This window comes from Pezoporus flaviventris, unplaced genomic scaffold, assembly GCF_033815535.1.
Source record: "Pezoporus flaviventris isolate CSIRO_AGI_PZ_B2104156 unplaced genomic scaffold, CSIRO_AGI_Pfla_v1 ptg000348l, whole genome shotgun sequence".
In the NCBI taxonomy this organism is placed as follows: Eukaryota; Metazoa; Chordata; class Aves; order Psittaciformes; family Psittacidae; genus Pezoporus; species Pezoporus flaviventris.
The window spans coordinates 1-63,455 of record NW_026892895.1 but is presented as its reverse complement, the minus strand read 5'-3'; the positions used below and the strand labels follow the sequence as shown (position 1 = coordinate 63,455).

The window sequence follows — 63,455 nt, the reverse complement described above, 5'->3', positions numbered from 1 at the left end:
TTTAACCCCCCAACGACAACAACCCTGACAACAACAACCCCCCATTAACCCCCAACAAGAACAACCCCTGACAACAACAGACCCCCATTAACCCCCCAACAACAACCCCCGACAACAACCCCCATTAACCCCACAACAACCCCCAACAATACCTCCCCCCGAACAATCCCCAACAAGAACAACCCCCATTACCCCCCCAACTACAACAACCCCAACAAGAACAACCCACATTAACACCCCCACAACAACCCCCAACAAGAACAACCCCTGTTAACCCCCCAACAACCCCCAACAACAACCACCCCCCATTAACCCCCCCAACAACAACCAACCCCCATTAACACCCAACCAGAACAAACCCCATTAACCTCCCAAAAACAACCCCGAACAAGAACAACCCCCATTAACCCCAACAAGAACAAACCCCATTAACCCCCAACAACAACAACCCTCATTAACCCCCGCACAACAATCCCCCAACAAGAACAACCCCCATTTACCCCCCAACAACAACCACCCTCATTAACCCTCCCAACAACAACCCCCATTAACCGCGCAACAACAACAGCCCCCAACAACAGCAACCACCAACAGCCACCCCCCAACACCCCCACAACAACAACCCCTAACAGCCACCCCCCAGACAACCCCCAACAACAACAACCTCTCAACAGCCACCCCCCAGCAACCTCCAATAACCCAAAACAACAACCACCCCCCCAAAAGCCACCCCCCGGCAACCCCCCAACAATTAGTCCTCCCCACAACAACCACCCCCAACAACAACCCCTAACAACCATGCCCCAACAACAGCAGCCCCCCAACAACCACTCCCCCAACAACAGCCATCTCTGCTAACTACCCCCAACAACACCTCACAACCACCCCCCCAACAACAACCCCCTAACAGCACCAACCCCCAAAAGCCAGCCCCCAGCGGTCACCCCCAACAGCAGCAACACCCCCCAATAACTACCCCCAACAACAGCAATCCCTCAACAACACCCCCCCAGCAACTCCCAATAACCACCCCCAACAGCCACCTCAGCAACACCCCCCAATAGCCACCCACAGCAGTCACCCCAACAGCAACAACCCCAACACATCCCAGCAACACCCCTAAACAACACCCTACAGTAATCACCCCAACAGCCACCCCAACAACAACCCCTCCAACAATAGCCCTCAAACAACAATGCCCCCAACAGCCCTGCCAACAGTTTGCCCCCAACATCACACCCATCACCCCCCCAATATCACCCCCATCAGTCCCTGCAACAACAACCCCTCCAGCAATAGACCCCCCAACAGCCCCCCAAACAACAGCACCCCCAACTGCTCCCCTAGAGTCACCCCAACAACAACCGCTCCCCCAAAGAGCCTCATCCCCAGGAACAAGTTGCCCCCCCATCCAACCATTGAGATGCCCCCACTCCCCAACAACCCCCCCCACATCACTGGGTGCCCCCCACCCAACCCCTCCCCAAACACTGGGTCCCTCCCCACCTTCACAAACATTGGGGTGACCCCATCCACCCCCCCCCCAGCAGCCCTGGGATGTCCTCCCCCCCCCCCCCCTACAAACCATCCTTCCCCCCAATAACTGGGTGCCCTGGTCCCTCAGTGGGGGGAAGAGAGCTGGGTTTGGGGGTGCCCCCCTCCCCCCCATTACCCCCCCCCCATTGCCCCCCCCCAGATGGCTGACGGCTGAGGAATGCGCTGAGTTCCAGCGCCAGCGGCGGGAGCAGGAGCGGCCGCGGCCCAGGAGGAGGAGGAGGGAGCAAAGAAGAAGTGACCCCCCCCCGACACCACCCCCCCACCTCTGACACCCCCCCCCCCCCCCCCAGGGTCGGGGTTCCCCCAATAAACGTTTGTTCATCTGATTTTGGGTCTCTTTTATGGGAGGGGTCCTTTGGGGGGGGGGGGAGGATGAGGAGGGTCCCTTTTGGGGGGGGGGGGAGGATGAGGAGGGTCCCTTTTGGGGGGGAGGATGAGGAGGGTCCCTATGGGAGGGGGAGGATGAGGAGGGTCCCTTTGGGAGGGGGGAAGGATGGGGGGGGTCCCTTTGAGGGGGGGGGAGGATGAGGAGGGTCCCTTTGGGGGGAGGAGGATGAGGAGGGTCCCTTTGGGGGGAGGGGAGGATGAGGAGGGTTCCTTTTGTGGGGGAGGATGAGGAGGGTCCCTTTGAGGGGGGGAGGATGAGGAGGGTTCCTATGGGAGGGGGGAGGATGAGGAGGGTCCTTTTGTGGGGGGAGGATGAGGAGGGTCCCTATGGGGCGGGAGGATGAGGAGGGTCCCTTGGGGAGAGGATGAAGAGGGTCCCTTTTGGGGGGGAGGATGTGGCATCTTCATCTTCAGCCCCTTCATCCACCATCCTCATCCTCCTCCATCTTCACCCGCCCTTCTTCCCCATCTTCATCCTCATACTTCCCCAGCCCCCTCTCCTCCTTCATCTTCACTGTCCTTCATCCCTCCTCATCCTCACCCCCCCTTTCCCATCTTTTCCCTCCCTTATCTTCATCTTGTTGTCCCTCCTCATCCTGCTCTCCTTCATCCCCACCTCATATCCCTTCATCCCTCCTCATCCTCACCCCCCCCTTCTCCATCCTCCTCCTCTCCCCATCCTCCTCCATCTTCGCCCTCCTTCCTCCCCATCCTCTTCCTCTTCATCCCTCCTCATCCCCCCCTTCCTTCACCCCATCTTCATCTTCCTCTGCCCCTCGTCATCCTCAGTCCCAACCTTCTATTTACAGCTTCAACCTCCTTCATCTTCATCCTCATCTTCACTCCCCATCATCTTCATCCTCTTTTCTCCCTCTTCATCCTCATCCCCCCTTCCTCCTCATCCTCTTTCACCCCATCTTCATCTTCCTCTGTCCCTCCTCATCCTCAGTCCCATCCTTCCATTTACAGCTTCATCCTCCACCTTCATCCTCATCTTCACCCCCCTTCACCTTCATCCTCCACCTTCATCCTCATCTTCACCCCCCTTCACCTTCATCCTCCTCCATCTTCATCCTCATTTTCACCCCCAATCCTCTCCATCTTCACCCCCTTTCATCTTCATCATCTTCATCCTTTCTCCCTCCTCATCCTCATCCATCTTCATCCCCCCTTCCCCATCCTCCTTCATCCCATCTTCATCTTCCTCTCTCCCTCCTCATCCTCAGCCCCATCCCTCCTCTTACAGCTTCATCCTCCTTCATCTTCCTCCTCATCTTCACCCCCCCCATCTCCACCCTCTCCTCCATCTTCATCCTCATTTTCATCCCCAATCCTCTCCATCTTCATCCTCCCTCCTCTTCTTCAGCCCCCCTTCATCATCATCATCATCATCTCCATCCTTTCCTCCCTCCTCATCCTCACCCATCTTCATCCCCCCTCTCCCCTTCATCCTCCCGCATCCCCCCGTTTCCATCCCCCCCCCCCCCCCCCCCCCCCCCCCCCTCCGTTACCACGGAAACCGGCGGCCGGGGTCCGGGATTTGGGGAGGGGGGGGGGGGGGGGGGGCTGCGGCCAGACCCCCCCCCCCCTCCCCCCCTTCTCCCGCGGGGGATCCCCTGTGCCCGCTCCCCCCCCTCCCCCCGCAGGGATCCCCGGGCTCCGCTCCCTCCCCCCGCCCCCCCCGCCCCGCCCCCTCGCTATTTTTAGCCGCCGGCGCCTATTTTTAGCGCAGCGGCTTCAGCGCCCAAATTTGGCAGCGGCGGAGCCCGGAGGGGGGGGGGGAGGGGAACCGCGGCGGGGGCGGAGCCAGCGATGGGGGGGGGGGGGGGGAGCCGCGGAGCGGGGGGAGGGGGGGACAGGGGGGATCCCGGAGGGCGGGGGGAGGGGATGGGGGGGGGGGCGGTAACCCTGGAGCCCCCCCCTTGGGTGCTGGGGGCCCTCCGGCCCCACTGATACGCGGCCCAAAGCTCCCCCCACCCCCGTCACCCCAGTGATGCTTCTACGCACCCCCCCCCATTGAGCCCCGCTGAGTCCCCATTGATCCCATTGAGCTCCCGTGGAGCTCTCATTGACCCCCATTGAGCCCTGTTGAGCCCCATTGAGTCCCCATTGATCCCACTGACCCCCCTTGAGTTCCCATGGACCCCCATTGAGCCCTGCCGAGCCCTGTTGAGCCCCATTGATCTCCCATTGAGCCCCATGGACCTCCATTGAGCCCCACGGACCTCCATTGAGCCCCACGGAGCCCCACTGAGACCTGCTGAGCCCCATTGAGTCCGGATTTATCCCACTGAGCCCCCTTGAGCTCCCATTGAGCCCCACGGAGCTCCGTTGAGCCCCGTTGATCTCCCATTGACCCCCGTTGAGCCCCATTGAGTCCCCATTGATCCTGGTGAGCCTTGTTGAGCCCCCGTTGATCCCATTGAGCCCCACTGAGCCCCACTGAGCTCCCATTGACCCCCATTGAGCCCCATTGAGCTCCCACTGCCTCCCCACCCCTCCCATCACCCATCCTCTCATCCCTCCTCCCCTGACCCACCATTGAGCTGTCTGTCCAGCCCCTGTTCCCCTTCCCCCCATTGCCCCCCTCTGCCCCCCCCTTGACCTCCTCTGCCCCCCATTGACTCTCCCTCCACCCTTTGAGCCCTTCCAGCCCCACAGAGGCCCCTCCCTTGACTCCCCTGTGGACCCTCCATCAACGACTCCATCATTTGACCCTCTCCCTCCCCGTACTGGGTTCTCCATCCCCCCGCTGACCCTCTCCAGCCTCCTGTTGACTTTCTCCATACCCCGTTGATAACCCATCCCCCACTGACCACCTCCATCCCCCCATTGATCATCTTCATCCCCTTTTGACCCTCTTCATCACCCCGTTGACCCTCTTCATCTCCCCGTTGACCCTCCATTGTCCTGTTCGCCCTCCCATTGACCATCTCCCTCCCCATTGACCATCTCCCTCCCCCATTGACCATCTCTATCCCCCATTGACCATCTTCATCCCCAATTGACCCTCCATCCCCCTGTTGACCCTCACATTGACCACCTCCATCCCCATTGACCATGTCCATCCCCCCATTGACCATCTTCATCCCCTTATTGACCATCTCCATCCCCCCATTGACCATCTCCATCCCCTCATTGACCATCTCCATCCCCTCATTGACCATCTCCCTCTCCCATTGACCCTCCATTCTCCTGTTGACCACCCATCCCACTGTCAACTCTCTCCCTCCCCCATTGACTCCATCGCTCCCTCCCTCTCTCCCTTGAGCCCTTCCAACCCCTTATTGCCCCCCAGTCTCCCCATTGACCCCTCCACCCATCCCTCCTTCCCCCCATTGATCCCCCATTGGCTCCCCCACCCTTCCATTGACCCCCCCCATCCAACCCTCCCTTCCCTTCATCCCCCCCTCCCCATTGCCCCCTTTCTACCTTCCCTTGACTCCCCCCCCCCATTCCCCCCTTGCACCGTTCCCCCCGGGGGGGGGGCGTTTCCCGCGCCCCTCCCCTCCCCTCGCCCCGCCCCTCAGCGCGCGCCATCTCCTATTTCGGTGCGAAGCCGCCGCGCGCCGCCCCCCTCCCCCTTCACCCCCCCCGCGCCCCGCGCCGCGCGCGCGTCGGACGTCAGCACTGACGCTGCCGCCTCCCCCCCCCCCCCCCACAACGTTGCGAATGGGAGGAGCGGGGAAAGGACGGGGGGGGGGGGGGGGGGGGGGTGTTGGGGGTGACGCGGCGGTGACGTCGTCCCGCGAGGTCCATATAAGGGGCGTTCGCGCGGCGGCGCGGCGCGAGGATGCTCCGCTCCACCAAAGGCGCCTCCAAGGCGCGGCGGGACCAGATCAACGCCGAGATCCGCGCCCTGCGGGACCTCCTGCCGCTGCCCGACGGCGACCGCCCGCGCCTCTCCTACCTGCACGTCATGGCCCTCGCCTGCATCTACACCCGCAAGGGAGCCTGCCTCCGGCCCCGGTGCGTGCGCGGGGAGAGCGGAGGGAGGGAGAGGTAGGGCTGGGATGGGCACGGGGAGAGGGGATCGGGATGGGGATGGCACCGGGAAGGGAGCAGGGAACGGGAAGGGAGCGGGCACCGGGATGGGATCGGGCACCGGGATGGGATCGAGCACTGGGATGGCACCGGGATGGCATCGGGCACCGGGATGGGATCGGGCACCGGGATGGGATCGAGCACTGGGATGGCACCGGGATGGGATCGGGCACTGGGAAGGCATCGGGCACCGGGATGGGATCGGGCACCGGGATGGCATCGGGCACTGGGAAGGGACTGGGCACCGGGATAGGATCAGGCATCAGGATAGGACCGGGGTCTGGCACGGGGATGGGAATGAGCACCGGGATGGAAGCAGACATAGGCACAGAACAGGGAAACAGCACTGGGATGGGACTGGGCATTGGAACACAGATAGGAGTGGGGAGCAGCACGGGATGGGAGCCGGCATTAGGAAGGGGACTGGAAACTGCTCTGGGGATGGAGCCGGGTGAGGACCAGGCTGGAGGTGGGGCTAGGAGCCAGCAGTGGCACCGGGAACAGGGACCCAGCACCGGGCTGGAGCATGGAGACGGCGGAGGGATGGGGACAGGAGCGGGGAGAGGAGCAGGCACCAGCGTGGGGTGGGACGGGGACCGGGGAGCACCGGGATAACGGGGGACCGGAGCAGGCTGGGGGGGTTCAGCACCGCGGATAGCGCCGGGTGCGTTCAGCACCGCGGACAGCGGCAGCGGGCGGGGGCTGCGTTCAGCACCGCGGACAGCGGCGGGGAACGGGGCGGCGGGATCGAGATCGAGATCGGGGCTGGGACCGAGACCGGGAGCAGGGACGGGGACACCGGGACACGGAGAGATACCGGAACCAGGGATCGAGGATCGGGACTGGGATCGGGGCACCGGGATAGGGACCGAGACTGGGAACTGGAACCTGGGATCAGGGCTGGGACAGGGACCGGGAGACCAGGACAGGGACTGATACTGGGGATCAGGACTGGGACTGGGGGACCGGGATAGGGACCGAGATCGGGATCGGGACCCGGGATCAGCGCGGGGACAGCAGCCAGGGAGCAGGGTGTGATGGAGCTGGGACCAGAACCGGGATCAGGGATTGGAACAGGAGGGATCAGGACAGGGACCAGGTCTGGAACTGGGTCAGGAACCGGGACAAGGGCCAGGATTAGGGACCAGAGCTGGGTCTTGAGGCAGGGACAGGGACAAAGGATGGCGACAGGGACGAGTGATGGGGACAGGGAATCCCATGGCTCTACATAGGCAAGGCTGTGGGTGCCACCGGTAACTCCATGGGGGCCACATGGGTGCAGTGGGACCGTGCGGGCAAGGCGCTGGGTGCTGGGTGGGTGCTGACGGGCATCCCCTTTGCAGGACCGACACGGGGGGCACCCATGGAGCTGCTGGGGGGGCCGGAGCTGGCTGACCTGGTGGCATCACTGCCCGGGTTCCTGTTGGCTGTCACCCGCGAGGGGAAGCTGGTTGGTGTCACCGACAACGTCGCACAGCACCTGGGGCACTCAATGGTGAGCACCCGCAGGCAGAACGGGTCTGGGTGTTGGGTGCCTGGTGCTGGGTGCTGGGTGCTGGGTGCTTGCTGCTGGGTGCTTACGCTCCCACTCCCCCTGCAGGTGGACCTGGTGGCTCAGGGTGACAGCATCTACGACCTGTTGGACCCGGCCGATCACCCCCTGGTGCGACATCAGCTCACCCAGGCTGGGCCCCCCCAGGCAGGTGGGTGGGGCCTCCGAGGGGGGAGGAGCTTGGAGGAGGGGCCTGAGTGGGTGTGGGCACAGGGAGGGAGGGGTGGAAGGATGGAGGGAGGGAAGAAGGGAAGGAAGGGTGAAAGAAGAGAGGAAAGGATGGGAGGGTGGAAGGGCAGGGGGACAGAGAGATGGATGGAAGGATGAAGAAATGGAGGGAGGAAGGAAGGAATGGAGAATGGATGAAGAGAGGGAGGGATGGAAGAGAGGAGAGAAGGATGGATGGATGGAGGGAGGGAGGGATGATGAATGGGTGATGGAGGGATGGATGGAGGGAGGGATGGATGGAGGGATGCATGATGGAGGGTTGGATGGAGGGATGATGGATGATGGAGGGATGGATGGATGGAGGGAGGGATGGATGCATGGATGATGGAGGGATGGGTGCTGGATGATGGATGGAGGGATGCTGGATGCTGGATGATGAACGGATGAGGGATGGATGGAGGGATGGATGAGTGATGAACAGCGGGGTGGAGGATGCATGGAGGGACGTGCAGAGCTCCGGAGGTCTAACCCAGGACCCCTTTTCCCTAGAGCGCCTCTTCCGCTGCCGCTTCACCACCTCGCGGGCCTCGCGCCGCCCCAGCGCCGGACGGAAGCTGGTGCTGCTGCGGGGCCGCTTCCAGGCCCCCCCCGGCCCCCCCGGCTCCTCCCCAGGGCTCTTTGTCGCCTTCTGCGCCCCCCTGGACCCCCCGCCCTGGCCCTGCCCCGACTGCCTCCTGCTGCCGGCGTTCCAGAGCCGCCACGCTCGCGACCTCGCGCTGCTCGATGTCTCCGACAGGTCAGGACCTGACCCCCAAAGGGGGATCCGGGTGTCCTGGGAGGGTCCCAGCCATGGCGGGCACTGGACCCAGGCCTCTTGTCCCACAGTGTCCTGATCCACCTGGGCTATGGGCGTGGGGAGCTCCTGGGTCGCTCCTGGTACCGGCTCCTGCACCCCGAGGACCTCGGCCATGTTGCGCGCCAGCACCTCCGCCTGGGTAAGTGTCCCCTTGGTGTCCCTTGGGCTTGCCCTGTCCCCCCTTTAAGCTGTTCCTTGGGTTTCTGGGGCCTTCCTGTCCCATGGGTGTCCCCAAGGGTGTCACCCATCACCCTGGGTGTCCCCTGGGTCCCAATGTCCCCAAGGGTATCACCCATCACCCTGGGTGTTCCCTGGGTCCCAATGTCCCCAAGGGTATCACCCATCACCCTGGGTGTTCCTGGGTCCCAATGTCCCCAAGGGTGTCACCCATCACCTTGGGTGTCCCCTGGGTCCCAATGTCCCCAAGGGTATCACCCATCACCCTGGGTGTCCCCTGGGTCCCAATGTCCCCCAAGGGTGTCACCCATCACCCTGGGTGTCCCCTGGGTCCCAATGTCCCCAAGGGTGTCACCCATCATCTTGGGTGTCTCCTGAGTCCCCTGCTGTCACTTTGCCCCCCATCATGTCCTTGGTGTCTCCACATCCCCTGGGGCCACCTTGCCTCCTCTCCGGGTGGCCCCCATGTCCCTGTTGTCCCCTGTCCCCATTGACATCCCCATGTCCCCAACCCCCTGAATCCACCTCATTGATGTCCCCAACCCCGTCCCCGTGTCCCCGCTGATGTCCCTGTGCGTGTCCCCACAGCAGGAGCAGGGCCAGAGGCACGGGGGGAGCTGGTGACACGGCTGCAGCGCAAGGATGGCCTGGGCTGGACGTGGGTCTATGTCCGGCTGCGTCCCGAGGGCCCGGCTCTGCTCGCCCACAACTTCATCATCAGGTGAGTGGTCCCAGCTCCAGGGGTCCCATCACCCCCCACCCCACAGAGCACCCATGGGGCTGGGCACCCTCCATTCCCCTGGGGGCCCCAGGTTCACCCCAGACCCCCCCTGTGTCTCCCACAGTGAGGCTGAAGCCTGGTGCCTGCGGCAGCAGTTGGCAGCTGAGGCCCCCCGGACCCTCCTGAGCCCTTTGGCCCCAGCCTTGAGTTCCCTGGGGCCAGCATTGGAGCTGGTGGGGACCTTGGTGTCGGCGCTGGCCCCGGTGTTGGCCTCGGTGTTGGTGCTGGTGTTGGATCCGGTGTTGACCTCGGTGTTGGAGCTGGGCTTGGAGACGACGTTGGAGTTAACGTTGGCGTCAGCCTCGGCCTTGGCGTCAATGTTGGATGTGGCCTTGGAGCTGATGTTGGACATGGCCTTGGAGCTGGCTTGGGAGCCAACGTTGACCCTGGTCTTGGAGCTGGTGTTGGACCTGGTCTCGATGCCAACATGGGACCTGGTCTTGGAGCCGCCATTGGACATGGTCTTGGAGGCAATGTTGGAGCCAACATTGACCCCGGTCTTGGAGCTGGTGTCGGAGTGAATGTTGGACACGGCCTCAGAGACAGCATTGGACAAGCTCTTGGCTCTGATGTCGGTGCTGGAGTTGGCATCGGCGTCGGAGCCGGCATCAGAGTCGACGTTGGCCTCGGCGTGGCAGCCGGCCCCAGCCCCGATGTTGGCTCCACCTTGGGGCAGATATTGGAGCTGCTCTCGGAGCTGGAGCCGGAGATGATGTTGGAGCTGGTCTCCAAGCCAATGGTGGAGCTGGCGTTGGCTCCAGTCTTGGAGCCGGTGTTGCGCTCAGTGTCGGGGCCAACATCGGGCCTGGCCTTGGTGGTGGTGTCAGAGCCAGCGTTGGGCTTGGCATTGGGGCTCTTGGCCCTGCTCTTCCATCTGATGTCGGTGCTGGTGTTGGACTCACCGTCGGAGCCAGCGTTGGAACCAATGTAGGTGGTGGAGTCAGCGCTGGAGTTGGACTTGGTCTTGGAGCCAATATTGGAGCCAACGCTGGCTCCAGTCTTGGATCCACTGTTGGACTTGGACTTGGAGCTGCTCTAGGAGCCAGTGTTGGCTCCACTCTTCCATCTGGTGTGGGACCTGGCGTTGGCCTTGCCGTTGGAGCTGCTGTTGGAGCCAATGTTAGCTCTGGTCTTGGATCCAGTGTTGGACTTGCTGTTGGAGCCGGTGTTGGAGCCAATGTCGGTGCTGCTCTTGGATCCGATATTGACATTGGCATTGGACTTGGTGTTGGAGCCAACGTTGGCACTGCTCTTGCATCAGATGTTGGATCTGGTGTTGGACTTGGCATTGGAGCTGCTGTTGGAGCCAACATTGGTGCCGGCGTTGGCTCCACTCTTGGATCTGGCGTTGGACTTGGCCTTGGAGCCAATGTTGGTTCCAGCATCGGCTCCGCTCCTGGATCTGATGTTGGTGCCAGTGTTGGACTCACAGTTGGAGCTGGCGTTGGAGCCACCGGTGGCTCCGGTCTTGGATCTGCCCTTGGATTTGCCGTTGGAGCTGCACTGGGAGCCAACGTCTGCTCCGGGCTTGGACCTGACGTTGGTGCCAGTGTTGGACTCAGCCTTGGAGCCAACATTGGAGCCAACATTGACTCTGCTCTTGGAACCAGCGTTGACACTGGCATTGGACTCGGTGCTGGAGCCAGTATTGGACCTGCCATTGGATCCGGTGTCGGACTTGGTGCTGGAGCTGCCATAGGAGCCACCGCTGGCTCCGCTCGTGGATCCTCCATCGGCCTTGGCCTTGGGGCCAGCGTTGACCCCGCTCTTGGACCTGGCATTGGCCTCGGAGCCGCCATTGGAGCCAACATCGGCACCGGCCTCGGCCTTGGCCCCAGCCTGGCCGTGGGCGCCCGCCTTGCACCAGGCCTGGGGGTCCCCGAGACCCCGGGGGGGGGCACCGAGACCTGGACCCCCCCCTACACCCCCCGGCAAGCGCCACCCTTCGCCTTTGGCCCCCCGGAACCGCCGGAGGCTGCACCTGAGAAGCTGCCGCCGAGTCCTGAGAGCCCCGGGGGGGGCCCGGGGGGGGACCCCGGCTCCCTCCTCACCCCCGAGACGTCCCCCCACCACCGCCCCCCCGGCCGCCCCCCCTGGCCCCGTCCTGCACCGCCTGCTCCAGGGCCTGGCCGCTGCCGCTGGCGTCAGCCGTGGGGGGACCCGGCACCCAGGGGCCCCCCCGGCCCCCGACCCCCCCCACCCCGGTCGCCCCGCGACCCCTTCGCTGAGTTGTATCAACTCCCCCAGAGCCGGCTCCAGGACGCCTTCCGCCAAGGTAAGGGGGGGGTCAGGATGGGGGGCACCTATGGGGGGGGGGGGGCAGCCTGGAGCTCATCTTTGGGGAGGCCCCAGTGGGGTTTGGGGGGTGAAGATGGGGTCCGAGGTGCATGGTCCAGAGCGGTGGGGAGGGTGGGGGGGATGCTGCAGGGTCCCTTGGGGAGGTTGAGGGGGTGACGACCCCAAAAGTTGGGTCCCTCAATGGGGGGGGGGGTGTGCATGAGCCCAGACCTTGGGGTCAGCTTGCGGAGGGGGGGCTCAATGCCTGGGTCCCTTGGGGGGGTCCAGGGTGTTATGGGGGTACAGGGAGCTATGGGGGGGCTCTGACATCCTGTTCCCCCCCCCCCACAGCCGGAAGCCAGCGCGCCCCGTCGTTCTGAACTAAGTCTGTGACGCGACTTGCCCCCAGTATGGCATATTGTCATTGTCACCCCGGCCCGGAGCCACCGTCCCCCCGGCCCCGGCCGCCCCCCCCGCCCCCCGCCGCCCCCCCCGGGGCCTTTCGTGCTAATTTAACTCGTAACGAGTCTCTAAGGTAATTGGGGGGGGGCTGGTGGCCCCCCCCCCCCCCCCCCCCCAGCCTGGACGCCTGGGTCCCATGTCCCCATGTCCCCGTCCCCAGCCCCACTGCGGGACCGGTCCCCAAATCTTGTCAGTGGGTGGCTTGGACCCACCTGTAGGAGCCTGTGCCCCCCCCCCCCCATCCCCAATGTCCCTGTCCCTTGTCACCCACCCCGTCCCTGTCCTTGTCATCCCCCCGTCCCCACCTTGGGGTCTGCATTTTTGGCAGAGTACCCCCAAAAGTGTGTGCTCCCCCCCCCCCATGGGTGTCATCCCCAATGTCCCCAACCCAAGGGACCGAGGCACGATGTGGCTTGATGTCCCCAGTGTCCCCGACCCGAGTGATGGAGACCTCGTGGCTCAGTGTCCCGATGTCCCCAACGTTCCCAACTCAAGGGGCTGAGGCACAATGTGGCTCGATGTCCCCAGTGTCCCCAACCCAAGGCATGGAGACACACCATGACCCCAGTGTCCCCAATGTCCCCAACCTGGGGGACGTGGGCACCCGCTGCCCCAAGCCATTGGGCTGGGAGAGATCATGGCTCGATGTCCCCCATGTCCCAAAGTCCCCCAAGGGACTGTGAGATGTCCCCAGTTTGAGGGACTGAGACACATCGTGGCTCAGTGTCCCCAATGGCCCCCACATCCCCAGTGCCCCTGACATCCCCAGTGTCCCCACTGTCCCCCACATCCTCGATGTCCCCAACGTCCCCCACCCAAGACATCGAGATACGTCGCAGCGCGATGTCACCGAGCCCGAGGGACTGAGACTCGTCACAACTCGACGTCCCCAACGTCCCTGAGGGACACGGGCACCTCATCACCGCTGTGACCCAAGGGACCGGTGTCCCCCCAGCGCCCCAAAGGATGCGGACACCACCAAAAGGACTGAGACTGTCGCACCTCATTGTCGCCTCAAGCTGGAGAGACCGAGACACCTTGTGGCTTGATGTCCCCAGTGTCCCCAAGGGACGCGGGACCTTGTTGTCACCCTGGAGCAATGGACTGAGACACATCGTGGTCTGATGTCCCCAATGTCCCCAACCCCAAGGACTGAGATCCGTCGTAGCCCAATGTCCCCCACGTCTCCGATGTCCCCGAAGGATGTGGGGCATCGTCATCACCTTGACTCAAGGGACTGAGACCCCGATGTCCCCAACGTCCCCACCGCGAGGACTGGCTCCCATTGTCCCCCCAACATCCCCTGGAGGCCCCGTGGCCCTGACACCCCCTTGGAAATAAAGCGGCCTCCGTGTCCCTGTGCCCGTGGCAGCTTCTTTATAGGGACAAAGGCGTCTGGGGGGGGGACCCATGGGCTTGGGGGGACCCAGGGATTGGGGGGGGGGGGGATCCATGGATTTGGGAGGTCCCAGGGGCTTTGGGGGGGGGAACCCAGGGGTGTGGGAGGAACCCAGACATTGGGGGGGACCCCTGTGCACCCCTGTGCTTGGGGGTACCCCGTGATGGGGGGGGGGGGGGGACCGAGGGTCGGGACGGTCCCAGCGCTGCGGAGCCACGGCGGGACCCGGGCAGCGCACAGGCCACGCCCCCATCCGTATTAACCCCGCCCATCTGTCGTCTTGACCACGCCCCCCTCTGGCACGTTCAGGCTCCGCCCCGCGCATGCGCGGTTCCTGCGGCGACGCGGTGCGGTGAGGTCGCGGGTCCCGGTTCCCCTCGGTCCCATCCCGGTCCTTTCCTTGCGATGGTCTCGGGATAACCCCATACTGGTCCCAGTAACCCCTTACCGGGCCCAGCACCCCCGTACTGGTCGCAGTAACCCCTTACCGGTCCTAGCACCCCCGTACTGGTCCCGGTAACCCCTTACCGGTCCCAGCACCCCCGTACTGGTCCCGGTAACCCCTTACTGGTCCTAGCATTCCCATACTGGTCCCAGTGATCCCATATTGGTCCTATCACCCCCATACTGGTCCCGGTAACCCCGTACTGGTCCCAGTGATCCCATAGTGGTCCCAGTAACCCCCTTACTGGTCCTGGCACCCCCATACTGGTCCAGTAAACCCCCTTACTGGTCCTGGCACCCCCATACTGGTCCCAGTAACCCCCGTACTGGTCCTAGCACCCCTATACTGGTCCCAGTGATCTCATACTGGTCCTAGCACCCCCATACTGGTCCCAGTGATCATATACTGTCCCAGTAACCTCTTACTGGTCCTAGCACCCCCATACTGGTCCCAGTGATCTTATATGGTCCTATCACCCCCATACTGGTCCAGTAACCCCGTACTGGTCCCAGTGATCCCATACTGGTCCCAGTAACCCCGTACTGGTCCCGGCACCCCCATACTGGTCCCAGTAACCCCCGTACTGGTCCTGGCACCCCCATACTGGTCCCAGTGATCTTATATTGTCCTATCACCCCCATACTGGTCCCAGTAACCCCCGTACTGGTCCTAGCACCCCCATACTGTTCCCAGTGATCTTATATTGGTCCTATCACCCCCATACTGGTCCCAGTAACCCCCGTACTGGTCCCGGCACCCCCATACTGGTCCCAGTGATCCCCATAGTGCTCCCAGCATGCCGTACTGGTCCATGCTCCGCACTGATCCCGGCGCCCCCCCCCCCGGACTGGTCCCATTGACCTCGTCCAGACCCCAGTGCTCCCCAGCAGCGCACCAGTAACACCCAGCATCCCCCAGTCCCAGTGCCCCCCCCCCTCCCCAGTCCCTTCCCAGTATCCCCAGTTTGGGGGGGGGGGGGCCTCACGCTATGGGTCGAGGGCGGCTCTTGGGGGGCTGCGCTTGGCTGCTGGGGGGGCTGGCGCTGCTGCAGACCCTTTACCTGCGAGCGCTGCCCCCCCCCGCACCCCCCCGCCGGCGCCCCCATAAACCGCTGCCTCCCCCCCCCAGGGGGGTTCTGGATGCTTCCGGAACCTTCCGGTTGTATCGGGACGTGTTGGGGGGCCCCCCCCCACATTGGGCTCCCCCCCCCGACTTGGTCCTGGCCACGCACGGGACCCCCGGGCGGGCGGCGGCGGCGCTGGGGGGGGCGCTGGAAGGGGGCATTTGGGGGGGGCCCCTCTCGGTCGCGGTCTTTGGGGTCCCCCGGGCGGGGCTGGGGCAGCTCCTGCGGGCAATGGGGGGGCCGTGCCGGGGGCTTCGGGGGCGCCTGCGGCTCCACGTGGTGCTGGGGGCGGCCGAGCCCCCCCCCATCGTGACCCCCCCTTTCCCCCGAGCCCCCGGGGGGTGCAGGGGGGCTCTGGGGCGCGTGGCGGCCGCGGACCCCCCCAGTTACACTTTGGGGGTGCCGTACCCCGGGAACCTACTGCGGAACCTGGCCTGGGCTGGGGCGGCCACGGGGGGGGGCTATGGGGGGGGAAATGGGGGTCCCGGCCCCCCCGGCCCTATGGGGAGCCGCTTTGTGCTGCTGCTGGATGCGGATGTGGTACCCAGCCGGGGGCTGCGGGAGGGGTTCCTGAGGGCGCTGCGAGGGGAGGGACCCCCATTGTGGGGAGATGGGGGGGGCTCCCCGTTATTGCAGGCATCTGATGGCCTCAAAGGGGTCCCCAACGCCCTGGACCCCCCCCATGGTTTTGGGGTCCCCAGTGAGCATCAGGGGCTCAACGCCCTCGGGGTCCCCAATAGGGTGGGGAGCACCAAGGATGTCCTGGGGGTCCCCAGTGTCTTGGAGGTCCCCAATGTCCCAAGGGACCCCAACATCCTAAAGGACCCCAATGTCCCAAAGGACCCCAATGTCCTAAGGGACCCCAAAGCCTTGGAGGTCCCCAGCATCCTAAAGGACCCCAATGTCCCAGAGGACCCCAGCATCCTAAGGGACCCCAATGTCCTAAAGCACCCCAATGCCTTAGAGGTCCCAAGCATCCTAAAGGACCCCAATGGCCCAAAGGACCCCAACATCCTAAAGGACCCCAACGTCCCAGAGGACCCCAAAGCCTTGGAGGTCCCCAGCATCCTAAAGGACCCCAATGTCCCAGAGGACCCCAGCATCCTAAGGGACCCCAATGTCCTAAAGCACCCCAATGCCTTAGAGGTCCCAAGCATCCTAAAGGACCCCAATGGCCCAAAGGACCCCAACATCCTAAAGGACCCCAACGTCCCAGAGGACCCCAAAGCCTTGGAGGTCCCCAGCATCCTAAGGAACCCCGATATCCCTGAGGACCCCAATGCCCCAGGTCCCATGCAGCCGCCCTGGACCCATGTGGTGTTCGTGCTCCCAGCCTTCGAGGTGCGTTTGGGGACCCCGGTGCCGGGGACGAAGGCAGAGCTGCGGCGGCTGTGGGGCACGGGGGATGCTCGGCCCTTCTATGGGGCGCTGTGCCCCCGGTGCCAGGCACCCACGGACTATGGGCGCTGGTGGGCGCTGCCGCCCGCCCCACACCTGCGAGTGGCCTATGAAGCCCCATGGCGTGACCCCTGGGAACCCTTTTATGTGGGGCCGGCCCACAGCGTACCCCCCTTCGATGAGCGCTTCCTGCAGTACGGCTTCAACCGCATCAGTCAGGTGATGGAGGGTGCTCGGGGGGCCCTGGGGTGCCCATGGGGGCTGTGGGTGCTGTAGGGTGGCCATGGGGACCATAGGGTGGCCATGGGGACTGTGCGTGCTGTGGGGTGGCCATAGGAGCTGTGGGTGCTGTGGGGTGGCCATGGGGACCGTAGGGTGGCCATGGGGACTGTGCGTGCTGTGGGGTGGCCATGGGGACTGTGCGTGCTGTGGGGTGGCCATGGGGACTGTGGGTGCTGTGGGGTGGCCATGGGGACCATAGGGTGGTCTTGGGGACCATAGGGTGGCCATGGGGGCTGTGGGTGGTGTGGTGTGGCCATGGGGACCATAGGGTGGCCATGTGTGCTGTGGGGTGGCTATGGGGACCGTAGGGTGACCATGGGGGCTGTGGGTGCTGTGGGGTGGCTATGGGGACCATAGGGTGGCCATGGGGGGCTGTGGATGCTGTGGGGTGGTCAAGGGGCTATGGGTGCTCTTAGGGGGACTGTGGGTGCTATAAGGCATCAATGGGTGGTGGGAGGTCTGTGGGTGTTATAGAGGATCTATGGGTGCTGTGGGGTCTCTGGGTGGTGTGTGTGGGGGCTGGGTTGTCTATGGGGGATGTGGGTGCTGTGGGGTGGCCATGGGGACCATAGGGTGGCCATGGGGACTGTGGGTGCTGTGGGGTGGTCAAAGGGCTATGGGTGCTCTTAGGGGGACAGTGGGTGCTATAAGGCATCAGTGGGTCCTGGGAGGTCTGTGGGTGCTATAGAGGATCTACGGGTGCTATGGGGTCTCTGGGTGGTGTGGTGGGTCTCTGGGTGCTGTAGAAGATGTATGGGTGCTATAGAGGGTCTGTGGGTGCTATGGGGGTCTGTGGGTGCTGTGGGGGTCTCTGGGTGCTATTGGGGTCTATAGGTGCTATAGAGGAGCTATGGCTGCTGTAGGGGTCTGTGGGTGCTATAGAGGGTCTGTGGGTGCTATAGGGGAGCTATGGGTGCTATAGGGGTCTCTGGGTGCTACGGGGGTCTATGGGTGCTATAGAGGGTCTGTGGGTGCTGTCAGGGAGCTATGGGTGCTATAGGGGTCTTTGGGTGCTATAGGGATGTGTGGGTGCTATAGGGGTGCTCTGGGTGCTATAGGGGTCTGTGGGTTCTATAGAGTGTCAGTGGGTGCTATAGGGGTCTCTAGGTGCTATTGGGGTCTATGTGTGCTATAGAGGAGCTGTGGCTGCTATAGGGGTCTCTGGGTGCTACGGGGCTCTATGGGTGCTATAGAAAGTCTGTGGGTGCTATAGGGGAGCTATGGGTGCTGTGGTGGTCTATGGGTGCTATGGGGGTCTGTGGGTGCTATAGGGGTCTGTGGGTGCTATAGGGGAGCTATGGGTGCTATGGGGGTCTGTGGGTGCTATAGGGGAGGTATGGGTGCTATAGGGAGCTATGGGTGCTATAGGGGAGCTGTGGGTGCTATGGTAGTCTGGGTGCTATGGGGGTCTGTGGGTGCTGTAGGGGAGCTATGGGTGCTGTAGGGGTTTATGGGTGCTATAGGGGAGCTATGGGTGCTATAGGGGAGCTATGGGTGCTATGGTGGTCTCTGGGTGCTGTAGGGGTCTCTGGGTGCTGTAGGGGAGCTATGGGTGCTGTAGGGGAGCTATGGGTGCTATGGTGGTCTCTGGGTGCTGTAGGGGTCTCTGGGTGCTGTAGGGGAGCTATGGGTGCTGTAGGGGTCTGTGGGTGCTGTAGGGGTCTCTGGGTGCTGTAGAAGATGTATGGGTGCTATAGAGGGTCTGTGGGTGCTATAGGGGTCTGTGGGTGCTGTGGGGGTCTCTGGGTGCTATAGGGGAGCGATGGGTGCTGTAGGGGTCTCTGGGTGCTATGGGGGTCTCTGGGTGCTATTGGGGTCTATAGGTGCTATAGAGGAGCTATGGCTGCTGTAGGGGTCTGTGGGTGCTATAGAGGGTCTGTGGGTGCTATAGGGGAGCTATGGGTGCTATAGGGGTCTCTGGGTGCTACGGGGGTCTATGGGTGCTATAGAGGGTCTGTGGGTGCTGTCAGGGAGCTGTGGGTGCTATAGGGGTGCTCTGGGTGCTATAGGGGTCTGTGAGTTCTATAGCGTGTCTGTGGGTGCTATAGGGGTCTCTAGGTGCTATTGGGGTCTATGTGTGCTATAGAGGAGCTGTGGCTGCTATAGGTGTCTGTGGGTGCTATAGAGGGTCTCTGGGTGCTATAGGGGAGCTATGGGTGCTGTAGGGGTCTCTGGGTGCTATGGGGCTCTATGGGTGCTATAGAAAGTCTGTGGGTGCTATAGGGGAGCTATGAGGTCTATGGATGCTATAGGGGAGCTATGGGTGCTGTGGTGGTCTATGGGTGCTATGAGGGTCTCTGGGTGCTGTAGGGGAGCTATGGGTGCTGTAGGGGAGCTATGGGTGCTATGGTGGTCTCTGGGTGCTGTAGGGGTCTCTGGGTGCTGTAGGGGAGCTATGGGTGCTGTAGGGGTCTGTGGGTGCTGTAGGCGTCTCCGGGGCTCCCATGCCCTCTCTCCCCCCAGGCGTGTGAGCTGCACGTGGCCGGGTTCCGTTTCGCGGTGCTGGACGGGGCCTTCGTGGTTCACGGCGGCTTCAAGGAGGCCGCGGGGTTCCACGGGGGCCGCGGCGCGGAGCAGCACCGGAACCGCCTCCTCTTCCGCCGCTTCCGCACCGACCTGCGCCAGCGCTACCCGGGCTCCGCGCGGCGCTGCTGAGCCCGCACCGGCACCCGCGGGGACGTAGGGCATGGATGTGGGTGTGGGTGCTCCACGTGGGACATGGACGTGGATGTGGGTGCTCCACGTGGGACATGGACGTGGATGTGGGTGCTCCACGTGGGACATGGACGTGGATGTGGGTGCTCCACGTGGGACATGAGACATGGACATGGATGTGGGTGCTCCACGTGGGACATGGACGTGGATGTGGGTGCTCCACGTGGGACATGAGACATGGACATGGATGTGGGTGCTCCACGTGGGACATGGACGTGGATGTGGGTGCTCCACGTGGGACATGGACGTGGATGTGGGTGCTCCACGTGGGACATGAGACATGGACATGGATGTGGGTGCTCCACGTGGGACATGGACGTGGATGTGGGTGCTCCACGTGGGACATGGACGTGGATGTGGGTGCTCCACGTGGGACATGAGACATGGACATGGATGTGGGTGCTCCACGTGGGACATGGACGTGGATGTGGGTGCTCCACGTGGGACATGGACGTGGATGTGGGTGCTCCACGTGGGACATGAGACATGGACATGGATGTGGGTGCTCCACATTGGACATGGACATGGATGTGGGTGCTCCACATGGAACAAGGAACATGGACGTGGATGTGGGCGCTCCACCTGGGACATGGACGTGGATGTGGGTGCTCCACGTGGGACATGGACATGGACATGGATGTGGGTGCTCCACATGGGACATGAACATGGATGTGGGTGCTCCACATAGAACATGGACATGGATGTGGGTGCTCCAAATGGAACATGGACATGGATGTGGGTGCTCCACATGGGACATGGATGTGGGTGCTCCACATGGGACATGGACATGGATGTGGGTGCTCCACAGGGAGCAAGGAACATGGATGTGGGTGTGGGTGCTCCACATGGGACATGGATGTGGGTGTGGGTGCTCCATGTGGGACATGGACATGGATGTGGGTGCTCCACATGGAGCAAGGAACATGGATGTGGGTGTGGGTGCTCCACATGGGACATGGAACATGGACATGGATGTGCAACATGGACATGGAACATGGGTGCTCCATATGGGTCATGGAATATGGATGCTGCACATGGAACATAGGACATGGGATGTGGGCCATGGATGTGGGTGCTCCACATGGGACATGAATCTGGATGCTGCACATGGGACATGGACATGTAACTTAGGACATGGACATGGAACTTAGGACATGGACATGGATGTGGGTGCTGCACATGGGACATGGAATATGGGACACGGAACATGGATGCTGCACATGGAACATTTAGCATAGGACATGGGATGTGGGATGTGGACATGAATGTGGGTGCTCCACATGGGACATGGGATGTGGAACATGGGTGCTCCACATGGGACATGGGATGTGGAACATGGGTGCTCCACATGGGACATGGGAAGTGGAACATGGGTGCTCCACATGGGACATGGCACTCCAGGCAGGACACGGAGCACGAACCGTGGGTGCTCCATATGGGATGTGGGTGCTCTCCATTGGCCATGTGCTGCCTGCCCTCAATAAAGGCAATCACTGGCTTCCAATGACCCTGTGCAAGTGATGCCATGTTTTGGGGGGGGGCTCTATGTGGGGTCTGTCCATGGAGATGTGGGGGGTTTGCATGGACACTGGGGGGGGGGGGGGGGGGAGATGTGGAGCCATGGAACCAACCGGGGTGGGGGGGAATGGGCTTCAGGCTCCTCCAGCCCATGGCACTGAGGGGGTGTGAGCACCCCCAGGGATGCTGGCTGCAACCCTGCCCTGGGCAGCCTGGGCCAATGGGGCAGGAATCGTTCCTCAGCTCCATCTAAACCTGCCCTGGTGCCGCTTGAGGCCGTTTCCTCTTGTCCCATCCCTTGGGAGCAGAGCCCAGCCCCATCCTGGCCCCATCCTCCTGGCCGGCAGTTGTAGGGAGCGAGAGTGATGCGATAGAATGCATCTCATAGGATAGGATAGAATAGAATAGGATAGAATAGAATAGAACTTGTGGCATAAACGGTGATTCAATTTGCCAAAATAGAATAGAAAAGAATCATTCAATTAAAATATATTATCTAGAAGGTGATCTGATATGTCTTATTAGAATAGACTAGATAGATTGTCTAATAATATGGGAGAATACAATGTAATACATCTTATTACAGGAGAATCTGATACATAATAATAATAACTGATGTCAATAATAGAATAGAATAGAATGTAATATATCTGAATAGAATAGACAATATGCTATAATATAATGCAATTAAATGCATCTTCTTAGAGTAGAATAGGGTAAAATAGAATATGTACACCATCATATAATAGTATGGTAGAATATCGTGTAATATGTCTTATTACATTATAATATAATGTAATATAATATAATGTAATATAATATAATATAATAAATATAATATATATTGTTACGTAAGAATAGAATACAACATAAACGGGAATTACGTGCCCGACAAGGAGCCAGAGATGAGAACTACAACTCCCAGCATGCACCGGGGCAACATGGCCGACAGGGGTCCATCGAGAACTGCAACTCCCAGCATGCACCGGGGCAACATGGCCGACGGATGTCTGTGCTGAACTATAACTCCCAGCGTGCACTGCGGCCAACGTAGCGACTACAACCGGCAACTTCCGGCATGGCCGCTGTGTGAAACAGCGCCCCCTTGTGCTTGGAGGTGTCCCATGAGGCTGGGAGGCGGCTGGCAGAGAACAGCGCCCCCTTCGGGACTGGAGGAGCGCTGACCCCCAACGCGGATGGGGGTGTGGTGGGGTGGAAATGAATGCCCCATAGCGAGGGGCACCCTCCCCCCAAATTATCCACTAAATAACCCTTAAACCCCCCCAAAAAAACAAAGACAATGGCCAAATCCCGGTTAATAAACGGTTTATTTGCATTTTACAAGATCATTCTTCTGACACCGCGATTATTTTGCTGTTAAAGTGCTAAAAAAAGGGGCTTTTGCTTTGGTTTTTTGTTTGGGTTTGTTTTTTTTTGGTTTATTGCTGCATTTTTCGGTTTTGACCCTCAAACCAGAACTGTTCAACGAGATTTGGGGGGTTTTGGTTCTTTTTCTGTCTCTTTTCATCAAAGAAAGGCACAAATGCATTAAAGGCAACGAAGGACGAGTGAAAATCTCACAAACCAACCCAAAATCAGCCCTTGGGCATGGAGGGGGGGGGGGGGGGGTGTGAAGACTGGAAGCCTTTGGAGTTGTTTTCCTGCACCACCGGGTCACAGCTTGTCCTTTTCCCTCCCCGTTATCCGATATCCTGGTGCATCCCAACCATGGGAATCACGCGGCTCGGCCCCGCGGCTCCGTTCCAGGGTGCCTTTTCTTAAAGCTCCATTTCTTCAGCCCCCACCGAGCAAGAAAAAGAACCAAAAAAAAAACCCCAAAATCCCATTTCCATGACCCAAAACACTGAAAATATCCGGTCAAACAAGGGGGGGGGGGGGGAGGGAATAAGAGTTATATCAAAAATAGCCGGCACAGCTCTCAGCATTCCATGCACAAGCCGACATTCCGAGTGCGGATGAAGCTCCCGCTTGGCTCTTTGTAGGGTTGGGATATGGGGTTACAGAAGGATGGGGAGCCCGAGCTACAAAACGTATCTACAGACCCATATGGGGCTCCCTATATACAACGGCCCCTACGTGCAGCCCGGCTGCTCCTTCCTCTTGGCCACCGTCAGCTCCACACCGGGCATGCGGAAGCCAGCCTTGGTCGCGCTGTCGGTGCTGGAGGACGATGACAACCGTGACTTCTTGGCGACGCCGGGCGCCTTGGGCAGCTCCTCGTCGCTGCCGGTCACCTCATAGGAGCCTTTGGTTTTGGAGCCGATGCCCCCGAACGTCCCGAATTTCATCCTGCCCGCTTTGCCTTTGTCACCGGCGTCCAGCTCCAGCGCTCCCAATGGCGGGGAATGGGCCGAGCGCTCATCGCTGAATGACGACGATCGGTGCCGCGTCTTCCTGCTCTTGAACAAGGAGAACTTGGCCTTGGCCGACGGCGCCTCGGCCCCATCCAGCTCCCCTTCTGCTGAGCCCAGACTGCCCTTGGAGCTCTTCAGGTCCCCTCTGGATCCCGATGCCTCTGGGGAGCCCAGGGCCCCGCTGCTCTTCCCTTTCTGCTTGGAGAAGTTGAACTTGGGCATCTTGAGCTTGGATTTCTTCAGGCGGACGTCGGCGTCTTCCAGCTCCAGCTCCGTGGCGCCGGCCTGGATGTGGGCATCGGGGAACTCCACGTCCACCCCCATCTCCCTGCCCTTCACCTCCGGGTCAGAAAACACAAACTTGGGCATCCGCAGCTTGGGGAAGGAAACTTTGCCAACACTGGGCTCTGGGGCACCTGCGCTGACCCCGGGACCTCCCTTTGAGCCGCTGATGTGGAGCTTTGGCCCTTTCACGTTGACGTTCAACCCAGACCCGGATCCTTTCAGGGCAGACGCATCCATGGCCGGAGCATCCACGTGGATGCCAGCGCTGGGCTCCTTGATACCCACATGAGGTGCTTCCACGCTGACTTTTGGAGCTCTGATCTCACCGGTGACATCCAGGTTTGGTCCTTTCAGCTTCAGGTCAGCATCTGGCAGGGAAATGTGAGGCCCTTTCACTTCCACGTTGGGTCCTTCCAGCCCAACGCCGGAGCCCTTCAGGCCTCCTTTCACCTGGGGACCTTCAAGGTTGATGCCAACATCGGCTCCATCCACACCGGGGCTGGAAAGCCCAAACTGGGGGAGTTTGAGGGATGGGAGCTTGATGGTGCCACCCAGGATCTCGAAGCCGGCGTCAGACACGTCCACCGATGCTTTGGGGCATTGGACGTCCAAGTCTCCTTTCAACTTTGGTCCTTTCAGGTTCACATCCAGATCTGGGGCTGAAACATCCACTGAGGGCCCTCTGATATCGATGCCTGCGGTGCCCAGGTTGAGATTTGCCCCCGGGGCTTTTGCCTCCATGGAGCACTCAATGCCTCCCTTCAGGTCCGGTCCCTCCATCGTTGGGGACTTGAACTTGGGCAGCTTCAGTTTCCCTCCCAAACCTCCCAGGTCAATTCCCGGCGCATCCAGGCTGACCTTGGGCCCTTCCAGGGAACTCGAAGCGTCCACATCTCCCTTTAGCTTTGGTCCTTTCAGGTTTGCATCAAACTCGGGGCCGGAGATTTGGGGCCCTTGGAGCTTCACATCCACCCCTCGGAGGCTGGCATCAGCCGAAGGGAGGCTCACGCTTCCTTCCATTGCTGGGACAGACAGATCCAGGTTCACATCCGGCATTCCCAGATCAAGACCCATTTTCCCCACCTTGGGCAACTTCAGTTTCCCTTCGGGACCTTCCAGTTCTGCTCCAGGAACATTGACCTCACCCTTTGGTCCTTTCACATTGAAGTCGACGTCTGGCACCGACACCGAGGGAACCGCAACGTCAATGGAGGCTCCTTCCATTTTCAACCCCCCCGCTCCCATCTGCCCACTGGGAAGGTTGAATTTGGGCTTCTTCACGTTCACATCAGGAGCTTCAAGGTCCATGTTGAGACTTGGACCTTTCAGGTCCCCTTTGAACGCTGGCACAGCCACGTCCAGCTCCGGCCCTTTGAGCTCCCCCTCGATCTTGGGGGCTGCCATGGAAGCGTCTCCTCGGAACCGATGCGATTTCAGGTCAAACTCCACATCGGGGAAGGAGATTTTCCCAAACATCGGCTTCTTCCCTTTGGGGGACTTCACCGTAACCTCCCCTTTGGCTGCTGCATCCAGTCCGGATGCGGTCACATCCAAGTCGAGGTCTCCCCCGGCCGCGTTGACGTCGAACCCCCCCTTCTTGCCTTTGACTTTAGGGCCGCTCATGTGAAGTTTGGGCATCTTGAACTTGCTCTTCTTGCCCTTGCCTGCGAGGTTGATGTCCGGTGCCTCCACGTTCAGCTCTGCCTCGGGTAGATCCACATCGGCCCCTGGGCCCTTGACTTCTGCCTTTGGGCTCTTCATCCCGAACCCAAACTTTGACTTCTTCAACTTGGGGACCTTCACATTTGCCTCCAGGCCTTCAATGCTCAGGTCAGGACACTCAACATCAACCTCAGGGCCTTTGATCCCAAGCTCTGGGCCTTTGATGTCAATGTCGGGACCTTTCAGGTTCCCTTCGAGCTTTGGGGTGGAGATGTCGAAGCCTCCCTTGGTCTTGTGGCCTTTCAAGTTCAAATCGATCTCCGGCATCGAGATCTTGGGAACGTTCACATGCACTTCGGGCATCTTCAGTTTAGGGCCTTTCACTTTGCCCTCTGGACCTTCGATGCTCACATCCGGGACACTGATATCAACCTTGGGGCCTGAGAGATCTACCTCTGCCTTTGGCAGGTTCACATCTACATCAGGACCTTCTCCTTTCAGGCCAAACTTGGGCAGCTTCAGTTTTGGCAGCTTCATTTTGCCCTCCAGGCCATCCCCGTTGACCTCCGGACCCTCAATATTTACTCTGGGGCCCTTGATGTCGATCTCAGGTCCCTTCAGACCGCCCTCAAGCTTTGGGCCTTTCAGGTTGAGGTCGATGTCAGGAATGGAGATATGGGGAGCCTTGATGTGCATCTCGGGCATCTTGAACTTGGGGCCTTTCAGTTTCCCATCCGGCCCCTCAATGTTCACATCAGGTGCCTCAATGTCCAACTTGGGGCCTTTGATGTCAACTTCTGGACACTGCAAATCCCCCTCCAGCTTTGGAGCAGAGACATCCACATCTCCCTTCACTTTGGGGCCCTTCAGGTTGAAGTCAACGTCGGGCATGGAGAACTTGGGGGCCTTGATGTGCATCTCAGGCATCTTGAACTTGGGTCCCTTCAGCTTCCCCTCGGGACCTTCAATGGCCACATCAGGAACCTCAACGTCGATTTTGGGGGCTTTCACATCGATCTGGGGGGCTTTCAAATCACCTTCAAGCCTGGGGCCAGAGACATCCACCCCTCCCTTCAGCTGGGGGCCTTTGATGTTGAAGTCAACGTCAGGGAGGGAGACCTTGGGAGCCTTAATGTGCATTTCGGGCATGGAAAATTTGGGACCTTTGACTTTTCCATCCACACTGACATCAGGAGCCTCCACATCCAAGCTGGGGCCTGAGAGGTCAAGGTCTCCCTTGGGGAGGTTCACATCCACATCCACTCCCTCCCCTTTGAAGCCTGGCATGGAGAACTTGGGCATCTTGAACTTGGGCAGCTTGAATTTCCCCTCTGGACCTTCAACATCAACACTGGGGGCATCGATGTCTAATTTAGGGCCCCCGATGTTGACCTCTGGACCCTTCAGTTCACACTCGACTCCTGGCACAGACACGTCCACATCTCCTTTCACTTTGGGGCCCTTCAGGTTCAAGTCAATGTCAGGCATGGAGATCTTGGGAGCCTTGATGTGCATCTCAGGCATCTTGAACTTGGGGCCTTTCAGTTTCCCCTCAGGACCTTCAATGTCCACCTCTGGACCTTCAATGTCCACCTTTGGAGCAGAAACATCCAGGCTTCCTGTGGGCAGGTTCACATCCACCTCTGGACCTTCCGCTTTGAATCCCGGCATCCCGAACTTGGGCATCTTGAACTTGGGCATCTTGAACTTTCCTTCTGGGCCTTGAATGTTCACGTCTGGGGCCTCAATGTCCACTTTGGGGCCTTTGATGTCTACATCAGGAGCATTCAGGTCACCCTCGAGCTTTGGGACAGACACATCCACATCTCCCTTTAGCTTGGGCCCCTTCAGATTGAAGTCAACATCGGGCATGGAGAACTTGGGAGCCTTGATGTGCATCTCGGGCATCTTGAACTTGGGGCCCTTCAGCTTCCCCTCAGGACCTTCCAGCTCTACATCGGGAAGGTCAACATCGACTTTGGGACCTTGGATGTCTATTTCTGGGCCTTTCAATTCACCTTCTACCTTGGGTAGAGACACGTCCACATCTCCCTTCACTTTGGGACCTTTCAGGTTCAAGTCAATGTCAGGCATGGAGATCTTGGGAGCCTTGATGTGCATCTCGGGCATCTTGAACTTGGGCCCTTTCAGCTTCCCCTCTGGACCTTCAATGTCCACACTTGGCATCTCAATATCTACCTTTGGGCCAGAAACATCAATATCTCCTTTTGGGAGGTTCACGTCAACCTCTGGACCTTCCGCTTTGAATCCCGGCATCCCGAACTTAGGCATCTTGAACTTGGGCATCTTGAACTTTCCTTCTGGGCCTTGAATGTTCACATCTGGGGCCTCAATGTCCACTTTGGGGCCCTTGATGTCCACATCAGGAGCATTCAGGTCACCTTCAAGCTTGGGAAGTGAAACGTCCACATCTCCCTTTAGCTTGGGCCCCTTCAGGTTGAAGTCAACATCAGGCATGGAGATCTTGGGTGCCTTGATGTGCATCTCGGGCATCTTGAACTTGGGGCCTTTCAGCTTCCCCTCGGGACCTTCCAGTTCAACATCAGGAAGGTCAACATTGACTTTGGGACCACTGATATCCAGTTCTGGACCTTTCAATTCACCTTCTACCTTGGGAAGAGACACGTCCACATCTCCCTTCACTTTGGGGCCCTTCAGGTTCAGGTCAATGTCAGGCATGGAGATCTTGGGAGCCTTGATGTGCATCTCAGGCATCTTGAACTTGGGGCCCTTCAGCTTCCCCTCTGGACCTTCCAGCTCAACATCAGGAAGGTCAACGTCCAGTTTAGGGCCTTTGATGTCAATATCTGGACCTTTCAAATCACCTTCCAGCTTTGGCACAGACACGTCCACATCCCCCTTCACTTTGGGACCTTTCAGGTTCAGGTCAAAGTCCGGCATTGAGATCTTGGGGGCTTTGAAATGCATCTCGGGCATCTTGAACTTGGGACCCTTCAATTTCCCTTCTGGGCCCTCTATTTGAACATCTGGGGCACCAATGTCCAGCTCAGGACCTTTAACATCCACTTTGGGGCCTTTCAGGTCACCTTCCACACACGGCACAGACACATCCACATTCCCCTTCACTTTTGGGCCTTTCAGGTTCAGGTCAAAGTCTGGCATCGAGATCTTGGGGGCCTTAAAATGCATCTCAGGCATCTTCAGTTTGGGGCCTTTCAGTTTTCCTTCTGGTCCTTCAATGTCCACATCAGGAACATCTATGTCCACTTTGGGTCCTTTGATATCCAGTTCCGGACCTTTCAATTCACCTTCTACCTTGGGGAGAGACACATCCACATCTCCCTTCACTTTGGGGCCCTTCAGGTTCAAGTCAATGTCAGGCATGGAGATCTTGGGAGCCTTAATGTGCATCTCGGGCATCTTGAACTTGGGGCCTTTCAGTTTCCCCTCAGGACCTTCAATGTCCAACTCTGGACCTTCAATGTCCACCTTTGGAGCAGAAACATCCAGGCTTCCCGTGGGCAGGTTCACATCCACCTCTGGACCTTCTGCTTTGAATCCCGGCATCCCGAACTTGGGCATCTTGAACTTGGGCATCTTGAACTTTCCTTCTGGGCCTTGAATGTCCACATCTGGCACCTCAATGTCGACCTTGGGGCCCCCAATACTGATGTCAGGAGCCTTCAGGTCACCCTCGAGCTTTGGAGCAGAAATATCTATGTCTCCTTTCAGGCTTGGACCTTTGAGGTTGAAGCTGGCGTCAGGCATGGAGATTTTGGGAGCCTTGATGTGCATCTCGGGCATCTTGAACTTGGGACCTTTCAGTTTTCCTTCAACATCCAGCTCGGGAGCATCAATGTCAACCTTTGGTCCCTGGATGTTAACGTCTGGAACACTCAAGTCCCCTTCCACTTTTGGCACGGAAAGGTCGATGTCTACCCCCCCTTTGGACTTGGGGCCTTTCAAATTCAAGTCCAAATCTGGCATGGAAATATGGGGACCTTTGATGTTCATTTCAGGCATTTTAAACTTGGGGCCTTTCAATTTGCCTTTGGGACCTTCAATGTCAAGGTCAGGAACCTCGACATCCACTTTGGGTCCTTTCACAGTCACATCTGAGCCTTTCAGATCCACTTGAGGAAGAGACACATCCACATCTCCCTTCACTTTGGGACCTTTCAGGTTCAGGTCAATGTCAGGCATGGAGATCTTGGGTGCTTTGATGTTCACTTCTGGCATCTTCAAGTGGGGGCCCTTCAGCTTCCCCTCTGGACCTTCTATCTCCAAGCCAGCACCTTCGATATCCAGCTTGGGACCCGAAACATCCAGCTCTGCTTTGGGAATGCTGAGGTCCACCTCCGGCCCCTCTGCTTTAAACCCTGACACCCCAAACTTGGGCATCTTGAACTTGGGCATCTTGAGTTTTCCCTCTGGTCCATGAACATCCACATCAGGTGCCTCGATGTTGACTTTGGGGCCTTTGATGTCCAAATCGGGCCCTTTCAGTTCCCCTTCCAACTTGGGGCTGGAAACATCCAAGTCTCCTTTCACTTTATGCCCTTTTAGGTTGAGCTCCACATCTGGCATCGAGACTTTGGGTGAGGAAATGGTCAGAAAAGGCATTTTGAACTTGGAGCCCTTTGATTTTGCCTGAATATCCACCTCTGGAGCAGCAACATCAACTTTTGGGCCGGATAGCTCAACCTCAGGTTTCTTCACTTTCAGGTCCACCTCAGGGCTTTGCACTTTGGGGCCAGAAAAGCCAAATTTGGGGAGTTTAAACCTGGATTTTTTCCCTTTTCCTTCAAGATCAAGCTTTGGTCCCTCAACCTCAACCTCTGGCCCTTTGATGTCCAGCTTGGGACTCTTCAGCTCAGCTTCTACTTTGGGAATAGAAGGATCAATGTCCCCTTTCACTTTGGGACCTTTCAGATGTAAGTCAATGTCGGGCATGGAGATTTTGGGAACATTGAAGCCAATCTCAGGCTTCTTCAATTTAGGGCCCTTCAATTTCCCTTCTGGCCCTTCAATGTCCAGGTCAGGAACAGAAACATCAACCTTGGGACCCGAAATAGCAACATCGGCCTCAGGAAGGTTGACATCAAGATCTGGGCCTTCTCCTTTCAACCCAGACAACCCAAACTTGGGCATCTTGAACTTGGGCATCTTGATTTTACCTTCAGGGCCATGAATGTCCACGTCTGGGGCCTCAATGTCCACTTTGGGGCCCTTGATGTCCACATCAGGAGCCTTCAGGTCACCCTCGAGCTTTGGGAGAGACACGTCCACATCCCCCTTAACTTTGGGCCCCTTGAGGTTGAAGTCAACGTCGGGCATGGAGAACTTGGGAGCCTTGATGTGCATCTCGGGCATCTTGAACTTTGGGCCTTTCAACTTCCCCTCTGGGCCTTCCAGTTCAACATCAGGAAGGTCAACATTGACTTTGGGACCACTGATATCCAGTTCTGGACCTTTCAATTCACCTTCTACCTTGGGTAGAGACACGTCCACATCTCCCTTCAGCTTAGGGCCCTTCAGATTGAAGTCCACATCAGGCATGGAGATCTTGGGAGCCTTGATGTGCATCTCGGGCATCTTGAACTTGGGGCCCTTCAGCTTCCCCTCAGGGCCTTCAATGTCCAACTCTGGACCTTCAATGTCCACCTTTGGAGCAGAAACATCCAGGCTTCCTGTGGGCAGGTTCACATCCACCTCTGGACCTTCCGCTTTGAATCCCGGCATCCCGAACTTGGGCATCTTAAACTTGGGCATCTTGAACTTTCCTTCTGGCCCTTGAATGTTCACGTCTGGGGCCTCAATGTCCACTTTGGGGCCTTTGATGTCCACATCAGGAGCCTTCAGGTCACCCTCGAGCTTTGGGACAGACACATCCACATCTCCCTTTAGCTTGGGACCCTTCAGATTGAAGTCAACATCAGGCATGGAGATTTTGGGAGCCTTGATGTGCATCTCGGGCATCTTGAACTTGGGGCCCTTCACCTTCCCCTCGGGACCTTCCAGTTCAACATCAGGAAGGTCAACATCGACTTTGGGAGCTTGGATATCTATTTCAGGGCCCTTTAAGTCACCTTCCAACTTGGGTAGTGACACGTCCACATCTCCCTTCACTTTGGGGCCCTTCAGATTCAAGTCAATGTCAGGCATGGAGATCTTGGGAGCCTTGATGTGCATCTCGGGCATCTTGAACTTGGGGCCCTTCAGCTTCACCTCAGGACACTCAATGTCCACCTCTGGACCTTCAAGGTCCACCTTTGGAGCAGAAACATCCAGGCTTCCTGTGGGCAGGTTCATGTCAACCTCTGGACCTTCTGCTTTGAAACCCGGCATCCCGAACTTGGGCATCTTGAACTTGGGCATCTTGAACTTTCCTTCTGGCCCTTGAATGTTCACGTCTGGGGCCTCAATGTCCACTTTGGGGCCCTTGATGTCCACATCAGGAGCCTTCAGGTCACCCTCGAGCTTTGGAACAGACACATCCACATCTCCCTTTAGCTTGGGCCCCTTCAGATTGAAGTCAACATCGGGCATGGAGAATTTCGGTGCCTTGATGTGCATCTCGGGCATCTTGAACTTGGGGCCTTTCAGCTTCCCCTCAGGACCTTCCAGCTCTACATCGGGAAGGTCAACATCGACTTTGGGACCTTGGATGTCTATTTCTGGGCCTTTCAATTCACCCTCGACCTTGGGTAGAGACACGTCCACATCTCCCTTCACTTTGGGACCTTTCAGGTTCAAGTCAATGTCAGGCATGGAGATCTTGGGAGCCTTGATGTGCATCTCGGGCATCTTGAACTTGGGGCCCTTCAGCTTCCCCTCTGGACATTCAATGTCCACACTTGGCATCTCAACATCCACCTTTGGGCCAGAAACATCAATATCTCCCTTTGGGAGGTTCACGTCAACCTCTGGACCTTCCGCTTTGAACCCCGGCATCCCGAACTTGGGCATCTTGAACTTGGGCATCTTGAACTTTCCTTCTGGCCCTTGAATGTTCACATCTGGGGCCTCAATGTCCACTTTGGGGCCCTTGATGTCCACATCAGGAGCCTTCAGGTCACCCTCGAGCTTTGGAACAGACACATCCACATCTCCCTTTAGCTTGGGCCCCTTCAGATTGAAGTCAACATCAGGCATGGAGATCTTGGGTGCCTTGATGTGCATCTCGGGCATCTTGAACTTGGGGCCCTTCAGCTTCCCCTCTGGGCCTTCCAGCTCTACATCAGGGAGGTCAACATCGACTTTGGGACCTTGGATGTCTATTTCTGGGCCTTTCAATTCACCCTCGACCTTGGGAAGAGACACATCCACATCTCCCTTCACTTTGGGACCTTTCAGGTTCAAGTCAATGTCAGGCATGGAGATCTTGGGAGCCTTGATGTGCATCTCGGGCATCTTGAACTTGGGCCCTTTCAGCTTCCCCTCTGGACCTTCAATGTCCACACTTGGCATCTCAACATCCACCTTCGGAGCAGAAACATCAATATCTCCCTTTGGGAGGTTCACATCAACCTCTGGACCTTCCGCTTTGAATCCCGGCATCCCAAACTTGGGCATCTTGAACTTGGGCATCTTGAACTTTCCTTCTGGCCCTTGAATGCTCACATCTGGGGCCTCAATGTCCACTTTGGGGCCCTTGATGTCAACATCGGGACATTTTAGGTCACCCTCGAGCTTTGGAACAGACACATCCACGTCTCCCTTTATCTTGGGCCCCTTCAGGTTGAAGTCAACATCAGGCATGGAGATCTTGGGTGCCTTGATGTGCATCTCTGGCATCTTGAACTTGGGACCTTTCAGCTTCCCCTCGGGACATTCTAGTTCAACATCAGGAAGGTCAACATTGACTTTGGGACCTTTGACATCCAGTTCTGGACCTTTCAAGTCACCCTCGACCTTGGGTAGAGACATGTCCACATCTCCCTTCACTTTGGGGCCTTTCAGGTTCAGGTCAATGTCAGGCATGGAGATCTTGGGAGTCTTGATGTGCATCTCGGGCATCTTGAACTTGGGGCCTTTCAGTTTCCCTTCAGGACCTTGCAGTTCAACATCAGGAAGGTCAACGTCCAGTTTAGGGCCTTTGATGTCCACGTCGGGACCTTTCAAATCACCCTCCAGCTTTGGCACAGACACGTCCACGTCCCCCTTCACTCTGGGACCTTTCAGGTTCAGGTCAAAGTCTGGCATTGAAATCTTGGGGGCTTTGAAATGCATCTCTGGCATCTTGAACTTGGGACCCTTCAGCTTCCCCTCTGGGACCTCAATATCCACATCAGGCGCTTCTATGTCCACTTTGGGTCCTTTGATATCCACATCGGGGCCTTTCAAGTCACCCTCCAGTTTGGGGGCAGAAACATCCAGGTCTCCCTTTAGCTTGGGACCTTTGAGGTTGAGGTCGATGTCAGGCATGGAGATCTTGGGGGTCTTGAAGTGCATCTCGGGCATCTTGAACTTGGGGCCTTTAATTTTTGCTTCTGGACACTCGAGGTCAATGTCAGGAACATTCACATCCAGTTTAGGGCCTTTGATGTCAATATCTGGACCTTGCAAATCACCCTCCAGCTTTGGCACGGACACGTCCACGTCCCCCTTCACTTTGGGACCTTTCAGGTTCAGGTCAAAGTCCGGCATCGAGATCTTGGGAGCCTTAATGTGCATCTCGGGCATCTTGAACTTGGGACCCTTCAGCTTCCCCTCGGGACACTCAATATCAAGGTCAGGCACATCTATGTCCACTTGGGGCCCCTTAAGTTCCAGATCTGGCCCTTTGATGTCCCCCTCAATTTTGGGAGCAGAAACATCCAGTTCACCCTTCACTTTGGGACCTTTCAAGTTGAGGTCCACATCAGGCATTGAGAATTTGGGAGCCTTGACGTGCATCTCGGGCATCTTTATCTTGGGCCCTTTCCATTTTCCCTCAGGACCTTCAATATCAAGATCAGGAACATCCACATCCAACTTCGGACCTTTAATATTCACATCAGGTCCCTTCAATTCACCTTCAAGTTGTGGTACAGAAACATCAGCACCACCCTTCACCTTGGGGCCCTTCAGGTTCAAGTCAATATCAGGCATGGAGATCTTGGGAGCCTTGATGTGCATCTCGGGCATCTTGAACTTGGGCCCTTTCAGCTTCCCCTCTGGACCTTCAATGTCCACACTTGGCATCTCAATATCTACCTTTGGGCCAGAAACATCAACATCTCCTTTTGGCAGGTTCACGTCCACCTCTGGACCTTCCGCTTTGAGTCCCGGCATCCCGAACTTGGGCATCTTGAACTTGGGCATCTTGAACTTTCCTTCTGGGCCATGAACATTGACATCGGGACCCTCAATGTCCACTTTGGGGCCTTTGATGTCAATATCAGGAGCCTTCAGGTCACCTTCGAGCTTTGGAAGAGACACATCCACATCTCCCTTCACTTTGGGGCCCTTCAGGTTCAAGTCAATGTCAGGCATGGAGATCTTGGGAGCCTTGATGTGCATCTCGGGCATCTTGAACTTGGGGCCTTTCAGTTTCCCTTCCGGACCTTCAATGTCCACCTCTGGACATTCAAGGTCCACCTTTGGAGCAGAAACATCCAGGCTTCCTGTGGGCAGGTTCACATCCACCTCTGGACCTTCTGCTTTGAATCCTGGCATCCCGAACTTGGGCATCTTGAACTTGGGCATCTTGAACTTTCCTTCTGGCCCATGGATGTTCACGTCTGGGGCCTCAATGTCCACTTTGGGGCCTTTGATGTCCACATCAGGAGCCTTCAGGTCACCCTCGAGCTTTGGGACAGACACATCCACATCTCCCTTTAGCTTGGGCCCCTTCAGATTGAAGTCAACATCAGGCATGGAGATTTTGGGAGCCTTGATGTGCATCTCGGGCATCTTGAACTTGGGGCCTTTCAGTTTCCCCTCGGGGCCTTCCAGCTCTACATCAGGAAGGTCAACATCGACTTTGGGACCTTTGATATCCAATTCTGGGCCTTTCAATTCACCTTCTACCTTGGGTAGAGACACGTCCACATCTCCCTTCACTTTGGGGCCCTTCAGGTTCAGGTCAATGTCAGGCATGGAGATCTTGGGAGCCTTGATGTGCATCTCGGGCATCTTGAACTTGGGGCCTTTTACTTTCCCCTCGGGACCTTCAATGTCCACATCTGGACCCTCAATGTCCACCTTTGGAGCAGAAATATCCAGGCTTCCTGTGGGCAGGTTCACATCCACCTCTGGACCTTCCGCTTTGAATCCCGGCATCCCGAACTTGGGCATCTTGAACTTGGGCATCTTGAACTTTCCTTCTGGGCCTTGAATGTTCACATCTGGGGCCTCAATGTCCACTTTGGGGCCCTTGATGTCAACATCGGGACATTTTAGGTCACCCTCGAGCTTTGGAACAGACACATCCACATCACCCTTGACTTTGGGCCCCTTCAGATTGAAGTCAACATCGGGCATGGAGAACTTGGGAGCCTTGATGTGCATCTCGGGCATCTTGAACTTAGGACCTTTCAGCTTCCCCTCGGGACCTTCCAGTTCAACATCAGGAAGGTCAACATCAACTTTGGGACCTTGGATGTCTATTTCTGGGCCTTTCAATTCACCTTCTACCTTGGGTAGTGACATGTCCACATCTCCCTTCACTTTGGGACCTTTCAGGTTCAAGTCAATGTCAGGCATGGAGATCTTGGGAGCCTTGATGTGCATCTCGGGCATCTTGAACTTGGGCCCTTTCAGCTTCCCCTCTGGACCTTCAATGTCCACACTTGGCATCTCAATATCTACCTTTGGGCCAGAAACATCAACATCTCCTTTTGGCAGGTTCACGTCCACCTCTGGACCTTCCGCTTTGAACCCCGGCATCCCGAACTTGGGCATCTTGAACTTGGGCATCTTGAACTTCCCTTCTGGGCCTTGAATGTTCACGTCTGGGGCCTCAATGTGCACTTTGGGGCCCTTGATGTCCACGTCGGGAGCCTTCAGGTCACCTTCAAGCTTGGGAGCTGAGACTTCGATGTCCCCTTTCATGCTGGGTCCTTTCAGGTTGAAGTCAACGTCAGGCATGGCGATCTTGGGAGCCTTGATGTGCATCTCGGGCATCTTGAACTTGGGGCCCTTCAGCTTCCCCTCAGGACACTCGAGATCAATGTTGGGTGCCTCAACATCGACTTTCGGCCCCTTGATGTCTACGTCTGGACCTTTCAATTCACCTTCTAGCTTCGGAGCTGCGACATCCATCTCTCCTTTCACCTTCGGTCCCTTCAGGTTCAAATCTACGTCGGGCATGGAGATTTTGGGGGTCTTGATATTCAGCTTCGGCATCCTGAACTTGGGGCCTTTCCATTTCCCTTCTGCTCCTCCAACATCCAGCTCTGTCCCTTCAAGATCTACCTCTGGTCCCGAAACTTCTATCTCTCCTTTTGGCACATTGATGTCCACATCAGGTCCCTCAATCTTCGGACCAGACACATGGAATTGAGGCAGTTTCATTTTGGGCATCTTCAGTTTGGCTTCTGGACCTTCCAGGTTGACATCTGGCACCTCCACATCTACTTTGGGCCCCTTGATGGTAACACCAGGTTCTTTCAAGTCACCTTCTACCTTTGGAAGAGAAACGTCCACCTCTCCTTTCACTTTGTGCCCCTTCAAGTTCAAATCCACATCAGGCATCGAGATCTTCGGCGTCTTGATATTGAGCTTGGGCATCTTGAATTTGGGGCCTTTTATTTTCCCTTCTGGACATTCCAAGTCCACCTCGGGCATCTCAACATCCACTCTGGGACCTTCCATGTCTATTTTGGGGCCTTTCAAGCTGAGATCTACATCTGGCGTGGACAGTTTGGGGGTCTGGATGTTCAGTTCGGGCATTTTCAGTGTGAGACCTTTCCCTTCTAGCCCTTTGATGCCCACATTGGGCACATCAATGTCAACCCTGGGACCAGAGACGTCCACCTCTCCCTTGGGAAGGGTCACAGCCACATCGGGGACCTCTCCCTTCACCCCAAACTTGGGCATCTTCAGCTTGGGCATCTTCAGTTTGCCTTCAGGACCATGAATGTCCACATCTGGGGCTTCAATGTCAACCTTGGGGCCTTTGATGTCAAGCCCAGGGGCTTTGAGCTCCCCTTCCAGTTTAGGGGCAGAAACATCGAGGTCTCCCTTCACTTTGGGCCCTTTCAGGTTCAGGTCGATGTCAGGCATGGAGATCTGGGGGGTCTTGAAGCTCACGTCCGGCATCTTCACCTTGGGGCCTTTCAGTTTCCCTTCTGGCCCTTTGATGTCCACACTGGGCACGTCAACATCAACGCCAGGGCCAGAGATCTCCACTTTACCCTTTGGGAGCATCACATCGACATCGGGGGCCTCTCCCTTCACCCCAAACTTGGGCATCTTCAGCTTGGGCATCTTCAGTTTGCCTTCAGGACCATGAATGTCCACATCGGGGGCTTCAATGTCAACCTTGGGGCCCTTGAGCTCTAGTTCTGGACCCTTCAGATCAGCTCCTACTGTGGGGATGGAAACCTCCACACCACCCTTCACCTTGGGGCCCTTCAGGTTCAGGTCAACGTCTGGCACCGAGACCTTTGGGGCTGTGATGAGCATCTCGGGCATCTTCACCTCGGGGCCCTTCAGTTTTCCTTCTATCCCTTTGATGTCCACATTGGGCACATCAATGTCAACCCTGGGACCAGAGACGTCCACCTCGCCCTTGGGAAGGGTCACAGCCACATCGGGGACCTCTCCCTTCACCCCAAACTTGGGCATCTTCAGCTTGGGCATCTTCAGTTTGCCTTCAGGGCCATGAATGTCCACATCTGGGGCTTCAATGTCAACCTTGGGGCCTTTGATGTCGAGCCCAGGGGCTTTGAGCTCCCCTTCCAGTTTAGGGGCAGAAACATCGAGGTCTCCCTTCACTTTGGGCCCTTTCAGGTTCAGGTCGATGTCAGGCATGGAGATATGGGGGGTCTTCACGTGCACCTCCGGCATCGTGACTTTGGGGCCTTTAACGTTGACATCAGGAATGGCCATTCCCACCTTGGGGCCGCCGATGTCGAGCTGGGGTCCTTTCAAGTCAGCACCCAGCTTTGAGACAGCAACATCCAGGTCTCCTTTGAGCTTAGGGCCCTTCCCATGGAGGTCCAGCTCTGGTGCGGATACACCAGGGCCTTTCAGGAGCCCCTCTGGGCTTTCAAACTCAACACCAGGAGCCTTCACGTCCACCTTGAGACCCTTGGGGCCGAGTCCTTTGACTTCTCCTTCCACCCTGGGCACGGTGACACCGGCATCGCCCTTTGCGTGGGGGCCTTTCAGCTGCAGGTTCACATCCGAGAGGGAGATCTGAGGAGTTTCCACCTTCTTGAACTTGGGGCCTTTCCATTCCCCTTCCATGGCTGCGTCAGGAATGCCGACATCGGCCTCAGGTGCCGCCGGTCCCACTGTCGGGAGCGCCGCTTCCACAGCGGCACCTTTGGGAAGGCTCACGGTTGGCATCCGGAGCTTCCCTTTGGCACCGGGAATGTCCACATGGGCTGCTGGGAGCTCCACACCGGGGCCTTTCACTGCTCCCTTCAGCCCCACATCCACCTGCGGGGATGGGATTTCAATGGAGGGAGCTGGGATTTCAACGGAGGGAGCTGGGATTTCAGGTCCTGTGACTTGGATGGATGAGGAGGGGACGTCCATGAATGGAGCCGGTGGTGCCGGAGCATCGGAGCCCAAGACCGGGAACCCGAATTTGGGCGTTTTCAACACAGGAATCTGGATTTTTCCCACATCCAGAGCTGGGCTTTCCATGGCTGGGAAGGAAACTTCCACACCGGGAGCTTGGATCCCCCCCTGCACACAAGGGGCAGCAGCAGCGTTTGAGAGCTTCCCCCCCGGCAGCTCCCCTTGAGCATCCACGCTGGAACCGGGGCCTTTCCCATCCAGCCGGGGCCCCTTGACGTGGAAACCCGCATCCAGGGATCCCGTTTGTCCAATGGGGATGGAGCCGCCCGGGGACCCCACCGACAGCGAGCCGGAGCCGTCGTATCCCGGCACCTCCACCACAATAGGGCTTCCAGTTTCCCCACCGGGAGCATCCATCGATCCCGACACCGTTATCCCGGCTTTTCCCAGTTTTGGGGCACAAGGTCCGGCCGCCGGGCCTGGAGCATCCATGATGACTTTCCCTGGATCAACGTTGGTTTCCATGCCATGGCTGAGCTCCTGGGTCGGGATGCGGACCTTGAAGTCTGTTCCGACGACGTCGACGCCTTTGGCCCCGTCGTGGCGGGTGACATCGACGGTGTAGGCTGTCATCCTCTTGGTGACGGTGATGGTGCTGCTCTGCACCCCAGCACCTTCCACCTCCAGCACCTCCTCCGACTTGAGCCGCGGCTTGATCTTCGTGGTGTAGATCCTCCTGTATTCCTCATCATCTCCACTCTGGAAGCCAAGAGACCTTCATCAGCACCACGACTCTTCCTCTTCCTCCTCCTCCTCCCAGCCCCATCACCCATCACTCACCAGCACAACCTCAGGGCTGCTGCCCCCCATGAACACGTCGTGGGGCCAAGTCTGTCCCGGCCCTGGGGACTTGTCCCCTCGGCGCTGCAGGCGCAAGCCCACCGTGTGGTGCCCCATGGTGGTGAGGAGCTGGGCCACCTCCCCCGACTGCAGGTTGTCAAAGTAGACCGTGGCGCTCACGATCTGGTCCCCTGCGTGGGGCGAGCAGAGGGAGAGGGGTCAGGGAGGTGGGGAGCGACCGTGATTGAGCTATGGGGTGATGGAGCGAGGAGGGGGTGGGAAATGGGGTGATGGAGCGAGGAGGGGGTGGGAAATGGGGTGATGGAGCGAGGAGGGGGTGGGAAATGGGGTTTGGGTCCAAGGAGGGGGTGGGAAATGGGGTGATGGAGAGAGGAGGGGGTGGGAAATGGGGTGATGGAGAGAGGAGGGGGTGGGAAATGGGGTGATGGAGAGAGGAGGGGGTGGGAAATGGGGTTTGGGTCCAAGGAGGGGGTGGGAAATGGGGTGATGGAGAGAGGAGGGGGTGGGAAATGGGGTTTGGGTCAAAGGAGGGGGTGGGAAATGGGGTGATGGAGAGAGGAGGGGGTGGGAAATGGGGTGATGGAGAGAGGAGGGGGTGGGAAATGGGGTGATGGAGAGAGGAGGGGGTGGGAGACAGGGTGATGGAGAGAGGAGGGGGTGGGAAATGGGGTGATGGAGAGAGGAGGGGGTGGGAAATGGGGTTTGGGTCCAAGAAGGAGGTGGGAAATGGGGTGAAGGGGGGGTGGAAATGGGGTGATGGAGAGAGGAGGGGAGGGAAATGGGGTGATGGAGGGAGGAGGGGGTGGGAAATGGGGTTTGGGTCCAAGGAGGGGTGGCAAATGGGGTGATGGAGAGAGGAGGGGGTGGGAAATGGGGTGATGGAGGGAGGAGGGGGTGGGAAATGGGGTTTGGGTCCAAGGAGGGGTGGCAAATGGGGTGATGGAGAGAGGAGGGGGTGGGAAATGGGGTGATGGAGAGAGGAAGGGGTGGGAAATGGGGTGATGGAGAGAGGAGGGGGAGGGAAATGGGGTGATGGAGCAAGGGGGGGGAGGGGGGGAAATGGGTCATGGACCAAGGAGGAGGGAAATGGGGTGATGGAGAGAGGGGAGGGGGTGGGAAATGGGGTGATGGAACAAGGAGGGGCTGGGAATTGGGGTGACGGAGCAAGGGGGGGGGGGGGGGAGAATGGGTCATGGACCAAGGAGGAGGGAAATGGGTGATGGACAAAGGGGAAGGTGAGAAATGGGTTATGAAGGAAGGAGGTGGGAAATGGGGTGATGGACAAAGAAGAGGGTGGGAAATGGGGTTTGGGTCCAAGGAAGGGGTGGGAACAGCACAAAGGGCAGGTTCTCACCCTCCCCCCCCCCCCCCCCAAAGGGCCCAGCCCGGGTCCCACCTTCCCTCACGACGCCCATCCTGGCGGCCGGCGAGTTCTGCTGCACCCGCTTGATGAAGACCCCGTCATCGGTCTGGTCGATGGTGATGCCATGGGAGCCGCTGCCCTGCCAGTTGGGGAGCAGGATCTCCCGCATCTCCTCCTCCTTCTCCATCTGGCGACGGGAGAAGGGAAGGGTCAGGGAATGGGTGGTGCTGGAAGGGATCTTCCAAGGGCTCCAAGTCCAACCCCTGCTGCAATGAGCGCCAACCAAACCCAGACCCACACCCAGCCTGGCCTGGGGGGATGGAGGAGATGGATGTGGGGCTTGAAGCCCCACTGACCTTGCTGGGATGCTGCTCCCGGCTGGATCCGCCCCAGGAATCCCTCGGCCTTTGCTTGTGGACCTTGTGGCAGCTCCTGCGTCACCTTCCCAGCCTGGAGGAGACATTGGAGAGGTCCCCGTGAAGCTCCAGCCTTGCTCCCGTCGCCTCTTCCTCCCTTCCTTGAGCACCCAGATGGGAGCCAAAGCGCGGCCCGGCCACCCCGTTGGGTGGTGGTGGTCAATGGGACAAGCAGCAAGAAGATGCAGAAGAGCCACCATGGCCAAGGGTTGACCCAACCCAAAGGCCTGGCTGGCTGCTGGAGGTGCCTTTCCTACAGGTACCAGCCATGGATCTAAACCTCAGAGCAGCTCATTCCACATCAGGACATGGGTCAAGCATGCAACCCCATAGAGCTCATCCATACATGGATGATCTGGGAGGTTCAGAAGGACCAAACCAGTGAGGACACCAGGCTCCCCAGCATGGAGAGCTCAATGGAGGCATTGCCCTTCAGGGCCTTGTCCAACCATGGAGCCCCAGAGAAACCCCACAGCGAGCAGGGGCTGGTTGAGGTGGGACGGGACGATCCGGTCCATGGGGGATGGTCCTGAAGGATGCGGGTATCTCCAAGGATGGAGACTCCACCACCTCTTGGAGCAGCCGGAGGACACTGGTGGCAACTGGGAGGGTTTTAACCACCTGGATGATGGGAGCTCCAGTTTGCCGATGGCACCAAACTGGGAGCATCCGGTAACGCCAGAGGGGGCTGAGAGGAACCTCGTGGTGTAGCCACCAAGAAGAACCTGGATGTGCCCCCCCCAACCCCATGCACCAAGAGCTGGAGCAAAGGCCCTGGTGGTCCTGATGGCCACAGAGTTGAGCCCCCAGCGTGCCCTTGCTGCTGGGTGCTCTGGGCTGGACCTGCTCCATGGGGAGGAACCACCCCAGGCACTGATGGGTGCAGGAGGATCCCATTAGGAAGCACCTTGACCCCATGAGGGTGCTGGCGGCGGCATCTCCATCCGGGACGTGTGGTCCCAAGGGAAGAATTGGGTGGCCCCAATGGAGCCGGGGGCTGGATGAGGTGACCTTGGAGGGGGGGGGGGGGTGGGTCCCATCCCACATCGTGTGTGTCCCGTCCCCCCCCACAACCCCATCACCGCAGCCACGGATCCGGATCCGTCTGGGAACGCTCCATAGCGGGAGGACAAACCAGTTTGTGAGTCAGGAGCAGGGCGGGGGGGGGGGTGACTGTGACTCAGAGCTCTCCACCCGGCCCCGGGGCTTCCCTCCCCCCCCCCCCCCCCCAACCACAACCCCCCCCTTCCCCCCCCCCCCAGGACGTTTGGAACATCCCGTGTCCCCCCCCCCCCCCGCCGTGTCCCCCATCCCAAGGCTCAGGGTTCACCTTCGCCACGGCCCCGGGGCTATTTTGGGGGGAGCCACGTGCTGCCCCCCCTATTTTTAGTCCTTCCCCCCCCCCCTTCCTTTAACCCCCCCTCGAAACCACAACGGGAGGAGGTGACACCAAGCGGCCGGTGACAAACAAGACCAAGGACCCCCCCCCCCCCCGGCCCCACCGGACACCCGGGTTCTGTGCACCGGGGGATGAGGCCGGTGCTGGAGCCCCCCCACCGGGACCCCCCCTTCCCCACGGGGTGTTTGTGCCGGGGCCACAAAAGGGATGAAGCTCTTGGACAGCCAAAAAGGGCATCGGGGAGGACACCCCCCCCCCCCCCCCCACGGGGACCCCCGTTGGTATCGTCCGGCTCCGCTCCTGTCAGTGGGGACACCAATGGTGGCACCCAGCAACGGTGTCACCCCCCCAAACGGTATCAACCACCCCAAAACGGTGGCACCCCCCCAAATAGCATCGACCCCCACACACTGATGTCAACCGACAGCGGCGTCACCCCCAAACGGCACCAACCACCCCCAAAACGGTGTCACCCCCCCAGACGGCATCAATCACCCCAAAACAGTGTCACCCCCCCAAATAGCATCGATCCCCCCCAACGCCATCAACCACCCCCAATGGTGTCAACCAACAGCGGTGTCACCCCCAAACTGCATCAACCCCCCCAAAACGGTGTTAAATCCAAACGGTATCACCCCCCCCACAAACGGCATCAAACTCCCCCGCAATGGTGTCACCCCAAACGGTGTCACCCCCCCCAAATGGCATCAACCCCCCTCCAAAACAGCCCCATGCTGACCTAAGTGCCCCCAAGAAGGGCAGGGACCCCCCCAAACCAAGCTGGGGTGGGGGGGGTCCCAGCCCCAAAACAACCACAAAGCCCCAAACCTTGGGGGTCCACACATGTTCCCCCCCCCCCCCCCCAGCACCCCAAACACCCCCCACCCCCCATTGGGGCCGGGCCAAGGGCGTTGCTCGTGGGCAGGCGCTAATTAACGAGTGGGGTTAATGAAGGGGGGGGGGGGGGCGGTGTGCACGGACAGGGCTTGGTCACCCCCAAAGTGTTGTCTATGGGGTGCTAAAGGGCGGCGGTGTCGGGGGCACCCGAGGGTGCGCGCAGGGGAAGAACGCGCGGGGCCGGATCGGGATCGGGATCCTCCCAGGGAAAAAGGGGGGAAAAACGGCCGGGAAGCGTTGGAAAACACCGGGAAAAAAAAAGCGAAGGGGGTGGGAAAAGGGCTCCCAAGCGGGCGGCGGGGAGCGAGGAGCGGCCCCGACGGCCCCCGCGGCCTCGTACCGGTCCAACCGGCTCCGGAGCGAGAGTCCCGCGGGCGGGAGGGGGACGGGAACGATCCCGATCCCGCCACCGCGGCTGCTCCCGGACCGGTTCCACCGGCTGCCGGGGCGTCCGCCGGCGGCCAGGGACGGCGTCGGGCGTTGGGGTGTTCATTGGGTGTTCATTGGGGTGTCCATTGGGTGCCCATTAGGGTGCTGGGCGCCTCTTCCCAATCGCGAACCCATTCCCGAAGCGCCACGTGCACCTCCAAGAGCTGGGTTTTGGGGTGTTGTTTGGGGGGGTGCTCGGAGCCCATCACCCCCCTCTCTAGGGGTTGATTTGGGGGTTCATGGGGCGGCAGCACCTTCCGGGGGGCACCCGCTGCAGTGGGACCTGCTCCAGGGGGTGCTGGGATGGGGGGGGATCTCCATGGGTGGTGGTGGGGCATGGAGATGGGGTTCCCTATAGGCAGGGGGGAGCCTCATGAAGATGGGGGGTGCTATGGGTTGGGGGAAGCCCCATAGAGGCAGGGGGGTCCTTATGGGCTAAGGGATTCTCATGGAGCTGGGGGGGGTCCCTGTGGGTGATGGGGGGCCCATGGAGAACGGGAAGTTCCTATGGATTAGGGAAGTCCCTATGGATTGAGAGGGTTCCTAAGGGTTGGGAGGGGGTTACCCCATAGATGGGGGGGTCCCCACAGCGATGGGGGTGTCCCCATGGATTCTGGGTTCCCAATGGGTGTGGGGGGTCCAAAATGGCGCGCAGGCACCGGCCGCACCCCAAACCCCATTGGGTGCAAGGAGTGGGGGGGGTCAAGTTCACCCCAACACGGATTTAACCCCCAGAGACCCCCCCCCCCCCCATCCGGTATCGGGATCCCCCCGGGGGGGTCCCCCCGACCTCGGGCGGGGCCGGAGGCGCTGGGGGGGGGGGGGAAGGGGGGGAATCTCCGCTGCCCCGCCCCGAGCGGGGACTCCCCGGGCGCGGCGGCCAGGCCGGGACCGAGGAGGGGGGGGGGGGGGGAAACGGGGGAGGGGGGGGGGCCACGCCCTGAGCGCGCCCGACACCGGGGCCTCGGGGCGCGGCCGGACCCCCCTGACCCCCCCGGGGCACGCATGGGACAGTCCCGGGACCACCCCCTCCCCCATAACCGGGACAGTCCCCCAGACCGCCCCCCCCCCCCCCTCCTCCCGGGGACACCCGGAACCATCGGAGCCCCCCGAAACGGGACCCTCGAACAACCGGGACCCCCTCCCTTTAACTCCCGGGACAGCGCCGGAATACCGGGACCACCCCCCCCCCCGCACCCATGGGATAGTCCCGGGACAACCGGAGACTCCCCCACCGGGACAACCCCCCCCGTAACTCTCGCAGCGCCTCCGGAACCACCACCCCCCCCCCCCCGGCCCCGGTTCGCCCCCCTCCCGGTGCCGGTACCTGCGCTCAGCTCCCCGGCAGGGCCATGCCCGGTGCCGGCCCCTCCCGCTCCCGGATTCCTGGCGGCGGGTCCCGGTGTTTGTCCCGGTCCCGATCCCGGTCCCGGCCGATCCGAGCGGGGCGGCGGGATCGCGGCGAGTGGCCGCGCCCGGAGCGGGGCCGGGCTCTTGTAACGGGAGCGGCGGAGCCTCCCCCGCCCCCCCCGGGGAGGGACCAGCCCCGCGCCGCCGCCCCGGGACGGGCCCGGCCCGGTGCCACAACGGGGGGACCCGCGATGGGACCGGAACGGGAACCGCGCCCGCCCCCCCCCCCCCCCCCCCCCATAAGGCGCTGTCAGGTTCGGAACGGGACCCCCCCCCCCCCCCCCGGGGCTTTGGGGATCCCCCAGGTCCCTCCCCCTCCCCTTTCACCCCAAACCAACGCCCCCGAGATAAACCCCAAGATCCCCCCCCATGGAGGGGACGCCCCCCGGGTAACCCCAGGAACCCCCAATGACGTCACCGCCAGGACCCCCCTCCCTAGGTGAGCCCCAAACCCTCCCCCCCCCCCTTAGGACCCACCAGCGTGAGGGAGGTGAGACAGGACCCCCCACGGTGTCCCCCCCCCCCTCTCTTCCCATTGGTTGTTCCCAGTATATCCCAGTACATCCCAGTATGTCCCAGTCTCCTTCTCCCATTCCCTGACACCACCCCCCCCTTGAGATCCTCCTGGATCGTTCCTTTACTTCCTCCATGTCCCTCCCCCCCCCCCCCCCCAGCCCTTCCATGGGACCCTTCCCAGTTTGATCCCAGTTTATACTGGTCCCTGCGGTTCTTCCTCCCCACTTCAGCACCTTCCTCATCCACAACCCCTCAAATCCTCCTGGATCCTCCCCCTTTATAGGGGTGCCCCCCAGTTCCAGCTCCCGCATTCCCTCTGGACGTTGTTCCAACCGGAACATCCTCTTGGATAACCCCCCCCCCCCGAACCCCCCAATCTCGGGAATGGGGGGGGGGATGGGGATGGGATGGGCCGTGCCTCCCCCCCCTCCCGCTCCGGCGCGGGGGATGTTTGGGATTCCGGCTGGAGCTGCCGCGGCGCCGGGTGCCAAGAGACGGGATTGGGATGGGACGGCGGCGCTTCCCGGTGCTCCGGGCCCGGAGCTGGGGGGGGGGGGGGCGGGATTAGGGGGTGTCAGTGCAGCCCCCGACCCCCCCCCCAGTGCTATCACTGGGATCCTGGATCCCAGAGGATCCCTGCCTGTCCCTTGGGAATCACCACGGCCCTGCCCGTGACCGGGAATTGCCGTGGCCCTGCCTGTCCCTTGGGAGTCACCATGGCCCTGCCTGCACCCAGCCGCTGCCATTCCCATTCCTGTCCCCATTGCCGTTCCTGTTGCTGTTCCCGTTCCTGTTCTTGTTGCTGTTCCCATTCCTGTTCCTGTTCCCAGTGCTGTTCCCATCCCCGTTCCTGTTCTTGTTGCTGTTCCCATTCCTATTCCCATAGCTGTTCCTATTCCTATTCCCATAGCCGTTCCCATTCCTATTCCCATTGCTGTTCCCGTTCCCATTCCCATTCCTATTCCCATTCCTGTTCCTGTTGCCGTTCCCATCCCCGTTCCTGTTCTTGTTGCTGTTCCTATTCCTACTCCCGTTGCTGTTCCTATTCCCACTCCTGTTCCTGTTCCCATTGCTGTTCCCATTCCTATTCCCATTCCCATTCCTGTTGCTGTTCCTATTCCTATTCCTGTTCCTGTTGCCGTTCCCATCCCTGTTCCTGTTCTTGTTGCTGTTCTCATTCCTATTCCCATTGCTGTTCCTATCCCCATTCCTGTTCCTGTTGCCGTTCCCATCCCCATTCCTGTCCTTGTTGCTCTTCCCATTCCCGTTGCCGTTCCCATCCCCAGTCCTGTCCTTGTTGCTCTTCCCATTCCCGTTGCCGTTCCATTCCCATTCCTATCCTTGTTGCTGTTCCCATTCCCGTTGCAGTTTCCACTCCCATTCCTATTCCTGTCCCCGTTCCCATTCCCACTCCCGTTGCCGTTCCCGCCTCCCCCGCTCTGGCCGCGCCGCTGCTCCCGCTGCCAGTAAACAGGCAGGAATTTGGCAGCGGGGTCACGGGCGGCCGAAGGGGCCGGGGCAGGGGGGAGCGGGCAGGGAGCGGCAGCACCGGCAGCGGGAACTGGGGCTCTGACCCACAAGTGTGGGGCTGGAAGCACGGGCAGGGGCTGCCTGCATGGTCCTAGCGCTGCCTGCCCCTGGGCGCTGCCTGCATGGGGCCAGGACCTGCCTGCACTGAGCCGGGCGTTGCCTGCACAGGCCTGGGTGCTGCCCACCCTTGGGTGCTGCCTGCATGGCCCTGGGCACAGCCTGCACCGAGCTGGGTGCTTCCTGCAAGGGATCAGAAGCTGCCTGCAAGGCCTTGGGTGCTCCCTGCATGGAGCTGCCTGTGTGGGACCGAGTGCTGCCTGCACTGAGCTGGGTGCTGCTCACCCTTGGGTGCTGCCTGCACTGACCTGCGTGATGCCCACCCTTAGATGCTGCCTGCACTGACCTGCGTGATGCCCACCCCTTGGGTGCTGCCTGCACTGAGCTGGTGCTGCTCACCCTTGGGTGCTGCCTGCACTGAGCTGGGTGCTGCCCACCCTTGGGTGCTGCCTGCACTGACCTGCGTGATGCCCACCCTTAGGTGCTGCCTGCACTGAGCTGGGTGCTGCCCACCCTTGGGTGCTGCCTGTACTGACCTGCGTGATGCCCACCCTTGGGTGCTGCCTGCACGGTCCTGGGTGCTGCCTGCATGGAGCTGGGGCTGCCTGCATGGAACCAGGAACTGCCTACACAGGGCTGGGTGCTGCCTGCATGGCCCTGGGCACACCCTTGGGTGCTGCCTGCATGGGACCAGAAGCTGCTTGTACCAGCCTGGGTGTTTCCTGCCCACCCCTGGGTGCTCCATGCACCGAGCTGGGTGCTGCCTGCATGGGACCAGAAGCTGCTTGAACCGAGCTGGGTGCTGCCTGAAAAGAACCAGAAGCTGCTTGTACCGAGCTGGGTGCTGCCTGCATGGGACCAGAAGCTGCCTGTACCAGGCTGAGTGTTTCCTGCCCACCCCCGGGTGCTGCCTGCACAGGCAGAGCTGGTCCCTTGCAGGCAATGGGGCCGGTCGCTGCCTGCACTTCACTGCCTGCATAGGACCAGGAGCTGCTTGAACCGAGCTGGGTGCTGCCTGCATGGGACCAGAAGCTGCCTGTACCAGGCTGAGTGTTTCCTGCCCACCCCCGGGTGCTGCCTGCACAGGCAGAGCTGGTCCCTTGCAGGCAATGGGGCCGGTTGCTGCCTGCACTTCACTGCCTGCATAGGACCAGGAGCTGCCTGCACGGCCCCGGTCGCTGCCCGGGGCCGGGGCCCGGTGACTCAGGCGGGCGCGGCCGCATTGAGCAAGAGCCAAACTGGATCCAGATGTGGCCGGGGGGAGGCGCCGGCCCCGCCCTCGAGCGCGTGGGTCCGGCCACATCTGGATCTGGCAGCGGTCACGCGGCCCCGCCCGCACCAGGAAGGAACCAGGGAGGGTTCGGGGGGGGGGGGGGGGGGGGAGCTGCTGGTTTAAAACTGGGTGCTCCCCCCCCCCCCCCCCCCCCGTGTGTGTGTCCTGAATGGAAGGGATTAATGCCACCCCCACTCCCCCCATAAGCAGCCCCAGGGCCGAGATGTGGGGCTGAGCCCCTCAGGAGCTGTGGGGCAGAGCACGGGGAGTGTGGGGGGGGCAGTTGTGGGGTGAGTCACCAGCCCCGGGATTAGTCACAACACGGAGGGGGGTTGTTCTGCCCCCCACAGCCACAGCCCAACCCCACAAGCATGGCTCGGCCCCATGGCCCAGCCCAGCCCTACGGCCCAGCCCCACAGCCACAGCCCAGGCCTATGGCTCAGCCCCACAGCCACGGCCCAGCCCCACAAGCATGGCTCAGGCCCATGGCCCAGCCCAACGGCAGGCTCAGCCCCAGGGCTCATCGTGGCTGTGCCTGTCCCTGTGCCAAAGGTGTTGGCAGCCCCTCCACGTTTCCCCCCACTTTGGGTGCCTGACCCCACTGTAGGGGGGCTTGACCTCCTTTTAGGGTGCCTGACCCCACTTTAGGGGTGCTTGCCCCCACTTTTAGGGTGCCTGACCCCACTTTAGGGGGCTTGACCCCACTTTAGGGTGCATGACCCCACTTTAGGGGTGCTTGCCCCTGCTTTTAGGGTGCTTGACCCCACTTTTAGGGTGCCTGACCCCACTTTAGGGGTGCCTGACCCCACTTATGGGTGCTTGCCCCCACTTTAGGGGTGCCTGACCCCACTTACGGGTGCTTGACCCCACTTTAGGGGTACTTTGTCCCTCTTTTATGGTTCCTGACCCACTTTTGGGGTACCTGACCCCCCCCGCCCCTTTGTGGCCGCATGCCCCCCCATTCCCATTCCCACTCCCCCATTGCCGCAGCACTGCAGGGGCCGGTGGTGCCGCACCGTGGCCGGCGCGGGTTTTATTTCCGGGAAGCAGTTGGGGAATCACTTGAAGATCTTGCCCTGGTTGAAGGGGTTTCCCGACGTGCTGGAATTCCCCTTCCCACGTGAAGTATTCCTTGACCAGCGTCCGGCATTCCTCGCTCTCCGGAATCCAGCTTCCGCCAGGAATAGGACTCGTAGTCGACCTGCCAGTCCGGGCTGAGCTGGAAGGAAAAGGGCGGCTCAGCCCCAGGGAGGCCGCAGCAATCCCAGATCCCGATCCCGATCCCGGTGTGGGGCTCACCGGGAATGCCAGCTCCTGCCCCCGGAACAGCCACACCCCCCGAGATGCTGCTGTCGTTGTTGGTGCCGAACAGGATGACGCTGGCAAAGGCGTTTTTCCGGAGCTTGTCCAGGCGCTGGAACATGCCTGGAGGGGGGGAGAGGAATGAAGGGGGAGAAAGGATGAAGGGGGAGAAGGGATGAAGGGGGAGAAGGGGAAGAAGGGAAAAGGGGGAGAAGGGATAGAGGGGCAGAAGGGATAAAGGGGCAGAAGGGATAAAGGGGAAGAAGGGATAACGGGAGAAGGGATAAAGGGGGAAAACGGGGAGAAGGGATAGAGGGGGAGAAGGGATAGAGGGGGAGAAGGGAAAAGAGAGAAGGAAGAGAGTGGAGAATAAAGAGAGGTAAATGTAAGTGGAGAAAGAGAAAAGGGAAAACGAGAAGGAAACACAGGGAGAAAAGAAGAAAAGGGGAAGGAAAAAGAAGGAAGAGAGGAAGGAAGAGGAGAAAAAAGGAAAAGGAAAAAAAGAAAGGGAAAAAAGATCAGGGAAAGGGAAATGAATAAACGAAAAAGGGAAAGGGGAGAGGAGGAAGGAGCGGGAGGAAAAGCCAAAGGGAGGGGCAAGAGGAAGAAAAGGAGCAGAGGGAGAGAGAGGAGGAAGTTCAGGAAGAGGAGCAGAGTGAGGGTGGGGAGCAGGATGAGGACGCTGAGGGCAGGATGAGGATAAGAATGCTGAGGGCAGAAGCAGAATGAGGAGGGCAGGATGAGGATGAGGGCAGAATGAGGATGAGGATGCTGAGGGCAGGAGCAGGATGAGTATAAAGGATAGGGAAGAGGATTCTGAGGGCAGGACGAAGATGAAGCTGAGGAGGGCAGAACGAGGATGAGAATGCTGAGGGCAGGAGCAGGATGAGGATGATGAAGGCAGCCCGAAGATGCTGAGGGCAGGAGCAGGATGAGAACGAGGAGAGCAGGATGAGAGTGCTGAGAGCAGGAGCAGGATGAGAATGAGGAGAGCAGGATGAGGATGCTAAGGACAGGAGCAGGATAAGAATGCTGAGAGCAGCAGCAGGATGAGGATGCTGAGAGCAGGAGGAGGATGAAGACGAGGACGAGGAGCTCTCACCGGTGATGAGGTTGCAGCTCATGAAGGTCTGGCTCAGCTCCTCAGGGAAACGGTACTGGCAGAACCAGAGGGACCAGCCCTGGGGGTCGAAATGCTCCCAGAAGTGCGGCAGTGCCACCGAGAGCGTGTCCTCGTTGGAATACTTGCGTTTGAACTCGTCCAGCACGAAGGGGCTGTGGGGGGGGGGGGAGGGCACGGGGGAACCTCAGACACCCCCCAAAGACACCCTGGGGACATCCAGACCCCCCCATGCACCCAGAGACACCAAGACCTCCCCCCCTTGGAACACTCAGACTCATCCAGGACACTCAAGACCCTCCCATGGGGACACCCAAAGATGCCAACCCAAAGATGCCAGGAACCCCCATGGAGACATCCATACCCCCCAGTGGGACACTGAGAACCCCCATGGGTCTCCCAGACCCCCTCAAGCCTCCACTGGGGACAAGCAGACCCCCCCTTGGGACCATAAAGACACCCCCATAGGATGCTCAGAGCCCTTCTGGGACGCTCAGCACCCCCCCAGTGACCCCCCCCTTTCCAATGCCACCTCTTGGGCAGGTGGGCGAAGGGGTCCTTGGCCTTGGGCTCGGCCGCCAGCGCCTGCTCGCACTCATCCAGCTCCTCCTCAGGCTCTGGTTTCTTCTCCTCCTTCTTCTCCTCCTTCCTCTTCTCTCCTCTCGGGGGGGGCTTCTCCTTGCGGGGGGCCTCCTTCCTTGGCTGCGCCTCTGCGAACTTCTTGGCTGGGGACAACCAAAAGCACCCCCAAAGCCTGGGTGTGAGCCCCAAGGATGGGAGCCGGGAGGGGGCCACGGCCCCGTGTCTCCCCCAAAGGAGGGTCCCTGTGTGCCCCCCCCACCCCTCACCATCAAACTGGGCCATCTTCTCACAGAGCTGCACCTCTCCCAGCACTGCCTTGAACTGGGGCTGGTTCAGGCACGTCACGAACCATCGGTTGACGTTCCCAAAGGGCTGCCGGAACGCGGGCTCCAGCACCTGCATCCACAGGGATCCATGCATGGAAAACACCCCCCAGGACCATGGATACCCCCCCCCCCCCCATGCCTGCCTCTCCCACCCCCAGACCTGCTTGTAGAGCCAGAGCAGGGCGCAGACCACGGTGATGTCGGCCAAGGACACGCGCTTCTCCCACCAGGAACGTCTGGGTGCGGAGATGGGAATCCAGCACCCCCAGCACCCGCCGCACCTCCTCCTTGGCAAACTCCGTCGCCTCCATGAGGAAAAGAAACGGGATGCTCAGCACTGGGATTCCCCCATTGCAAACTAGGACCCTACCACCCTGGGCTCCATCCCCTGGGAGCTTTGTTGGGATGAAGGGGAAACGGATCAACAGCCGGGATTGGGATTGGTGCTGGAGCACCTGAGGGAGTCAGGATGATCCCACAGGCAAAGTATCCATGGGACCCCTCCCCGCAGGTAAAACATAGGAATGGAACTCATAGAAGCCCCCTTCTCCATATGATATATGAGGCTCACATCCACGGAATCCCCTCCCCATGCAAAATATGGGGCTGGGATCCATGGGTGCCCCCCCTCATGTAAAATATAGGGCTGAGATCCATGGAACCTCCTCCCTATATGATAGAAGTAGAATCCATGAGAGCCTCCTCTCCCATATAATATATGGCACTCAGATCCATGGGAGACCCCCCTCCCCCCCAGGTAAAATATGAGGCTGGAAGCCCAGGGGGTCCCTCAAATGAAATATGGGGCTGATGAAGACCCCACAAGCTGGAGGGAAAGGCACAAATAATCCCCCTCATCCAACAGCAGCAACTCCACATGAAACCAGTGATGAGTTGGGGACACCCCCCCCCGCCCAGTACCAAGATCCTGACCATGGTGGGGGGGTCCAGCACCTCCAAAATGAGCCCCCCCCCCCCTCTCCCCCTCACCTGCTTGTTGTAGTGCATGATGCCCAGCGTGGGGAAGACCCAGGTGCTGGCCGGGGGCACGATGTCGCTGTCGGCGAAGTTCACCCACTGCACGACCTGCGCGGCCGACTCCTTGGTGGCCCCACGCAGCTCCTCATTGCTGACTGGGGGGGGGGGGCACAAAAGGGGGGGTGAAGTTCATTAAGGGGGGGGTTAAAAGTCATTAAGGGGGTGTAGAGCTAATGAGGGGAGCAGAGAGTTCGGGGGGGGCTGGGGATAGAGATGGTTGGGGAAGATAGAGTACACTGGGGGGGGGGAAGTTTGGTTGGGGTAGGATAGGGATGGCTGGGGGGGGGACAGAGCTCCTTGGGTGGGGATAAAGATAGCTGGGGAGGGAGGGGGGGATAGAACTCCTTGGGGTGGGGATAGAGATGGCTGGCTGGGAGGGGATACAGATGGCTGCGGGGGGGACAGAGATCCTTAGGGGGGGATAATAATGGCTGGGGGGTACAGAGCTCCTTGAGGGGAGGGATAAGGATGGTTGGGGGGGGACAGAGATGGCCAGGGGCAGACAGAGCTCCGTCGGGGGTGGATAGAGATGGCTGTAGGGGGGGAACAGAGCTCCTTGGGGAGGGATAAAGATGGTGGGGGGGGATAGAGCTCCTTGGGGGGGGGACAGAGCCCCTTGGTGGGATAAGGATGGTTGTGACGGGATAAAGATGGTTGAAGGGGGTGTCAGAGATGGCTAGGAGGGGAATAGAGCTCCTTGGGGAGGGGATAAGGATGGTTGGGGGGGGACAGAGATGGTTGGCGGGGACAGACCTCGTTGCAGGGAGGACAAAGCTTTTGGGGATGGTTAGGAATGGATGAGAGGGGAATAAAGATGGCGGAGGGGGGGGAAATAGGTCTCGTTGGGGAGGGATCTTGTTGGGGGGGGGCAGAGCTCATAAGGAGCCCCTCACTCACCATAGTAGGCGATGGCATTGCTCTCGAAGACACAGAAGCCATCGTCACCCTCAAATGCCGGGACCTGGGGTGGAAGAACCCAAATGTTCCTGTCTGTGTCCACCCCCATTCCCACGTTTATCCCCCCTCATTCCCACGTTTATCCCCCCTCATTCCCAGGTTTATCCCCCCCATTCCCACGTTTATCCCTCCTCATTCCCACGTTTATCCCCCCCCTCATTCCCAGGTTTATCCCCCCCCATTCCCACGTTTATCCCCCTCATTCCCAGGTTTATTCCCCCCCCATTCCCAGGTTTATCCCCCCCATTCTCACGTTTATCCCCCCCCATTCCCAGGTTTATCCCCCCCATTCCCAGGTTTATCCCCCCCATTCCCAGGTTTATCTCCCCTCATTCCCAGGTTTATCCCCCCCATTCCCACGTTTATTCCCCCCCCATTCCCACGTTTATTCCCGTTTATATCCCCCCCATTCCCACGTTTATCCCCCCCCATTCCCAGGTTTATTCCCCCCCGGACTCACCTTCCCCACTGGGAACTTGCGGAGGAACTCCGGGGTCTTGTTGGTCTGCCCGAAGTGGAAGTGGGGGGGCGAGGAGAGGACCCTGATCTTGGCGCCGCTGTACTGGGCCGCGATCAGCGCCTTGAAGGCTCGCCAGTTCTCCGGGTAGGTGTAAAGGGTCTGCGGGGAGGGTGGGGCATGTCACGACTTAAGAGAGGGTCACGACATAGGGTGGGGATCACGTTTGGGGGGGGCGGGTTATTAGAGTGGGGGTGTCACTATGAGCAATGGCAGAGCTGTTTAAGGCCTGCTACGAGGGGGAGAACTCGCTGCCGTGGGGCTGCGAGGCTGTCACGACCGGGTGGCGGCTGTCGCGACTGGACGGGGCGTTAAGGGCATTGAGGTGACTTGAGACGGCTGCTGGGGGGGGGGGAGAGGAGACAACCAAGGGCAATGAGGGGCAAGGGGAGGTGGGGGGGGGGTCTGTTAACGGCTACGGGCACGCACTGGGGGGGAACCGAGCCCGCGGCCTCCGCTCCCCGCCGGCCGCCCCCCACCATCCCCGGCCCCGGAGCGCAGCATCGCGGCTCCATCGCCCCGCACCCGCAGCAGCTCGGCTCCCCCGACAGCTGCGGACCCCCCGGTACCGGCGGCAGCGCCGCACGGTGGCGGATGGAGGCGGATGGCGGCGCGGGGCCGCCGCACTCACCCCGGCCACGGCCATCTTGGCGAGCGAGAGAGGGAGGGAGGGAGGGAGGTGGCACCGCGCTGCCGTAAAGCAACGAAGCGCTGGTAAGCGCGACTGCCGCGCGGCGTTTGAGGCGGACGAGACGTAAAGCGAAAAGGCCGGGAGGTTGCCGTGGATACGGCGGAGGGGGAATCCTATCCCCCTTAAAACGGCAACGCTTGATGTGGGTCCCACCACCCAAAATGCCCCCCCCCCCCCCTTCCCTCCCCATGGAAAGAGGCTGATGCAGCAGATCAAAACAACGTTTTTTATTGGGAATAGCGGCTCTTGGAAGGGCAGAACCCCCCCCAGCCCCGGGGGTGCCCCCAACAACATCCCTGGTTTGGGGGGGGGGGGGCACAACTGACGGGGTCGGGTGCAGAACCATCCCTTGTGCTCAGCTGACGAGGCCTGTGAGGAGGAAAAGGGAATGAGAGAGGAGACCCCCCCCATAACCTCCCACAGCCCCCCGCCATAACCTCCCATAGCTCCCTATAGCACCCCCCCTGCCGACTCACCCAGGTAATCGTCCATGAGGGAGCCAATGGCGAACTGGAAAGGGGGGGAAGGCAATGGTGAACCCCAGCATGGGGTGAAGGCTCCCAAGAGCTGGGACCCCCCCTGACCCGTCTCTCCATCAAACTGCCCCCCCCCTCAGCATGGAGCTGGTCCCCTCCCCTCATTGACCCCCATGGAGCTCGGGGCCTCCACCCTATGGGGATAGGAACCCTCCCCAGATCTGATACCCCCCACCATGGACCTGGGGACCCCACCAAAGGTGTCGTCCCCCCCCCACTGACGATGTCGTTCTTATCCACTCGTGTCCCCACGATCTTCAGGCGGATCTCATCATCCTGCTGGATAACAATGTCCTGGGGGGGGGGGGAAAGCATTATGGAGGGGCACTGAGACACCCCCCCCCCCAGACCAGGACCCACATTTGGGTGTAAGGGGGGAGTGGGGAGACCCCAGGACCCCCCTGGACTCACCTCATCCACTGTCTTGTAGCAGGGGGGGTTGGAATTGGGGTCGAACTCCATCTCTGAGGGGATGGACTGGCGGGGGGGACAGGGGGTTAGGGGGGGCTTGGGGGGCAAGAGGAGACCAGGGCCCATGTGGGTAAATGGGGGGGCCCATGGGGGTCCCCAGAGGGAGATGGGGGGGGCTAAGGGTCCCCATGGGGGGGATTAGGAGAGGCCTTTAATGGTCCCCAGGGGAGGAAAGGGGACCCTGGGGGGGGAATGGGGGCTCCTGGGGCAGAGGCCGAGGGGGTGGAATTGGGGGTCCTTGGGATATTGAGGGGTTCTTGGGGTGTCCCAAGAGAGTGGTTTGGGGGGGGCCCATGTTGGTGGGGGGAGAGGAACTGGGGGGACTCCAAAGTGGGGGAGCCCTGGAGGGTTTGGGGGTGAATGGGGAGCCCCAGTGGGGAGGTTTGGGGGGGGGTCAGGAAGAGCCCCAAGAGGGATGGGAGGAGGCGGGGGGGGTCTTTAGTGGGATGGGGGAGCCCAAATGGGGGGGAGGGCAGGAGAGGTTTTGGGGGGTCTGGAGGAGCCCCAATGGGGGGGGTCCCTGGTGGGATGGGGGAACCCAAATGAGGGGGGGTTCAGGAGAGGTTTTGGGGGGTCAGAAGGAGCCCCAAGGGGGGAAGGTCAGACACATTCCCCCCCCTTACATGGCGGGAGATGAAGCAGGACATGGGGCCGATCTCCGTGAAGAGCCCAACCTGGGGGGGGGGGGGGGAATAGATCAGGGGGTGTCACCGGCCCCATAGCATTGGAGACACCCCATGACCCCCCCCCAATCCCCCAGCCCTCACCTTGTTGACCTGGGTGACGACAGCATCCACCACCTCACCCTTAAAGGGCCGGAACACGATGGCTTTGTACTTGACTGGGTAGAGCACGAAGCCACGGCCCGGCTGGATCACCCCGGCCCCGATGTTGTCAATGGTGGTGACAGCGATGACGAAGCCGTACCTGTGGGGGAGACGACACCATGGGGGGGGTGGGGTGGTTGGAGGGTCCTAGGGGTGCTTTGGGGGGTTCTATGGGTGCTTTGAGGTGCCCTAGGAGCATCCCAAAGGGGTTTTGGGGTGTCCTGAGGTTGTTTGGGGGGTCCTAGGAGTGCTTTGAGGTGCCTTAGTGGTGTCCTGGGGGTATTCCAAAGAGGCCTGGGGGGCCCTGGGTGTGCTCAGGGGGGGTCCTGGAGGGGCTTAGGGGTGTTTGGGGGGTTCTAGGGGTGCTTTGAGGCTCCTTAGTGGTGTCCTGGGCTGCCTGGGGGGGGTCTAGAACAGGCCTGGGGGGGTCCTGGGTGTGCTTAGGGGGTTTGGGGGTGCAAGGGGGGGGTATCTCAGGGGGTCCCCGGTGTTCGTCCCATTTCCCCCCCGCCCCCCATCACGCACTTGCCGGTGCAGGTCCCCTCCACCTCGGTGAAAAGCTTCTGCTTGACGGTGTTGAGGAGGTTGGGCCCGAAGTACCGCGGGTGCAGCAGGATCTCGTGCTCCAGCGAGATCTGGGGACCGGGCACGCACCGGGTCCGGCATCAACGCACCGGGACCGGCACCAACGCACCGGGACCGGCACCAACGCACCGGGACCGGCATCAACGCACCGGGACCGGCATCAACGCACCGGGACCGGCATCAACGCACCGGGACCGGCACCAATCACCAGGACCCTACTTGGAGACCACCCCCCGCCACCTCCGGTAAGACACGTGACTCTCCCGGTAGGACACGTGACCCCGCCGCCGCTTACGTGATAGAACATCTTCACGCCGCCGCCGCCGCCACCGGGCCGGAAGTGGCGCTAAGCCCCGCCCCGGAGGTTGGCTCCGATTGGTCACGGCCTCCCCGCCAAGCTGCCCGTTGCTAAGCAGCGGGGCACAGCCCACCCGTGCGCATGCGCTGTGGGGATGAGCGGGAGGCGGAAGCTGCGCTGAGAATAGGGCGGGGCTAAGGGGAGCAGCAGGCGGTGATTGGCTGAGTGAGAGCCAATGGGACGGAGGAGGCGGGTGATTGACAGAGAGAGGATGAAGGACCCCCCTGAGCATCCCCAGGGACCCTCAAACCCCCTCAGGACCCCCCCAAGCACCCCAGGACCCCCCATAGCGTCCTTCAGGCAGCCTTGGGACCCCCCCGAGCACACCCAGACCCCTCCAAACACCCCAGGTATGCGCAGGACCCCCACAGCAGCCTGGGGACCCCCCCAGGTATCCCCCAGACTATCCCCAAGCACCCGCAGACCTGCCCTGAGCGTGATCCAGCAGCCCTGGGAGCTCCCCAAACCCACCTGAGGCTCCTAGGACCCCTCTGAGCATCCCTCAGGGAGCACTGAGACCCCTCCAAACTCCAAATAAGCACCCCTAAACTCTCCCAGAGCACCCCAGTACCCCCCCCCCCGATTCCTCTCGATCCTCCCAAACAAGCCTTTGGTGGGGCCCTGCACCATCCCGACCCCCCCAAACTCCACATCCACTTCTGCTCCCTTTTATTCAGAAAACGGTTTGGGAATGGGAATAGGGATGGGGCTGAACCCCCAAACCGATGGGGGGTGTGTTTGTTTGTGTGTGTGTGTCCTTGGAGGGGGGGTTTAAGGGCAGAACCGCCCAGCCAGGAGCCCCAGGCGGTGGATGTTCTTGTGCAGGACGCTGTGCAGCACAGCCAAGTGCTTCCCTACATCCCCATCCCGGGAGAAATCCCGCAGGAAGAGCCCGCGCTCGGGCTGGAAGGTGAATTTCTGCGGGAGGGGGCTGTTCTCCCGCAGGTAATCCCAGAGGCTGAGCAGCAGGAGATGCACCTCGAAGGGCGCGAGGTGCGGGAAGAGCTCGTGCATGTTCCCCAGCACGGGCGGCAGCAGCGAGCCCTCGGCCATGGCAGCCACCAGCGCGCAGGAAGCCTGCAGGTGCCAGGGCGAGCCCGTGGTCCCGTTATCCCGACACGCTTCCCAATGCGCCATGAGGCTGGCCAGGAGCCCGCGGAGCAGCACGGAGCAGTAGCACAGCGCCGGGCGGCCCGCCGCCACCAGCCGCAGCAATGGGAAGAGCAAAGGGTGATCCCGGAAGCGGCGGCAGATCCGGAGATCCCGTTCCACCGTCCCGCGGGCTTGCTCCTCGGGCGGCCACGTCAGCTCCGCGCCCGACGCCTCCGGACACACGTTCTCCACCAGCGCGGCTGCCACGGCTTTAGCGGCTTCGGGATGGAGCCCGCTGGAGCCCGCTTCCCCGGCCCGGGCGCCGCGGCTGCAGCGCAGGAGGAGGCTCAGGAAGGTCTGGATGTTGTTGGCCAGCTCCTCTGGTGGGCGCTCGCCCCGGCCCGGCGGCGCCTTCAGCCCGCGGCCGATGACCCCGGCGTGGAACACGGACCAGACGCCGCCGGAGAAGTTGACAGCGGCCGTGAAGCGCCGGTTGGTGTCCAGCAAGGAAACGCCGGCGCCGCCGTTGCCGCTCTCCTCCCCTTGGCTGGGTTTCTCCGGCGAGGCACCGAAGAGCTCGGCGTTGCCGCGGCGCAGCGCTCCCTCCACCAGCTGCTGCAGCACGGCCTTGGCGGCCGCTGGGGACACGGCGCTGAGCCGCGCCAGCAACCGGGAGCTGCAGCCCAGGTTGGCGGCGTTTTGGTGCCGGAGAACCAGGAAGAACTGATGGGAAGCGGCTCGCACGGTGCCCAGGAGCTGAGCCGGGGCCGGGGCGCGCGGCAGCGGCAGCACCGACAGCAGCAGGCAGGCGGCCTCGGCCACCTCGGCGTCGCGGTGCAGCAGGAGCTGGCTCAGGTCGTGGAGGTGCCGTGCCAGGACGGGGCCCAGCTGCGGCCCCATGGCCGGACCCCCGTCCCCGGTGTCCCCCTGCACCACAGAGGCCAGGTTGCGGAAGAGCTGAGCCACCTGCGCGTCCGGCAGGCACCCGGCGTGGATCTGGCACACGCAGGTCTTGACGGTGGCCGGGAGCAGGTCGGTGAGGCAGGAGCTGAGCACGGCGTGGAGCTGCGTGGCCAAGGCCAGCTCGTCCTGCGTGCGGGCCAGCGTCAGGAGGTGGAAGAGCGCGTCCGTGGCGCAGTGCGGCGCCGAGTACACGGCCAAGAGCGCCAGGAGCTGGTGCTGCCACAGGAAGCGCTTCCGCTCCAGGCGCAGCGTCTCTACACAGAGCTCCCGTACGTGCGGCCGCAGCGCATCCAGGAAGGGCACCGGGCGCGGGAGCGGGGCCTCGGCCGGGTTGGGGCTGCCCCGGTTGTAAACGAGCTTCTGGAGGTTGAGCAGCAGGAGCTGGATGACGCGGTCGCAGGCCTCGCGCACCCCGTCCTGCAGCGGCGGTCCCGGCGCCGTGATGACGGAGGCCGGCATGGCCGTGTTCACCAGGAACTGCAGGATGCGGTGGGCGCCGGCCGAGGTCTGGCAGATGAGGTGCACCACGATGCTCACGGTGTTGTCCAGCTCCTCGCGGGGCAGGGAGGCGAAGTGCTGGTGGAGCTGGTTGAGGACGGGTGGCTTGAGGGAATCCACCAGCTCGGCCGACACGGTGCCGAGCAGCGCCGGGGACATGACCGCCAGCTGGAGCAGGAAGGGGACGGTGGCTTTTTGGTGCTGGTCCCTGGTAGGCCCTAAGCTCTCGTGGAACATCCTCAGCAGCTCCTGCTTGATGCTGCCCGAGTGGCGCGAAGCCAAATGGCCCAAGATGCCCACGACGGAGGCGATCTTGGGCACCCGTTTGTCGGCGCCGGCGCCGGGGAAGAGCAGCTCCCCGGGAGCGGCTCCGTGGGCACAGAAATCCTTGAGGCCGCAGGAGAGGACGCGGCTGATGATGGTGTTGGGGAAGGAGGAGCCGATGTGCGCCACGACCCAGTCAAAGTGGGGCGAGTGCTGCACCGAGGTGTCCAGGAGCGCGTCCACGCAGGCGTCGGGGCAGCCGCCGATCATGGCCGAGAGGCACTGGGTGTAGATGTCCATGAGTGTGCGCGTGGCCTTGCAGGACATCCAGAGCTGCAGGAGCTCGTTGAGGCTGGCGGCGTGGGGCACCCCGTGCCGGCCGGCGTATTTACTGCTCAGCTGGCCCATGAGCTCGATGGACCAAGCCGACACCACGGGGGCCCAAGCTTTGGGGTTGGCGCGGACGAAGTCGGCCAGGACGCGCTGCACCTCCTGCACCACCTCCTCCAGGGCGGCGTTGCCGGCGCCGGGAGCGCCGGGGCTGTCGCGGGCCAGGAGGTGGGCGCAGACCTGCTCGTCGAAGAGGCCGCGGAGGTGCTGGAGGGCGGCGTGGCGGGCGGGGGGAAGGCTCCGCAGCAGCAGCAGCGCGCAGCGAGCGTGGTCCTGAGCCGACAGCTTGGTCCCGTGCGCGGGGTCCACCCCGCTCAGGAAAGCCTTCACCTCCTGCGCCAGCTCCTGAGCGCTGTTGGGGGGGGACACACACATGGACACACACAGTGAGGCACCTGGGAGCCCCATAGAAGGGGAATGGGGGTGATGGAGGAGTTAGAATGGGGGTGCTGGGGGTGAGAATGGGGTTGATGGGGGAAGGGGGGATGAGGTTGGAGGAGAAGGGACCCAGGGGGGTGCAACAGGGAGTGAAGGGCCTGGAGGGGACCATGGGGAGGGCCCGGGGTTGGGGTCACTGAGGGGTCCATGGAGTAGAGCCTGGGGTGAGGAGGTGGGGTTAGGAGAGGAGCCTGGGGGGGTCCATGGGAGTGAAGGGCAGAAATGGGGGGGGGCTGAAGTGAGGGGATGGGGTCGGGGGGGCTCTGAAGGGCTTTGGGGGGGGGTGGGTCTGTGCTGGGTTCCATGGGGCAGGGTCCCGGGGGGCTGTGGAGAGGCCAAAGGGGTCTCTATGGGGCAGGGCTGGGGGGGGCCTGATGGGTTCCATGGGGCAGGGTCCCGGGGGGCTGCGGAGAGGCCACAGGGGTCCCTATGGGGCAGGGCTGGGGGGGGCCTGATGGATTCCATGGGGCAGGCCCCGGGGGGGGGGGGGGGTGTCCCGGCGGTACCTGGGGGGCGGCCGGGGGGGGCTGGCGGCGCCGGGGGGGTCGCACAGCGCCGACATGGCTGCGGCGGCGTCGGGAACGCGCATGCGCGGAGCAAGGGCGGGGCCTCAGCGTGCCCAGCCCCGTTCTCCCCCCGGGCTCCGTACGAAGGTTCCGCCCGCACTCAAGTTCCGACCACCACCACCCCCCCCCCCCCCCCCCCTCACCGGCCTCAACCGCACCGGGTCCGCTCCCCCCCCCCGGTCCCCCCGTCCCCCCCTAAGGACAGACGGACACAGGGACAGGCAGACGGAGCCTTCTCCATCTTTATTGCTGAGGGGGGTCACCCCCCTCCACCACCACCGCCGCCGCCGCTTCCACCATCTCCACGTCCGAGGCGCTCCCGGGCTCCGGCCGCTTCCCGCAGGCTCCCTCCTGCTCCGGGGCTGCGGGTGGGGGGGACACGGGCACTGCAGGGACGGGAGCACGGGTCAGGAGCGGTGCCCTTGTACCACCCTCCCTCCCCCCAAACCTTCTCCCGGTGACCCCATCCCCGGTGCTCACCCTCTCGGGCCGCCGCCCGCAGCCGCTTCAGCACCTTCCGCCGCCGCTTCCCCCAGAGCTGCGCGGGGTCGCTGCCTCTTGGAAGCAACCTGAGCTCAGAGACAACCCCCCCCCCCGGTGTCCGCTCAGGCCCCGGTAACGGCCGAGGAGGGGCACAAACACACACAAAGGGGCTGGGGGA

The 63,455-nt window shown here is 60.8% G+C and overlaps 6 protein-coding genes across 7 annotated transcripts; 2 read left to right on the top strand and 4 right to left on the bottom strand.

The window, feature by feature from the left end:
- Positions 1-5,708: 5,708 nt before the first annotated feature.
- NPAS4 (neuronal PAS domain protein 4) lies at positions 5,709-10,601 on the top strand. Its single transcript, XM_061443314.1, has 8 exons — positions 5,709-5,946; positions 6,620-6,887; positions 7,199-7,483; positions 7,589-7,691; positions 8,258-8,504; positions 8,594-8,703; positions 9,330-9,462; positions 9,587-10,601. The coding sequence occupies exons 1-8, from the start codon at positions 5,738-5,740 to the stop codon at positions 10,041-10,043; spliced, it is 1,812 nt and encodes a 603-aa protein (XP_061299298.1). The 5' UTR covers positions 5,709-5,737; the 3' UTR covers positions 10,044-10,601.
- Positions 10,602-15,040: 4,439 nt separating this feature from the next.
- On the top strand, positions 15,041-19,571 carry B4GAT1 (beta-1,4-glucuronyltransferase 1). The gene is made up of 3 exons (XM_061443315.1): positions 15,041-16,104; positions 16,501-16,845; positions 19,372-19,571. Exons 1-3 carry the CDS (start codon positions 15,094-15,096, stop codon positions 19,561-19,563), a joined length of 1,548 nt encoding a protein of 515 aa, XP_061299299.1. The 5' UTR covers positions 15,041-15,093; the 3' UTR covers positions 19,564-19,571.
- Positions 19,572-23,119: 3,548 nt separating this feature from the next.
- Positions 23,120-46,117, bottom strand: AHNAK (AHNAK nucleoprotein). The gene is made up of 7 exons (XM_061443313.1): positions 45,815-46,117; positions 41,703-41,796; positions 41,380-41,533; positions 39,963-40,153; positions 33,098-39,881; positions 27,866-32,713; positions 23,120-27,481 (listed from the first exon to the last, which is right to left on the bottom strand). The coding sequence occupies exons 3-7, from the start codon at positions 41,531-41,533 to the stop codon at positions 23,235-23,237; spliced, it is 16,224 nt and encodes a 5,407-aa protein (XP_061299297.1). The 5' UTR covers positions 41,703-41,796; positions 45,815-46,117; the 3' UTR covers positions 23,120-23,234.
- A 4,156-nt stretch (positions 46,118-50,273) lies between these two features.
- On the bottom strand, positions 50,274-55,870 carry EEF1G (eukaryotic translation elongation factor 1 gamma). Its single transcript, XM_061443312.1, is given in 14 exon segments — positions 50,274-50,361; positions 50,363-50,437; positions 50,439-50,492; positions 50,573-50,611; positions 50,613-50,698; positions 51,678-51,850; positions 52,228-52,420; positions 52,544-52,673; positions 52,764-52,820; positions 52,822-52,908; positions 53,594-53,736; positions 54,539-54,602; positions 55,059-55,217; positions 55,747-55,870. Coding segments are annotated over 14 exon segments (1,305 nt in total). The 5' UTR covers positions 55,762-55,870; the 3' UTR covers positions 50,274-50,331.
- Positions 55,871-56,021: 151 nt separating this feature from the next.
- Positions 56,022-58,566, bottom strand: POLR2G (RNA polymerase II subunit G). 2 transcript variants are annotated; one of them, XM_061443309.1, is made up of 8 exons: positions 58,521-58,566; positions 58,166-58,275; positions 57,581-57,740; positions 57,437-57,487; positions 56,754-56,819; positions 56,565-56,636; positions 56,283-56,316; positions 56,022-56,175 (listed from the first exon to the last, which is right to left on the bottom strand). In XM_061443309.1, the coding sequence occupies exons 1-8, from the start codon at positions 58,530-58,532 to the stop codon at positions 56,162-56,164; spliced, it is 519 nt and encodes a 172-aa protein (XP_061299293.1). In that variant the 5' UTR covers positions 58,533-58,566; the 3' UTR covers positions 56,022-56,161. The 2 variants fall into 2 exon arrangements, with proteins under 2 accessions (XP_061299293.1, XP_061299294.1); XM_061443310.1 differs by lacking the exon at positions 57,437-57,487.
- A 773-nt stretch (positions 58,567-59,339) lies between these two features.
- Positions 59,340-62,914, bottom strand: INTS5 (integrator complex subunit 5). Its single transcript, XM_061443311.1, has 2 exons — positions 62,735-62,914; positions 59,340-62,142 (listed from the first exon to the last, which is right to left on the bottom strand). Exons 1-2 carry the CDS (start codon positions 62,815-62,817, stop codon positions 59,355-59,357), a joined length of 2,871 nt encoding a protein of 956 aa, XP_061299295.1. The 5' UTR covers positions 62,818-62,914; the 3' UTR covers positions 59,340-59,354.
- Between the last annotated feature and the right edge of the window lie 541 nt (positions 62,915-63,455).

What these genes read in the sequence shown, in the direction of transcription:
- NPAS4 (XM_061443314.1), top strand. Translation starts at nt 5,738, where the DNA reads ATGCTCCGCTCCACCAAAGGCGCCTCCAAGGCGCGGCGGGACCAGATC. An exon ending in GGCTGGGCCCCCCCAGGCAG is followed by an intron (nt 7,692 to 8,257) that starts GTGGGTGGGGCC and finishes CCTTTTCCCTAG; the next exon opens with AGCGCCTCTTCCGCTGCCGC. An exon ending in CTGCTCGATGTCTCCGACAG is followed by an intron (nt 8,505 to 8,593) that starts GTCAGGACCTGA and finishes CTTGTCCCACAG; the next exon opens with TGTCCTGATCCACCTGGGCT.
- B4GAT1 (XM_061443315.1), top strand. Translation starts at nt 15,094, where the DNA reads ATGGGTCGAGGGCGGCTCTTGGGGGGCTGCGCTTGGCTGCTGGGGGGG. An exon ending in GGGACCCCAAAGCCTTGGAG is followed by an intron (nt 16,105 to 16,500) that starts GTCCCCAGCATC and finishes GATATCCCTGAG; the next exon opens with GACCCCAATGCCCCAGGTCC. An exon ending in GCTTCAACCGCATCAGTCAG is followed by an intron (nt 16,846 to 19,371) that starts GTGATGGAGGGT and finishes CTCTCCCCCCAG; the next exon opens with GCGTGTGAGCTGCACGTGGC.
- AHNAK (XM_061443313.1), bottom strand. Translation starts at nt 41,533, where the DNA reads ATGGAGAAGGAGGAGGAGATGCGGGAGATCCTGCTCCCCAACTGGCAG. An exon ending in GCAGCCCTGAGGTTGTGCTG is followed by an intron (nt 39,882 to 39,962) that starts GTGAGTGATGGG and finishes CTTGGCTTCCAG; the next exon opens with AGTGGAGATGATGAGGAATA. An exon ending in TTCACTTCCCAAGCTTGAAG is followed by an intron (nt 27,482 to 27,865) that starts GTGACCTGAATG and finishes CCAAGGTAGAAG; the next exon opens with GTGAATTGAAAGGCCCAGAA.
- POLR2G (XM_061443309.1), bottom strand. An exon ending in GAGGGGACCTGCACCGGCAA is followed by an intron (nt 57,741 to 58,165) that starts GTGCGTGATGGG and finishes TCTCCCCCACAG; the next exon opens with GTACGGCTTCGTCATCGCTG. An exon ending in GCTACAAGACAGTGGATGAG is followed by an intron (nt 56,637 to 56,753) that starts GTGAGTCCAGGG and finishes CCCCCCCCCCAG; the next exon opens with GACATTGTTATCCAGCAGGA.
- INTS5 (XM_061443311.1), bottom strand. Translation starts at nt 62,817, where the DNA reads ATGCGCGTTCCCGACGCCGCCGCAGCCATGTCGGCGCTGTGCGACCCC. An exon ending in CCCCCCCGGCCGCCCCCCAG is followed by an intron (nt 62,143 to 62,734) that starts GTACCGCCGGGA and finishes CCCCCCCAACAG; the next exon opens with CGCTCAGGAGCTGGCGCAGG.